At 35.6% G+C, this 72,089-nt stretch overlaps 1 protein-coding gene across 1 annotated transcript; it reads left to right on the top strand.

Annotated features, from left to right (window-relative positions):
• The first annotated feature begins 30,868 nt into the window (after positions 1 to 30,868).
• LOC149789223 (cGMP-dependent protein kinase 1-like) lies at positions 30,869 to 45,950 on the top strand. The gene is made up of 9 exons (XM_089973590.1): positions 30,869 to 30,970; positions 32,383 to 32,468; positions 35,619 to 35,706; positions 37,067 to 37,206; positions 38,498 to 38,587; positions 40,155 to 40,296; positions 42,396 to 42,559; positions 43,581 to 43,709; positions 45,869 to 45,950. Exons 1-9 carry the CDS (start codon positions 30,869 to 30,871, stop codon positions 45,948 to 45,950), a joined length of 1,023 nt encoding a protein of 340 aa, XP_089829716.1.
• Positions 45,951 to 72,089: the final 26,139 nt, after the last annotated feature.

The following is a 72,089-nucleotide window of genomic DNA, read 5'->3' as shown; positions in this document are numbered from 1 at the left end:
TGTGCATAATAGTAAGGCTTTTCTCTGGATAGTGTCAAGTTTTTATAGTACAGGTGGCTTAGCCGAGTTATATGCTTGGCAACCGTACTCCAGTTTTGATCTAGTTAGGGTTTTATATATCGTGAGGAGGGTTTCCTGGTTGGATCCCCAGTCAGTCCCTGTGATGTTCCTGAGTAAATTGAGATCTTTGTTACAATTCTGGGTGAGTTGTTCAATGTGCTGTTTCCATGTTAGGTGATTGTCAAAGAACATTCTTACAAATTTTACTACTGTTACGTATTTGATCAATTGATTTTGTATATACTAGTCTGGATAGACTAGGTTGTTATTTCGTTTGGGGTTGAATATGATTGCCACAGTTTTTTCATGAGATATTTTGAAACCCCATTTGTCCGCCCATCTCCCTATGTTGTCTAGGCTCTGCTGGATTTCTTTAACTACTGTGTTATTGGCAGGATTACCATTCCTCCATACGCCACTATCATCTGCAAATTGTGACAAGTTTATTTTTGTGGAGGCTGCATTGAGGTCAAGGTCGTTTACCATTAGGTTAAATAGTAAGGGACTTATTACTCTGCCTTGCGGTGTTCCATTTTCAAGTGAAAATTCTTCCGAATGGGTGTTGCCTATTCTTATGGTAATTTTCCGGCCTGTGAGGAAATCGACAATCCAGTTGAACAAGCGTCCAGTTATTCCAAATTGGTTTAATTTGGCCATTAGTCCATTGGTCCATACTAGGTCGAACGCTTTTTCTAGGTCTAAAAAAACCGCTATGAGGTTGCGATCGGTTTTCCTATGTGCGTTAAAAGCGATTTTGATGTCTGTTTCCAATCTGAGAAGTTGGTCGGTGGTGGACCGTTTCTTCCGGAAACACATTGATTTATGGAGAGTAGGTTATTGGTTTCTAGGTGGTGTTTTAACCTATTTGCGAATATTGTCTCCATTATTTTGCAAATATTGTTTAAGCGACATAATTGTGCACTGCGGTTTCTAATTTAATATTAATTAATTATATGGTTGAAATAAATGCTGTGATTTCAATATAGTTTGTATTCAGATTTCATTCCATTTCATGGTTGCACGCAAACAATAAACGTAAGAAGCAAGCGAAAAGGTTATGATCTACATGGAAAAGGGGACAATTTATCCCACATCAGCAGATTTACTTTACTAATGAAGTAATTTTCTGCTGAACAGTAGAACTGTTAAAAGTCAACGAATTTGCCACCGTTGCAACAAATCAAGATATAATAAATATTTAAAAAACTAGGTTTTCCAAATTATAAATTGTATTGATTATCATTAGTTTAAATTTCGTACGTACATAGGTCCTATTTTAAGATATTGTAGTCTTTTAGAAGCGATGTTCTGTCCTATAACCCTATTTTGTGTTGGAATCTAACGGACTGGCTAAATCGAATAAAGTTTTCATATCAGGATAGTCCATGCCTAGCTCACGAAATATTCTGCGTTTAGTAATTTTTTGTGAGTCGATTTTGCTTAGTTCTGCTAGTTCCTCATTTTCATCATGAACTTTGTACTCGAGCTAGTTCTTATTTTTTATCACCATGAGATTTTGCTTTTATAAGGTCAGGTCTGTTGATTATAATATAATTCTGAATTGTTAATCTCGAGCAAGGTCTTTGTCAACAGCGACTCAACTCTTAATCGCTGTTCCTCACAATCGTTTGGATGACAATACTTGCTAATAATATCAAAATCTCGTATAGCTGTTTTAGCTGTTGACCTCGTATGCCCGCAACTCTAACACAGTTATCTTCGTTTTCTTGTAGATCAGGTGATTCAAGTGTTAAATTATTCATTCTAGCGATTTCATTAACTGTTTGAGCTTCCCTAGCTCTGCCGGGGTCTAGCTGATCAAAGTTAGCTTTTCTATTTTTGTCTCAAGATCAAATATGCTGTTGTAAAACTCTTTTGCGACTCTGATTGGCGGAGGATCAACATACATTATAAACGATATTTATACAAAATCACCAATCGCGTACAGCTGAAACATTGTTAAACCATGGTAAGGACTTTCTGCGTTGACAAAATGTATCTGAAAGTAAAGATGTTTGTTAGCCGTGTTGCATCAGCGATAGTAAACTGTTGACTCGTTGAGCTATACATACCCGTTGCGCTGTATAGAGTTGTCCATGTGGTATTATCTGTCGATCCCTCTAATATCAAGTTGTATATACGGACGACACCAGCATTTAATTGCCCTCGTAAGTGAAACTTCCAAATTGCAACACCTACTGGAGATCGTATTTTTATCCAAAAATTGCTTGTTTCTCCATATGTTGTCCACAAGAGCCTTCCAGATATGGCGCTGTTAAACGCGAAAGCATAATTTGGAGTATTCCTTGGGTATTGTGTTGACGCTGTTGTTGTAAGACCTCAACGATTATCTGTCGAATCAGCAAGATGTGGAATATAACCGACATTAGTGCGATCTCGTTTTGTGCTGCCAACAACACCATCAACATACAATTTATTTACAAGATCAGATGCGGTAACAGGAACGTATTTCGATGTTATTTTATTTGCTACGATGTCGATAGCTCCTGTGATTGTGAAACAAGAACTGCATTATTTACTGCCACGTCGACGTAAGATTTGTTAGATCAAATGGAGATACTGGATAATATGTTGTTGTTATTTTATTGATCCCATGTTTAGCATGCCTGTGATTGTCTCTAATGATTTTAATACTAGTATTATAGTATAACCAGTGATCATATCATCGACGTAGTTATTGTTTGTCATATGTAATGTTGTTGTTGGAAACGCAGTTGGTGTTATCTTGTTGACACCCATGTCAAGATTACCTATCATTGTGTCTCCGGATTTTATAACAAACTTTTGTCTACATAATTTACGTTTGCTACCCAGTTGTTGTTGGACAACGTAGTGTTATCGAGTTGAGTATTGTATATCACTTTACCTCCCATATCTAACGAAACCTGTCATTTATCCTCCAGCAAGTTTTAAGTACGCAGTCAATGATCCTTTTTAGCTGACCGTAATATACTTCATCTGATTATTCACTCAGAGGAAATTCTGTTGGTAGTCATGTTATCATACCACCGTTGAAAAATGAAATAGTACCTGGTACAAAATCACCAGATTTATTTATACTTAAATTTGCCGCTGTATTTAGTTGATTGGGACATATTGCCTGTGTGATATCAGCGTTGTGTAACGGATATGATTTGCTTATATTTGTTATCTTATTATTGCTCATGTTGATGTTCGCGGTCATTGTTCTGCTCCCAAGTAAAAGTGTTTCAGAAATAGCTGTGCTTAGTTGATTATAAGTAACCGCTTGTGTGTTATTGTAGTTAACAGGAGGATATGTCATTTCTATATCTCTCACTCGTTGTCCTGACAAGATAAAGTTTCCTGTCATTGTATCTCCATATTTCTTTAGGTAATTGGTTAGATCAATATCTGCTGCTGTTGCAGTTATTTTCAGCAGATGAACTACTTACTAACGTACCAAATTTAGTGTACTAGCTCATGTTATTGTAACTGCTGCTGAAAAACAATTGTGCACATGTTATATGATGAGCATAATAAACTTTGACACGGAACGAGTAATAAAAATAAACACAACCTTGATCTACCGGATTATCATTACCTGATAATTCGACGTACTGGATCTGGCAAAACAAACTTGCTAATGAAATTGCTAATCAAGTACATTTTTAGGTGTATATCTACACTATAAATCATGAGCAGGGCAAATATGGTTTGCTGAATGACTACAACGAAAAACTAAATTTCGAACTTGGTGCTGGCGAAGATATATTTGTTATAAGATCATACAAAAATAATTTTCCTGTTGGCGAGCTAGACTCTGACGAACATAAAAGTATAGTATTTGATGATATTATGCTAAGCAATGCCGAGATGGACAAGATCTTATCTTACATTTCATTTTCGAGAAATTGAAGATAGGATGCAATTTATCTTGCCCAAGGATTTTATAACGTTGACCGTTTTATCAGAAGAAATGAAAGGTTGTCTTATTTTGTTTAACAGACTGGACAATATTGATGTGCAAAACATACAACGAGAACAATGCAGTAATGCTTCAAGATACAAATGTGTTGAGCTGTATCATCAGGCCGCTCATAGAAATCACAGTTTTTCTTATTTTAAAAAAACTTGCCTGAGCTCCATCATCAGAAACAGCACTTGCAATCATAAAAAAACATAAAAATATGGAGACAATATTATTAGAACGTTAATAACACGAGGTAGACCAAAATAAGATACTGCTGCATGTTAGGTGATTGTAAAATAATCACGATTTTGTCTGACGATTACAATAAAAATGTCTATACAAATTAGTTTGACCATGCTGATGGGATAGCCGTAGACGACTCTGTAACATAATTCGAGTACGTTGAATATCTCGACGAAAATTCTAATGAGCCTAACAAGGTGGGTTTCATAACATGTAATATGAGATACGAAGATGTGTTTTGCGGCTGCATTAGGCTGTACGTGAAGCACGAGATGCGGATGGTGATATAGGTGATGATGCAAATATTACGTTAGTCAACAACGGCTGGAGTTTGTTCAAAAGCGCCTGATATCAACTACCCAATCAAACAGTAGACGATATGTATATGCACTTGCCAATAGCAAGTACTGTTCTTAACATTCTGTCGTTCAGCGATGATTACTCGAGGTCTAATGCAACTAATATGGTGTGGATCAAGGATTCACCATTAGGAAATACTGTTTATTTGGATGTGATTCAAATTAGTGAAACACCAATTGCTGGCCATAACCATGATGGAATTCGCACTAACAGAAAAAATATTTTTATTGAGGCTCCATAATCAGTGTGGAACTCTTTCAGAAGCTGATAATGCAATAGCATATGTTTGCAATGCTCTGATAGCTCTTTGTAATGCAATTGGAATTGATCCACCAGACACTTCAGCTGATAATGTAAAGTAGTTCTTGGATCGTAAACGATCTAGCATTGATTTTGTCTGAGATCAATCATAAAAATAACAATATACTGTCTTAAATGCAGAAGAAAGAAAAACCCAATAACATCGATTAAACAACAGAAGCATCCGCTAATAACAGAAAAATTCTTAATATTATATGTGATGTATGTGGCAGGCATAAGCGTATGTTTCTTAAACAAGATAATTCCTGTGATACAATCACTGGTGGTTGTGCAATTCATATTGTACAAATAACGTCCGACGATAAAGTTATTTTAGTAAGCGAGTAAAATTAAATTAAATGAAATTGCGAAGTTGTGAACAAAGATTTCTGCATAGAGCCAAATAAAATAGCTGCTTATTGTCAGCATTGTAATCATAGAGCTGTAATTGGATCAGGATTGGATATACACGAATTTATTGGCAAATTGCCAAAACCAAAGGGAGGTTGGACATTGCCAGGACATAAATATATGGACCATGAGATCCACTTGACAAAAATAATAATCCGTTACCAAGACAAGAATCTTACAACGACACTGATGCAATTGCGATGCGACATTATATTTGTTACCGTGATCACGCCGACGACAAACTAGGTTTCGATCGGGTCATCCTTGACAAATTACGAAAAATGAAACCGGATAATATGCGAGAACGATTTGACTGAAAACTAGTACAAGGTACCGTTGGAACAAAATATAAACTTGGTGTTGGTGAACGTGGTAAAACTGTGACGGTGACGCTAGCGCATGAGCTACACAGACCTAAAAAAATGTTTCTACGACGGAAGGTCGTCGCAAACGCAGTAGATGATATCCGGGAGATAGATTTCGCAGAAATGTAAAACATTGCACACTATAACGATAACAAAAGATAATTGTTTAACGTTATTGATATATTTAGTGTTCCTGTTTCTGATAAAACTTCATAAAAACGCATTAGAAGATAGTGTTGTTAAGACGGAGCGAAAACCAAAGAAAATCTGGACCGACCATGGATCAGAATATTTAACAAAACGTTCGAGCAGGTTTTGAAACAAAACAATAAAACATTATGTTACCGGTAACGAAGGAATGAGTGTCGTTTTCGAACGAGTTAATCGTACGATTAAAGAATATATCTACAAATAGCTTACATCAAACATTACCAATATATATATATTTATGATCTGCCAGCGATGCTCAGATTATAATAACACTAAACACAGTACAACAGGTATGTCACCAAATGACGCTATAAAAAATAATACTCTTGCAAAAGAGAAAATATATCGAAGACAGACGTTTAACGTTGGTAATCGTGTCAGAATTTCATTAACGAAAACAACATTGATAAAAGGTTTACCCCGTACTAGTCTGAGGAAGTATTTGTCGTTGGTAAGGTTCTCAAGAAAACACCTGTAACACATAAGCTAACAGATCTTGCAAACGAAGATTTTATATGAAGTTTTTATGAGCAAGAACTTCAACTAACAACACAAGATATATTTGTTATCGAGCGAGTGATTAAAAAGAGTGCTAATAAAAGTTGGTTACGGTGATAGTTTTAACAGTTGGATACCAATCAAAGAAATCAAAGATATTTCATTAGATTGCTAGCGATCCGATTAGATCGCCCTCGATCTTTCCGTATTTTAGAAAGCCAGACTTGCATTTAACGGGTCTGCACACTGATATCAGATATCGTCTTCGATCATCTGTTACATCTGTCAATACGTTTAAAACATTTACAGAAATAAAATAAAATTTTATATTTTCTGACGACCATAAACTTTTAAGTGTCCAATACGCATAGACGGCTTAAGTATCTCGCAAAATATCTGATACTATGTGACAGTAAAATCAATTATTTTTCTTTTTGGCAAGATGATATTTGACATTATATCGTGATTGTGGTGCAGCATAAACTTGGTTGTGATGACGCATAATACCTTCTTCATCGGCAAGTTGATCATCACTTACAGGAAACATATATGTTTCAGGATCAAATTGTGATTGTTCTACAATCCGGTGTAAAGCACAATTATTAACCAGTAGACCACTTTTGGTCTGAGAGAGTTTTTGTGTTATATTTGACTCATCGTACAATGCTTGAAACATTTCATTTTTATCAGCGACATTATAAATAACTTTATCTAATATGAGTGATAAAATGCCAGACGAAGCGAATGTGTCTGCTACACATAAGTGCATATAACACCGATTGACCAGTATCATTTTTGGTGATGTGTGCTTAGTTGTCAGGGAATATGGACTCATGTGTGCAGGCAAGGCGATGGGTGCCATTTACCAGTGGACCTGGGTTTGAATCTCAGTAGCGTATGAATTAAAATTTCTCTAACGTGCATGATAGTATTATTTGTATTAAATATTAATTCTGCCTTCTATTTTCAAGCAATCTTTGATATATATATATATATATATATATATATATATATATATATATATATATATATATATATATATATATATATATATATGTATATACAAGTTAACTCCCTTTTCTATCCCCTAGGTAGCTACCATTTTACGTTTTACCCAGTTTCGTTTTGCGTGAGTGATGCCTAATAGGAAGCTTGCATTACGTGGGGGATGGATGGAATTGTTTGTAGTGTCATTATGTATCACAGGATTAGAAACATAATTTACTAAAATATTTGCTTTCTCAGGTAAATACATTACTTGATAAAATTACGTTAGAAGCACTCTACAAATGGATGAATTCTCCTAATGTCAGTTTAGCGTAATGGGAGACCATAGTTGTACATATGTTAGGAGATCCCTAAGGGATTCTAAACTTCAAAATAGTGCGACTCTTAAAATTGTTCCTGGTGAATCCAGCGAAAGTGGCCAGTACAGCCTGGATTAAAGGTTGGGTGGTTATTATCTGTTCATTTACCAAGTCCTTTACAGTAATAAAACACCACATGCATTTTAAAATGAGTTCAGAAGCCCTTTTACGTTTTCTTATCCTACTAAAATTACATCTCAGTACATTCTAAAGTGACGACCACAGACCATTGCTCAACTAGTCTTATTGTTTCATTATAGTCATACAGAAATAAAATATAAAAACCTTGTCATTTCTATCGTAAATTTGAAAGCCATGGACTCCGTTAAATTGACTCGTATGTATATGCATATATTATCTTTTAAGTGCTTGTACTGTTTAGACTTGGATATAATTACCATTTTATTGCAAATCTATTCTACGATATATCCGTCTATTGTTATCTTTATTGGCGATTAGTTCTACTAGCAAGTAATGCATTTTATCGCTTGTCCTTATAACACCTGCTGTACGGACAATGGCTTAAATAGCACATTCACAGATTTTCATTTCCCTAAAAAGAGCCTCATTTCCCTACTGGCAGCTTTGCTGATCTGACCTCTCCTGTTGATTCTTGCCCTCAAGCTTTTTTCAATTGGAATAACCAAAGCACTTGGCATGTTTAATTACCATGTAAATAGCACTGCATAGCTATGTGGTTTGTGTGACAATGTATATCGTAATTAAAACAAGAATGAATTGTTGATTTAGCGGTGTTTATTGATAATAGATTATAGCTGAGTCGTAATACATGAAGATTATCACAATCGTCAGGTAACTTAAAATACTGTCATTTTTCTCTTTGCAAATAAAAACCGCCCTGAACAAATAGTCTTGTACACTGACCTAATTTTGTTTCATCTCTCTCGCACACACACACACACACATGCACATTAACATATTGTGGTTGTAAAAATACAAGTTGCACTTAATTTCTTGACATTGTGGACAATTTACCAATACATAATACTCATAACTAATAGATGTTCAAACCATCTTAATCTTTTTGCCAATATTACACAACATAACAGCTACATATGCCTAAATGCAGATGAGCTTGCACACTGAGACATAATCCTCTCTCTCCATCGTTCACTAATAACAACAAAAATTTTTCTGAGTAATTTTTTTTGGTATCTAGCTTTTTGAGTTGAGAGCAGAATGAGACAGAAAATATACATTTACTTTGTACGTTTGTACCGTTAGGTTTTTTAGTGGCGTGTGTTCTGTAGAACTTGTTCAGGTACGATCCCTTTATTTTTCGTACAGGGAGAATACCACAAAATGATTATTATTTGTTTTACATATAATGTTTTGTAAACTGAAATTAACAATCGTTTTTGTGTACAAAACATTACTTGAAATACAGTATGCAGATCTTTCAGTAATTAAATGTGGAATAGCTGATGTAATTTGGAATTTTTGTTCTGATCTTGACTTTTTGGACACCTTTAGCCATGCCATAAGTAATACTTTTATATCTTTTAAACAAATAACACGTAACTTTTGACATTCTTGGTTTAATACAGACAAACCGTAAGAATTATAAGTGTTAATATTTTTTTTGTACTAGTGGCAGATTTAGTATGATTACATCATTGTTTATATTTTAATAAAATGTATTAAGACATTTGTAGAAAGGGCAAGGAAATAATAGTATTTGATAAATACTGTATTTGTGGGGTGTACTAAACGAAAGTCGATATAATTAAGGATGATGCTATTTGAAGAAGTAAAATGCTTATGCACTGAAATAAGGAAGTCGAGGATTATATTGTTTGTTGATTGTGATGCCAGAGCCTCGCGGGAGACAAATAATGTAACCACCAGAAAGGAAACAAAATCCATCAGAAATATAATCAATGCATACAAATTTCTCACCAGAGCTGTCACAAGAGCTTGTTTTATACACTTGTCGTATGAGTGAATAGCAATCACTATGCTGAATTTAGTATTTTACGTGAGAAAACAGACTTTTCAAAGATGTGAATTTTTGACACTCTATGGAAGGAGACGAATCTTCAAAATAAGGTCTTAAAGCTTAACGTACATCCAGACACAAATACATGATAAAGTATGTCGACTTTGATAACAGTCTAATACTGTGCCCGTTTATGTTCATAAATTTGTAGATTTGTTTTTGTTATAGAAAGAACTTCAGTAATAAAGCAGTACAATTCTACACCGCCTGTATAGTAAAGGCATTGAGCTTCTTGCACTCAAAAGGAATCATCCACAGAGATCTAAAGCCCGAAAACGTACTCCTGAACTCCAAACGATATGCAAAACTGGTATGTATACCTACAAATTTATACTCTCAGATACATACTTTTGAACTCCAGAGCATATGCAAAACTGATATGTATACCTCTCCTCTTTCACTCTCAAATATGTACCCTGGACTACAGAGGAAATGTAACACTGGCATGTATACCTTCAGAAATTTACTTTTTAATACGTACTCCTGGAATATAGAGGAAAAGTAAGGCTGGTACTTATATCTCCACAATTTTACTCTCAAGTACGTACTCCAAGACCTGAAAGGAAATATAAAGCTGGTATGTATACCTCCAGAGTTTTACTCCCAAATGCATTATGACTTTTGACCGTTCTGGTGGTCTAGTAGTTCCAGGGTTAGAACCCCGCACGAGTCATGCCAACGACATATAAAAATGGTACTAACAGCTGTCTCGCTAGGCGTTCAGCATTAATAGGTTAGTGTTAGGACTGGTCGGCCTGGTGTCAGGATAATGTGACTGGGTGGGACATGATGCTATATGTCTGCTGCATGATGCCCGAGTGCTAGACCTCGCTATAAACTGTCACATAATAGCGATCTGACTAAAACTTAAAGCTACGTTAAAAATTTTAAAATAGCTAAAACTACATTAAAATGCAAATCACACACACACACACACTGACTTTTTCTACCTCTATTGGCTTGGGCATTTTACATCCTTTCATCTAATCTAGTTTTAAGTGATCAATATAACTATCCTCATTGACTGAGGTACACCACTACCTCGATAACTATCCTCATTGACTGAGGTACACCACTTTCTCGATAACTTGCTTTCTTATCGCTGATCAAATTATAAATGATCAACGGGGCCCTCCTCATTGAATGAGGCACTTTACATTCTTGCAGCTAATTCAATTTTAAATGATCAGTATATATTACAAGTTGAACTGCATTTCCTTTTAGGCACTACACAATCGCTCTGGCTCGATGAGGTCACTATTGTTATAAATGTACACGACACCTTAAATCAACAGCCTAAATATTTCTTGTTCAGTTTGTATCACTCTCTCCCACTTCCACCCACCTCTAACTCACCAGAACCCATATTTAACTATTGCTTTGTCCATCTGTCTATCCGTAATCCGTCTGTCACTCTCACTTCTGGAGGACAACTCTCAAATAATTCAATGCATTTCTAAGAAACTTTGTTCACTCACTTGACTATTGATTCAATTGTGCCTTGTTGTATTCACAATTGTTTAGTTTCATTATTTAAAACAAAAACTTGTGGTTTCATCCATTGATACATGTCAGTTGTAAACACTTTAGTTTCTGGGCATAACTCGATATATCAATGATGTTTGTTGTATATATTCCAATCTAGATTCGGAAGTGTCTTTTGGTATTATTAAGTTTCATTGTTGTAATGTTTTCATTCATTTATTGGATCATTTATCCAATAACTACAAAGTCATTAGAATATGTTGGACTAGCTTTTTATATGGACATTTTGCTATTCACAGTTCTTAAGTTTAAATCCAATTAAAAGTTTCATCCAGTTATATGTTCATCAATCAATCATTCACACATTTCTGGAACATGACTGTAAAACCATTGAAGATATCTCTATAAGTATTAGTACACATGATAGAAAAGTCCTCTGGACCTGTCTTTGCTAACACAATTCTTCCATTTTGATATTTATAATAGTTTTGTATGTTGTATATCGTTTTGTCAGTTATCCACACCATTGGTTCTGGGGCAAAATTCCAAAACCGTTACATCTCTGTAACATTTGATACACCTATTTGAGTGATATTTTGCCTTTTCTATTCCTAATTCTTATTATAGTAATATTTTGCTTTTCATAATTCTTAAGTTCTAGTATTTTGAATGCTCGTCATCACTCATTCACCATTCATCCTTTCATTTCTAGAGAAAAAACACAATGCCAATCACTGTATACATTGTAGATTTGATTCTCCATATATGAAATCTTTGACTAACTATTTTGTCTCCTAACAGACATTTGGCGAGGCAGATGATAGTGATGACTCCGTCTTTCTGTTTGTTCGTTCAACCTCACCTCTGATGTGATAAAGAGGCATGGAAAGATAATGCCATAACTTTCTCCGTAAGTCTGTCCTTAAATATTTCGATCTCTTGGTTGTTGGGAAAGCTGACAAAGCAAAGTTGTGTTATTGGCCTTGTTCAGAAATGGTCATTTTTGCACTAACGTTTCCAGTATTGCATTCAGATGAATTAATTTTTGAACATGCTGGGTAACCCCTAATGATTATTTTACTGGATGCGACTGAGTTAGTGACTGACACAAGTAGGATAGTCTTGGTTAAGCTGGCCTTGTAAATAATGCACTGCATTTCAACAAATATAAAGAAAAATGTATGAACCTAATTAGTGTAGTATAACCATAGTGAACAGAATGGACTTGTATAGTTTCCATGTACATGTTGTTTTGAGTAAGTGCAATGTATAGAACGTATTTACAATAAGAAAGGCCGAGTATGTAAAACGTTATGTAAGATAGTGGTTTTTGAAAATGTTGAGAGAGAGAGAGAGAGAGAGAGAGAGAGAGAGAGAGATGGACTTTGATATCAAACTCTTCAGTCTTTCATAAAAAGCAAATATAGCATACAGTCCTGTCCTAAGATAGTTGATTTAATGGTTTGAGCATCCACGTCCGATGTGGTAGGCCACGGGTTGGATCCCTGGCAGAATCATACTGAATATTTAAAAAAATGGTACTAGCAGCTGCCATGATGGTTCTAATCATTAAACGGTTAGTGTTAGGACTGGTCGACCTGGTGTTAAGATAATGTGACTGGGTGGGACATCATGCTACATATCTGCAGCTTGATGCCACACTGCTAGACATCACTCTAAATTGCCACACTGCAGACATCGTAGTGATGTGACTAAGATTGTTAAAGCTACATTAGCAACACACGTACACTTTTAAGTTAAGGTTATTAACTACTTTTTGTAACATACTCTACCTTTCAGCTACATATAACACCTATAATTGTATGCATTACTTACTCTCAATAGATCGACTTTGGGGTAGCCAAGAAGGTGAGACCAGGATAGAGGACCCAGACGATATGTGGATCGTCAGCTTATATGGCCCCTGAGATCATTTTAAACATAGGACACAACACAGCAGCTGATATCTGGTCCTTGGGAGTTCTTGTGATTGCTATTCCTTATGGCTGGTAACAATGACGGACACTCTGTACCGGGAATGCACATGGCTTGTGTGTTTGTATTTATGTATGTGTGTGTGTGTGTGTGTGTGTGTGTGTGTGTGTGTGTGTGAAATACGTGTATTTAAGCAGCAAGCAAACCAATGATGTTTGTTTGTGGCTGACGTCGAAAGAGCACACGTGTAAAAATAGTCTTTTGATGGATGCAAGTTTCAATTGCCAATTTCAGTTACCATTATCGGATTCAACCGATGGTAAATGCGTATTTAACCCGTGACATCATGCAGTCATTTGAGCTTTACAGTCCAATATAATTATGAAATATTATGTCTGTTTCTAGTATCGTCTCATATATTTCCAGTATGTGGGATAACTCGGAGGAAAAGAAGACATAAAATGGAGACATTATATCTTGGTTAAAACGATTCAACAGATATCTTTTGTCTTTTAACACAATTCAATGCTGAAAAGTACTTGTATGTCGTTTCGTTTAGGTTATCATTTGTGTACGTATTTATAATTACCTAGTCAACACATGAAGTTGTTTTTATTTCAGCAGTTGTATTTCTTTCTTCCAGCCCCCTATTTGATGACAAGGATGATAATAATATCATGCAGACTTGTGCTAATATTTTGAAGGGGATCGATGATGTTGTCTTTCCAAACGAAATTAATAAGATCGCTAAAGATTTCATAAGGAAATTAGGCAGGTAAGAATGGGACTAATGCTGCTGTCTTCCCAAATAATATAAGAAAAATTGCTGACACTCTCATGCAGAAACTATGAAGATAGGAAGGAGATTGATGCTGTTGTCGCTCCTAGTGACATAAGAACGCTGGCAATATTATCTAGAAACCGTGCGTTGAAGAACGTCCATTTGTCTTAGATGTCATCAAAGTTATATACGAGAAAAGCGGTTTCAATATGAGGTAAACGATGGCAGAATCCTTATTACTATAGGATTAGGAACAAAATGAAGAAAACAAACTTATTATCTCGAAGTACATAAAAACAAAACATACTCGATTTTTTAAATTGAAGCATTTCAATACGTAGATTCAGAACTTATCAATAGATTGTGGTAAAAATAATTGATGATATTAAGGAAAATCATGTGCATTAATAACTAGATAAAGTACATGAGATCAGTGCCGCATCTAAGGATTATCAGTAGATGTACAAATTTGCTGCATGAGTTTCAGTTCTAGCACACGTTAGAATATTTCTCTATTCATCACTTTTCTTTCGAAAGATATATATAAATGGCATGACACATTCGACCATGACAAATTCATGTAGTTCTAGAGTTCAATTTTGTATACAACTGTAACATTTACAGTAGTCTTTCTTCAAATAAGTACAAAAAGACATACTTTTGTTATTGTTTTTGCTGTTAATAACAAGTAGGCTGAAAACTTGCTGCCAAAAAGTGTCTGTGTCATCGATTATTCTCTCTCTCTCTCTCTCTCTCTCTCTCTCTCTCTCTCTCTCTCTATATATATATATATATATATATATATATATATATATATATATATATATATATATATATATATACACACACACACACGCAGGCACACACACACATAACCTCCTGCTAGCTGTATTTAAAGAAGTTCCTAAGGTTGCGTATTGTAGACCTGGATTTCTCCAAGGCCATATGCTTCTCACCACAATAACGTCAAATCTTTTAACATATGCCAGAATGAATTGTTTTGCAGTTTGTCTGGCTCATTGTTTCATTGTTTCTTCTATCTGTCCACTCTGACCTTTTATAGGTGTGTAACAGATTTTTCAGAAGCTTTGTCAAAATAACAAACATATGTAGTTTATTTAAAAAGAAGTTCCTATAGTTGAGTTCTGTAGTCGTAGAGTCATATGCTACGTGGCACAATAATGTGAAACAGTGCCACATGTTTAGACAGACAAATTGGCACAGATAAGCATTGTGTAATTTGAAAACATATGCCCCTGACCAAATCTGTTAGAAGTTTGACAATAGGAGTTTGCTATCCGATCAATCAGAAGTTAGTATGTTGAGCAAAGAATGAGATCTATCTTAGGACATGCAAGATCTGTGCCACTCAATATTATTGTAAAACTGCTGATTTGATAAAGCGAATGAATAATAAAAATAGTCACATTCGCAACAATATCTACGTGAAGGTCGCCAAACAACTACAGCTTGACTTCATATAACAACTTGTGCATCAGTCTATGCTAACTTCAAAATTGAAGGACTTTTTAAACACAATTGTATGCTCTACATTTTATTGCCTCTAACAAGAAATAAAAATATCATTAGTTGCATAGATAATTCAATACTAATTTAGTGATGGGCATCAACCACTAGCAGTTGCACATAGTTGATATCTGTATCCAAAATATATGCATATTACAAGCCCATCGTGGGCAAAAACAAACACATTAATCTTTCAATGTATATTTTAAAATTAACTCAATTCACATTTTAAGATGATGATCAAGCGTTTAATTGAATATTTTATATTCTTTTCGTATTGTGAATGATGTCTGTGTACCGTGTAGTCATACATGGTTTTCATTTTTATGGAAGCGAACGCTGTTTTTGTGGACACCTCCTTACGTTCCATCCCAAGAATATGTGGCTCGGTTAGCACTTTAGAGGTGTCCCCTCGTAAAAATTGTTTTGGATACTTGAAGGTTTAGTTATTCAAAGTAACTATTTTTTGCTCGAGGTTACTCTGATGGTTGTACGCCTAAGGTTTTCCGGTTTCCTACTCACCTTCCTCCATATATTTTACCTATTGGTCATCTTTCCTTCTCCATTCCCCCTTTCCTGGTTCTAATTAGCTGTGACTCTTACCAGGGGTCATTTTTGTAGACTTACTTTGTAATTTTACTTTATGTTTTATTGTTTCAAATATTGATTTGGTCTGGATGTTTCAAATCATATAAGGCTGTCTTTTTAATTTAAATCTATTTTGTTTTACAGTTGGTGTCTTCGTGTGTTTGTCTCTCACCTCTTTCAGTTGCACCCCTCTCTTACCCCTGGTCTCCTTTCAGAATGCAATTGGCCACACAGGGGCTGACGTCAGCTTTTTGTTTGTCTGTCACAGCTTCAGTATTTAGTTGGTTGTTGTTTCCATTGTACCATAGTACTTCCTTGTGCTTTTCTTTGGTTTTGCTTTCATCTCTTCATCCATACTTTCAGGTGTTGATTTGTGCTCGATTTGTGGCAGCTGCATCTGCTTTTCTTCACTAGTTGTCTTGTTGGTTAGATTTCTAGGTCTCTCTGGCTTCGAAGTCTTTTCCCTTGTCTGTTATTTTGATTTGTAATTATTTATATCACTTCTGTCTGTTTTTGTAGTAGTTGGTCCGGTTCTCTGGCTTAATGTTGGGTTAGCCTTTCTTCTCTTAAGACTGTAGTCTTTGTTTCTCTTGTTTCAATCTCACTTAAACTAATGTTTATTGTTTCCTTTGGAAGTATGCGCGTTGGTACAGTTATGCTCTGTCAGTAGTGAACGAAGTTAAATTTGTTAAAAAAGACTTGCAGCGGGTACATTTAGAAAGACGGTGTTCATCATAATAAACGAATACTAATTCAGCTCCTTGTTGATTAGTCGTGACCCTTGATTCATGATATAGATATGTGCCCTGTGACCTAAATAATTTTGGTTGGTGGAACTCTGGCTTTGGAGGGTTTTGTAGCTGTTGTTTACTGATTGATAAATTTTACTCTGAAGGCTTGAATTGTCAGCTGGATTCGTCATCAGAACACCCAAGGTAATGTGGCCCCTTCGTCTTACATGGTTATTGAAAAAATGTATGTTGATTAATTTTGAAGTCATTCCCTTACTATTACCTGCGGGGAAAATGTTCAATGAAATGTTAAAGTAAATATTGTTTAATTTGATGCTATTTACAATACCTCAAATAACGTTATTATGTTTGTTTTTTAAATATAGAAGAAAAAGGAAGTGAATGAGCGTCGCGAGGCCAGTTATTTCCTGACATATGCTAATCGCCTAGTATTTTGAAAAACCTACGTCAGCTTATATAAAATAAGTGATACCATTATTGACATTTCTCACAAAAGATTGATAAATATTCATACTTCTATAAAACCCTCAATTGTATGACAAACTTCCCAAGGAGTACGCATAAATGTACAATAAATATAGGAGTCTTATATGAGAATCCTCATCATATGAGAATCCTAAAAGGGAATCTGCTCGTCGAAGAGATTTTTATCATGTCATCCATGTTCAGCTATGATTATTTTATGTAACTAATGCCTTTTTTTCATCTCTTAATTGTTTCTATGTTTGCAAAACAATGTAAATGACATCTCTAGTTTAGAATTATGCAGGTCAATGGCAGAAATTCAATCATTTAACATATTTTATACGGCCTGAAAAGTACCTGTATTTCCTCCAATATTCCAATATTTAACGTGACCATCACTATATTTTGCATTGCCCAAGTATTTGTACTTGTATAGTTTTGTTTTGTTATTTGGTTGTTTCGGCTTTTTAATTTGTTTGCTTTGTTTTTTGATATTTTGTTGATAATAATTGTTTAGTTTTTTTGTTTCCTTCACATGCGAAAAGCGTAGATGCATTGTTCAGAAGTGTATTCCATCAATCGGAATAAAACATTTTCACAAATGTAGAGTCACGTTTCTTTCAGCATCCTACAAACATGTATAGCCATTATTATGGAGTTATATGCTGACTTGATTATTTTCAGAATACTGTTACTTACAGGTAACATGAGATATTCCTTGTGTGAGCAATTCGTCAATTAGACTCAAAAAGGATGCCATAATATCATTTACAATTTAGCTTGCCTCATTGAAGTAGGGCAGAGTCGTTATATTACACTTAACGTTCGGTCACCAATGTTCCGATATGATAAACTATCTAGAGATAGGGTTATCTCGTCTGAACTTTGGCTAGGAAAGATAACTACACGTCACCTTTGGCATCAACGTACACATGCGTATTAATTCTACCCCCCTCCCACAATATGCATAATTGCATCTCAACTATTCTTTTTTCCTAGGCATTTATCACCTTCCCATAGGACGGCTTAAATGGGATACTGTTATACATATGCATTATCTCTTTATTCATTCAGAACATTTTCAGATCGGTCCTGTTTTCTGGAAACAGGTACATATATTGTTATACATGGAATCTTGAAAGTTCATCAGGAGATGCATGTTGACAAGTGTCGCACCTTGACTAAAACTATAGACCACAGTGACGCAGATATCGTGTTGCAGTGACCTTGTTTAAAGTGTGCCTAATATTTATTTTTAAAATTTCTTTTCATGCTAGAATCACGAAACTAGAAAATGTATGCATATTTATTCGTACCACACCTTAAAACCAGAGGTCATTGCGACCTATATTTAATATTGTACTGCCTTAGCTTAAGAGTTTGCCTTAACTGGTAATCATATAGGTTTCCTGCAGTCACGTTGTATACAAAAAATTAATATCTGGAGTATTACAGAAGACAAAGATATAATGACGGAATCCAGATTAAACTACTTTCACAAAATGTAATAACAATAAAATGACAAATAATGTAATGATGTGCCGGTATACCTGCCTTCTGTACTAATTTAAAGTGCTTCCATACCTCCTGAAGTATGTGTGTGTGTGTGTGCATGTGTATCTTTGAGAGACAGATTTGGATTTTTGACGTAGCTAATATTCATTTATATCGCTACAATATGTGCAATGTGGCAGTTCATAGTGAAGTCTAGCACTGGGGGGCCATGCCGCAGACATGCAGCATCATGTCCCACCCAGTTCCTTTATCCTGACACCAGGCCGACCAATCCTAACACTAACCTCTTAATGCTGAGCGCCTAATGAGTCAGCTGTTAGTACCATTTTTATAAGTCTTTTGTATAACTCAACCTGGGTTAGAACCTCTCTAACCACTAGGCTTGAAGTATAGCGATGCAGTCGAGACATTAATGAAAAAAAGATGTACTATATTAGAATCGACCGACTAGTAGAAAATATACACGGAATGAAACTTAAAATCTGTCTGACATGTGGTTAATATATTAGCTGAAATGGTGACTGAAGAATTACTACTTAAAGTATTAACCAATATATATATATATATATATATATATATATATATATATATATATATATATATATATATATATACGGGTAAATACTTGTTACCGTAACTGATGTTTAGTAACAGAGTGTATATCTGTAACATCAGTTGGTATATAACCGAGTCTACAGCTGTTAGTTTGAAAATATTCCTAAATCTACAACATTTTCTAATAAGGAGTCTAGTGTTCTGATGTACTTTAATGTACTTATATCAAATTAACACTCAAACATAAAAGGCTTAAATATATACACATGAGAAAGACGTACTGGCAACCAATACTAGCATACATGTTTGGTAATACTAAGAGGGGTAATCATGGTCATTTGAAAGCCAGTAGCACGATTTACTTTAATGATGCTGAGTCCACTGATGACGACTATAATGATCCCGACCCTAATGATGACTGTACTGATCCTGACTAATGAAGCTGACTCCAATGATGACGACTATAATGATCCTGCCTTTAATGACTCTGACTCCAATGATGACGACTATAACAATCCTGACTCCAATGATGAGGACTATAATGGTCCTGAATTTAATGATCCTGACTCCAATGATGACGACTATAATGATTCTGACTCCAGTGATGACGACTATAATGATTCAAATCATAAAATCCGAACTTTCGTAATATAGACATCAGATATGAGTGGCTAACTCTATGAAACACTTTTTCTTGATCAATTTGTAAGATATATCCCTCAAAATCATCTCTCTCAACCATATCTGTAATATATCTTACAGTGACTATAGTATCAGCAATATCTCCCACCCAACTATACAACATGTCTGGGTTAGAGATATCATTTTGGGTAATAACAGTGTTAAACATGTAGACGAAATCCTTGCCAAAATAGTATAATCTACATTCAGTAAACTTATAGGGCACTAATTTTTCAACCTTCTGTTATCTCCCTTGATTTTATAAATGAGCGATATTACCCAAAAACATTTTCATCTCGACATAATATTGTCATTCTTAACATTCTGACAAATTTGCAACATAATATCACATATACAATCATAAAATTTACAATACCACTCTACTGTCAATCCGTCCGGGGCTGGGCTTTAATTTTAGCCATCCATTGTATAGCAGTATGTATTTCATCAACTGTTCTTATGGCATCTTTATCCTCGTCAGGTACAGAACAGTTTACAAAATTTATAAGTGAATCTGTACAATTATCATTAATACAAATGACAATCACATTGATGTATCTCATCCAAGATTTCACTGTATGTGGTGTGTGTGTGTGTGTGCGTGTGTGATTTGGATTTTCAACGTAGCTTTACCAATTTTTCAGTCATATGGCTACGTTGTCTGCAGTGTGACAGTTTATAGTTATGTCTAGCACTGTGGCATCATGCCCCAGACATATACCATCAATTCTTTGATTACATTTTTCTTGTGTCGAGATCTTTCAAGATTTAGAAAGTATTTAGTATTTATATCGTCATCATCATTTAAATTATAGACGTTTTCGCCCATACGGGCATGTACATATGATTAATGTCCATAAGCGGTCTATTTAATTGATCCCGGACGAAGGAATTAGAGCCTTATCCCCCAGGCATTACTGTGCATAAAAGACATTATATAATTGAGCTGTTAGGTCTGGGGTCAATATGACTGGCTTCCTAGACCCTAGAGGCCTGAATATAAGGCTATACCCGAGTGAGGATAGACCCAGTACTCAAGCTAAAGGTAGCAATTCAGTCTGCATTAGCTTCGCTAGGTGTCAACTATGTGACGCCAGTAGCGATTGGTCGCCACTATGATGTCACATCGGGAGACTTAGGTTTTTATTCCCATGTTTAGGGTTAATTAAATTTCATGAAGAGAGAAAAAGTGCCTCTCCATTCATGTATTTAATATGTGTTATGCACGTTTATTAATTTAATGTCCGGCAGTGGCGAGGAGGAAGGTTCGGTCAGGGAGAGCCTGGTATACATTTGTCGCTCCCTTGCCAAAATGTTATTGAATTGATGTTTTGACGGATTTTTGGAGATGTATTCTGTGCCGTTTTTGTTAAACGATAGTACCGCACCAGTGACAGCTTAGTGATAGTCTATAGGGTTATTTAAACTTTACCTATTGAGTCTGATTTGGGTGGGGTGGTTCTTGGTTTGGGTTCACCTATTTGTGTATGGTTATTTAAACTTTCCTAGGCTTAATTGTGCGCAGCTTTGTGCAGTTGTTCCTGATGGTCCTTGGGGTTTGAAACACCTCATATATTCTTAGGTTTAGGGTTCCAACTAGTTTCGCTAGGTATTTGGTTGCCACATTGTGCAGCCAGGCCTGATGGTCCTTATGGTTAGGAACATCTTATAGGAATTAATTTGGGGGTTTTAGTAAGTTTTGATAGACTTTGCCGCTTTTTGCAGCGGGGCCTGATGTTCTTGGGCTTTTTAGACCACCTTATATATTCTAGTTTTTGTTTTAGGTTTCAACTTGGTGTTCTAATTGTTTTTAGTTCCTCGAGGAGGGGATGTCCATTAGTGCAGTTGCGTTTGTTGTACTACATCTAATCTGCGGTCACCTTGCGGTAGAAAAGATGGTAGTGTCCTTAATTTCATGTTGTACGATTGTGTTGCCCTAGAACAAATATTATTTATAAAAAAAACTTACTAGAAAAACAAAATTCATTTAGATTAAGGGTTATTGAAGTTTATTTGTTTCTAAATGTGTTGTGGATCCAAACTCGTGTGGCATATCTTAATATGCTTTCGTTTCTTCTTAGTTGCAGTGGTAGTTCTCCTGTCAGTATTTGGAGCTCTTCTAGGGAGGTCAAGTTTAGTTCTCCAATGCAAATTATTAATGCCTTATGTTGTATGGAATCTAGTTTACTAAGTGATGTTTGGTTACCTGATGCATTGACTTGGCATCCGTAATCTATTTTTTCTCTTGTAAGTACCTTATATAATGTTAAAGCGTTTCTTGGTTGGTCTCTATGTAGTTCCCTTGAGGATTCTTAAAAGGCTTAGATCATCTTTATATTTTTCGGTGAGCTCTTTAATGTGGTTTTTCCATGTTAGGTTTCGGTCAAGGAATATTCTTAGGATGTTGGCTCTTTTGACCAATTTTATTACTTTCCCATGTATGTGCAGGTTAGGGTATTCTATGGTATTTTTATTGTGTGGCGAGAACATAATGGCTTTCTGTTTTAGTGTTGGATATTTTAAAACCCCATTTATCTACCCACGGACCAATTTGGTTAAGACTCTTTTATTTGCCCTATGACTGTTTTGCTGTTTGGATTGCCTGCTTTCCAAACCACACTATCGTCTGCAAATTGGGATAGAACTACCTTATTTTTGTTAATTATAGTGTCAAGGTCGTTTACGATGATGTTGTATAAAGTGGGGCTAAGCACGCTACCCTGTGGCTTATAGTTTTCTATGTTATATATATATCTCAATATTTATACTTTTGTCAGTATCTTCCGATTTGTTAGAAAGGCTGCTATCCAGTTATGTATGCGACCAGTTATTTCCTATAGATTAAGTTTCGCAATAAGACCTTTTGTCCAGACCAAATCGAATGCTTTTTCTAGATCGAGCAATACTGCGATTAGATGTCTATTGCATTTGCCTTTTGCATTAAATGCTAGCTTGATGCTTGCTTCGAGTATTAACAATTGGTCCATGATGGATCTTTTGTTGCGAAAGCCGCTTTATGTTTCTGCAATGTAGTTGTTGCTTTCTAGATGGTATTTTAGTCTGTCATTAATCATTGTTTCCATTATTTAGCATATGTTATCAGGTAGAGATATTGGTTTATACGCTTTGATGTCATTTGGGTTTTCGCTAGGTTTATGTATTGGAATAACGATACCTGTTTTCCAGCTTTTGGGTAGTTGGCCCTTCCGCCAGCTATGTAGACCTAGTAAGATTTCGGCTATGCTTTTCTGGGATGTGTTTGTATATTTCATAGCCAAATTGGTCTTCTCTGGGTCAGGTTGCATTTCTCTTAGCTAGTGCAGCTGTCCATTCTGCTATTGTGAAGTCCTCGTTTAATTTAGATTGTTTGGATCCTTGGTCGGTGAAGAGGTTTGGATACTTTTGTTCTACATTTTGGAGGTGCTGTTGGAATTTTTGGGTATGGTTGGAGTTGCTGTTCATGCCTGCAAAGTGTGATGCCAAGCAGTTTGCTTTTCCTTTGTTGGTTAGATTTCCAGTCGGTTTGAGAATTGGTTGCTTGCTTTTCCCTTTTATTATGTATATCTTGTCCCATACCTGTTTTGAGTTGGTTTTGAAGGTTATGCTAAAACAGAAGGCTTGCCAGAATTTTTCTTTTGCATTTTGGATTATTGTTTTCATTTCTTTTCCCCTAGTTTCGTAAATTCTAAAGTCTTCGTTGTTTCTTGTGCGTTTAAATCGATTAAGCGCCTTTTTTATATATAGTTTTTGGAGCTACTTTGCATTCTTCGTTCCAGCATGGGACAGTGGGTTTAAGTTGTTGTCTTCCTATTCTGGGTATACTTATTTTAGTTGCCTCAGTTATGGGGTTCATTACATTTCGATTGTATTGATCGATGCTATCATTATAAAGATCTGCTAGAGTTATTGTGGAGAGGATGATTTTAAATTTATCCCAATCGGCTTTGTCACACCTCCACCTTGGTATGTTGTTATTTGGATATGTTTGTGTCATTATATTGAGGGTGAGTAGGATAGGGAAGTGAAGGCTTCCAAGGGTGCTGCTTTCATCAACTTCCCAGTCTGAGATATGGACCAATTTAGGAGTGACTATAGTGAGGTCAGTTGCTGATAGTGCACCTTTGATGGGGTCTAATCTTGTTTCTGCTCCATCGTTAAGGATAACTAGATTGGATTCGGTTGTTCATTTCTCAAGTAGCTTTCCCTTGATTTTGCGTTATTCCTTCCCATATTACGTTATGGGCGTTAAAATCTCCGCATATGATAACATTTTCCTCTTTGTCAGTGTTCATTTTCGTATAGTGATTGATTGTTGTTGGATTATCTCCCCCTGGGTCATATACGTTTAGCAGTTTTATAGTATGCTGATAAGCTGGGGTGGGGTTATCAGTTTCCTTATCCAAGTTTGTTTTGGTAATTTTGATTGTGATTCGTGGTTTTTCTTCGGGTGTTAATGAGGGTTTGACTTGGATTGTTTTGTCCTTGCTCAGTCATTAGACCAAATCATGGATTACATGTAACAAGCTGCAGATGAATGATGATAAAACTGAGGCCATTCTGATCACAACACAAAGACTTTCTCATTCACATCCTTTACCTCAAACAATAAATATCAGCAACACCAACATTAAATTCACACACTCAGTACGAAACCTAGTTGTTACTCTGGACAATATTCTCCCATTGCACCAACATGTCACGAATATATGTAAGGCTACATATCTTGAGCTGAGACGCATCAGCTCCATTCGAAAATATCTTTCAGTTGATGCCACTAAAACACTTGTGTGTTCATTAGTACTTTCAAGACTGAACTACTGTAACTCAATTCTGTCTGGTTCATCTCAATATCTACTTCAGAAAGTTCAAAAAGTTCAAAACACAGCAGCTCGGATCATACTTAGAGTACCACGATCAGAGCACACCTTTCCGCTGCTCTGTACCCTACACTGGCTTTCCATTCAATCCAGAATCAAACACTAAATGTGTTCTCTGTTCTACGTTTCACTGACGGACTCCAGTCCAACATACCTATCCGCCCTCACCCATGTGTACGCACCTGCAATATACTTACGCTCCTCTTCTGACAATCGTATACTCATTATTCCCAATATGAAAACGAAGTCATATGGACAACGTTCTTTTGCATACCAGGGCCCAGCAATGCGGAATAAATTGTCCACGAACTCAGACAAAGACACAGTGATCCCATTCAAGAGTGCTCTTAAAACTCATTTATTTTGACTGCAAAAACAAACTTAATGACCTAATAATATCTCCTACCTTAAATATTTTCAGCATGTGTTTTATGTTTTCTAATTTCATGGTGTTTGTGTTTTGTAATCATATCATTTTGTGATTTTATGTTATAGGTGTTGTTGTCTGATGTTGTAAAGCGCTTAGAGCTTCTAAAGATTAGGCGCTATACAAAGTCCTCATTATTATTATCATTATTATTATTATTATTATTATTATTTCACATCGGAGGAGTTGAGATTGGAGTGCTACTTGCGGATTGAAATGCAGCTAGATTGAGTTCGTCTGTATGGTAGAGGTGGCCTTGTGACTATAATATTTAATGTTCTGACAAAGTTGTAAGTGGTGGTGGTTGGGCTGGTATCAATGCTCCCACTATGTTATGGGTTGATTGTTTGGCACAGTTTTTTCGTGGCTTCCACAGGGGTCATTAAGGGTCCTGTTTGGTGTTAGGGTTTTGGCCATTTTGGTTGGGTTTTTTTTTTCTCTTATCGGAGTTAAATTTCCTGAATGAGCTGTTGCGTGTTGGTTCTGGTTTGGACAAACTTGAGTGTTTAGTTCTTTAATTTTAGTCTTGCTATTTATTTATTAGTTTGTCATTAAAGTATTTATGTGTTATTTATTTATTTATTTTTCATTTTCACTGTCACTTAACAGATGTTTTAGCTTTTCATATTTGATAATGTTGTATCATTCTTTATTGGCAACTTTTTTCTGAAAATGATTTAAATTTATTTAGCAATCTAAAATATTCTTGTAGTATTTCCTTATGTCTTCTTGTACAGTATACTTTGGAATTTCTTTTGCTATAAAATATGTCACTATCTCAAATCTGATTTTCTTTAATACTTACAGCAAACTCATCATCTTTAAATATTTCTTAAACAGACTTTAGTTTATTCAAATCACGCAAGTCATTTACATTCAGAAATACAATATTTAACGCCATGATAGTGATGAGTCTATTCAAAGTAATAAATATAGATGAATGTTTTATCATTTCTCAATAGTTTTTCGTCCCATGCTATTCATTTTCAGGTTAGGTACTGGATTAAACCTTCTCCTCCTCCTCTGTACTACTTTGAAATTATCTATATTAGTACCGTTTTCATTACATATCTTAGCATCGTTTGATCTTTCAACAGCGTCTTAAACCACCATCCTGTCATCACCTGAATATGTCACCGATCCATCTCTTATAGTATGATTATTGATTATTTCTTCGTCAGATTATATTTCTTCACTGGTCATATCAACTCTGTTTCTTTAATTATAGTCCCTTCTTTCTCTCCCTCCCCCCCCCCATTATCCTGTATTGCATTCTCAACTTATTTTTCATCCTCGTCACTCTGTATCTCCATTATTTCTTCCCTCATAACATCATCAACCTGCAAATTAAATGTGTCATCACTAAGACAGCAACGGTATCCGTGTAAACTAAGCAAACTGTTCGCTGTAATCTCGAAAGCTACGTACCCACTGGCACAAAACAACGTGCTCTCACTCACACACACGAGAGACAGAGAGAGAGAGAGAGAGAGAGAGAGAGATGTTTATATGTACTAGTGCACACATCATCGTAATATAAATAATTGTACATTTTCCCTTGGAATAAAGTTATTTTCGTGCAAGGCAGTAATGCCAACCCAACCCCCTAAAACTACCAATAATACAACATATACAAGTTAACGAAAATTTTAAAGATAATAAATTAAAAGTGCATAGAGAATCCGAGTATAGATCCCAGTACCTCTCGTATGCTAAGCTAGCGCTCTACCCTGTGAGCTAATTCCCCTTTCATCTAAGCAAATTTCATGTGTCATTTCCAATACAGCAACGGTATCCATGTGAACCAAGCAAGATGTTCACTGTAATCCCCAAAGCTACGTACCAGCTGCCACAAGAGAATGCGCTCTCAGTCGCACACACACACGCGCACACACACACACACACACACACACGCGCGCGAGAGAGAGAGAGAGGGAGAGAGACAGACAGACAGACAGACAGAGAGAGATGAAGGGATCTATGTACTAGTGCACATATCACTGTAATATAAATAAATGTACACTTGTTTCCTTGGAACAACATGGTATTTTCGTTTAAGCAGTAATGGCAACCCAGCCCCCGAAAAATATCAGTGACGCAACAAATGAAAGTTAAAGAAAATTTGCAAAACAAAAATCAATAATACTTGCCTGGAGAATCCGATCGCATGCTAAACGAGCGCTCTACCATGTGAGCTAATTCCCCAATGGATTAAAATAAATAAAATGTGTCCTCACCAAGACAGCAACGGTATCCGTGTAAACGAAACAACCCACTTCCACAAAAGAACGCGCTCTCATCCTCATATGAGAGAGAGAGAGAGAGAGAGAGAGAGAGAGAGAGAGATTGAAGAAAAGTCTCAGATAGTTAAATATGAAAACATCCAAAGACCGCGCCTTCTCTCTCTCTCTCTCTCTCTCTCTCTCTCTCTCTCTCTGTTGACCATCGTATCAATAAGGGCAAAAATCCACGAAAAGACGAGAATAGAGGATTTTCGCTTATGTAATACAACTACGTCTCTGGATCAAACCAACCAAAGGGGGGAGTTGTTGTTATTGTGGGGTTTAACGCCATTTTTTAGCACACGATAGGCTATCCATGGCGGCCAGTATTAATGGTGGAGGAAGAACCCGGGAAAACCCCAAAAAGAACAACCGACCCACCAGAATCTACTGGCAAGCTTTCACACATACCCACATTGGCTGAATCCGAGACTCGAACCGGCGCAGACAGAGGTGAGATGGCAGTGATCCGTAACGGAGAGCGCTTTAGACCACTCAGCCACTCGGACCCAGACCCGAAGGAGAGAGAGACAGAGATTGGTAATACTGTTAATTAAAGCAGAATAATGACTTAGTTCAACTTTAAATATATTAAAATATTGTAATTACCTCTTGCTAGTTCGTCGTTTCGCGTCGATGCTATTCTTTTCTTTTTTTTTTTTGGTGGGGGGGAGGCATCAGACAGATGCTCACCCCCATTTCCAAACAAATAAAAGTATTTTATGTTTGTGTGTTTCCCCTTCAGATGCGCTGTATCTGAGACTCGAACCGGCGCAGACAGAAGTGAGATGGCAGTGATACGTAACGGAGAGCGCTTTAGACCACTCATCCACTTGCCCTCCAAAGGGGGGGGGGGAGAGAGAGAGAGAGAGAGAGAGAGAGATTGGTAATACTGTTAATTAAAGCAGAACAATGACTTAGTTCAACTTTAAATATATTAAAATATTTTAATTACCTTTTGCTAGTTCGTCGTTTCGCGTTGATTCTGTTCATTTGTTTTTTTGGGGGGGAGGCACCAGACAGATGCACCCCCCCCCCATTTCCACAAAAAAATAAAAGTATTTTATGTTTGTATGTTTCCCCCTCATATGTATTGTATGTTTTATTTAAAACAAAATTTTATATCAAAAATTTAGTTTTTAGAATTTTTGATGGGTTATTTATGTGTCCTTAGTGTTATCTAAATGGTTGTTCGTCGAATAAGTTCCGGGCATGCGCATTTGTTTATATCTAAGGATTTCTTAGATTTTTTTTATTTTATTACTTGTTTGATTATGGGAAGTCGGTGTTGGGAAAATAGACCTCAGACCGAAATAATTAATAAATTTCTAGGAGCAAACGTGACGGAGTGAAGTGTTAGTGAGTTTCCATGAGCCATGGTTTGCTTTTGGTGAATTCAGGTCAGAGCCGCATGATTGTTAATGTCACGCCGTAGTCCCTATTAAAATCTAGTTGTGTAAATTGATTGTGTGACTCCAGGTACAGTATTTATGATTGGAGACTGATAAATTATACAATGGAAAAAACGAGAAGGAACTGTTCCATTGTCGGCAAGTGTCGTTTATTGTTGTTACGGTGGTAAATATGTGTGCAGTTATAAGGTGTAATGTGTCCTAAAAAAATTATTTTGACCGGCCTAAGGTAGTAAAAATAGTTTCCTATATTAGGCGGTTGACTTGTATAGCTTCACGGTGTGAATTGCTGGTGGTCCGTTACGGAAAATTAAAGATGAGAAACCATCCGGTTGTAAGATTGACAGACAATTGGGAATTTGTGAGATTTGTGGTCTTGTATTAATTAGAGTAAAATTATTTATTGAATAGACACGTTGGACTTTCCAGTTTATAACAGTATTTGTTTGGAAATCTTTGGAATCGGGGGAAACTTATGACTGGGAGCGGAACTCGCGCCAGGGTTAGACATCACTCGGTCAAGAAATCCCTTTCTCTGTTACAATATTCTCCAAACAACGACTCCCACATTCAATGCAAATTCACAAAAATCAAACAAAGCGATAAACTGAGAAGAAAATGCAGATAGTACATTCCATAGCTTTGTTAAAATATTATCATGGTTTTCCATTCCAAACCTCAGAACCATGTAAAGCAAATGGGACTATCATTAAACAAAATTCAATTATTTAACAAAACCGCGAAACAGTTTTTACAAAATATTTAATAATAAAACAATATAATAATTTAGTATTATAATTTATTTGTGAATATGCCAATACCTACCAGGTTCTTCCACCAATAAGTGAATAAGTTTTATTGTTAGTATATTATAACTACTACAACCCTATCTACTACTACTACTGCTCTTGCTACTACTACTACTATATTACTCGCTTTGTTCATATTTAAGGATGTATGTTAAGTTTTGTGTTTCTATTCTGTGGATTAGATAATATTTTAAAAACCAGCTTGTCAAATAAGTTTAAACTGTTGTAGTACAAACTATTTTGAAATGAACTAATCATAATCTTGGTACTGGACTTTTATGCAGTGTAAAAGTAAAATGAAGTGGGGTTTTCCGTCTTCTTTCTTTCTAAATGTAGTACAAAATCGTTCACTTCTACGCATTAATATATCGTGTCCCTTCCATTAAATTATCATGGAAACTTTGTAGAATTCATAAAAGCAATCACAGACATTTGGTCCATTGCACTAATATTTATTCAGTATAGAAGTGTAGACCAATGATTCACAACCAGTAGGCCGTGGATCCCCGAGGAACCGCGTGGTTATTCGAAGTCAGCATAAAAGTACAACTATTAGCATGTAGAAGTCCGCGAAATTTCGTTTGAAGTTAAGAAGGGTCCTTATTATCGAAAAGGTTGTGAACAACGTGTATAGATATTAATGTTTCCTATATAACTGAAGTTACCTACACGATGCTGACTTTATTTTGTCATTGCAGAAATTAAATATTGACTATTTTATTATTTCTACACGAAAATACAAGAAGTTTGAATTTTTAATCGTGATTTACCTATTTTAATAAACCCATAGAAAACATTATCCTAGCATATGAATGTATACGTTTTCTTGTCGCAGAATGACGTCAACAATACCCGCGCCATGAATGACGTCACGTAGAAGCAGGGTAGTAACCAAGTTAGTTAGCAAGCTTTCAGGTCTAGATTACACTTGATCATTTGAAAGAAGCAAATATATATAGTCATGAAAACGAAATCGATGAGATTCCGATGGATGTCGAATTTAAAAAAGTGGGTAGTAAATAACCTGTGCTGTGTTGTAAGGAAGAAGAACAGAAAAAGAAAGCGATGCGAAGATTTGGAAAGTGCTGTTGTGGTAAGTATGAAAAAATACATCGTACTGTCTGCCCGCGCGAAGAGAGAGAGAGAGAGAGAGAGAGAGAGAGAGTATTGCAAAATGAACACATATTGCAGTTCTTTTCAACTGGGGCCTGTTTTTAAATATTTAGTCGCTTATATGGCAAGAGCATAAAGTAAAGAATGCGCTTTATCATCTTTGTCGTTAGAATTCTTCAAAAATTGCATATTTTTATTTATTTATGTATTTATTTATTTATTTATTTATTTATTCTCATAGGCGGTTATATCCTTATTGATTGATTGATTAGCACAGGCAAATCGGCCCTCTCACAAGCAGTATATTTAAATTATCATAACGGTTCGAGTTGCAATGGGTCAATGTCATATTCTACTGGAGTTAAACAATTCCTAACTAGAATGATTCTGTAAAATATCGTTTGGTAACTGTAAATATTTCATGAAATATGTTAATACAAATAGTTACACATATATAAATCTTTTTAACTGGGTCATGATTTGTGCAATGAAAACGTATTAATATATTTTAGGTGAGTAATTAAAGTTGTACTGTGTAAGTTACATCAAGCTCAGTCTCTATGTCATATACTTCCAATACAGGTTTTATTCCAGGCTTTAGCAAGGGGCTATAGTGATAGCGTCTGTCTCTCATAGTCTGTCCAGAACGCTTAAATTACGTGGTTGAAATTCACAAAACCTAATACTTAAGTTGTTTATGCAATTACCATTTGTAAAATGTACTTCATATTTTAACCCCACCCCTTTGGCCTTGGAAATCGTGAAAGATGAAATATTTAAAAACATGCATTTGCAGTGAAATATTTGAAGATATATTGACCAAATGTTAGATTTTCAAGCAGGCAATGAAAACATACAGTTTAAGTCATAGGAAGCGAAATACAATCTCTGGGTGATGATTTGGGACTTGAACGGGTCGGTCGACCGGGGTGGGGGAGGAAGAACTTGTCAGAATGACAGAAGATTGCATAGAGAACTATGGATTATTAACTGGCTGGTGCTAAACTTCACACCAGGAGGTAACTTACTCTTGGAGTCAAGTACTTTGCTCAAGACATTACGGGATAAAATCTTTGCTGGTCCTAGCAGTTTTCAAAGCGCAACCCACTGTGAGTAATACACATTTGTTCTACTGAACATATGAGCTAGACAATTTTTACTTCTTAGACGAAACGTCGAGAAGTTTTTATGATGTTTCGACCGAATGAACATTACCAGCTTTTTTTAAACTTGAAAATTGGAAAACAGAAAGGATATTTTCCCCTGTTTATATCCAACAGTAAACACTATATAAACTGTTAAAAGAGCTTATAGTTTCAACAATCGGACACGTTCTTCGCATTGCGTCAAATAAATACACACATACTCTATTCTTTCCAATTGTTATTTCAGGATAAATGTGGTGACGTAACAGCCTTTTCGGCGATAGATCTGAGTACGATCGCCGCTGCAGACCCACCGTCTTCCCATCATGCCGAGTAAGTTAGGAATTTTTCATTTCTGCAGCAATATTTATAACTCACGAATCGCCAATGCAAACTTTTATATGTCATCCAATTAAATACATTATCTCCCTTATCAGCCGCGGATTGCCTCCCCATGTTAGGTAGTTAATGATATAAGGCAGAACGAGGGCTTTATGCATTTGATCTATTATAAAGAACGAGTTGCTGATATAATTGTGGAGTTCTAAAATGCAAAACAATACAGGGTTGTTCTACTCGTTATTGGTATTAAGAATAACTATTATCAACTAAACAGGAAAAAGAGTTCATATGTTTTTGGCAATGCGTTGTTATACAAATTCCTACTGTGGGAAGGTAACTCCTTGTTAGACACGGAAACAACCTTTATCATCCTACAAATTATATCTTCTCCCGGGACACCTGTGGATGGTTACGTAATCTCATCTGTTGGGTTTCGATTGTGTGATTATTGTTGTTGTTGTTGTGGGGTTTAACGCCATTTTTCAGCACAAGATAGGCTATACATTGCGGCCAGTTCAATTGGTGGAGGAAGAACCCTGGAAAACTCCGGGAAGAACCACCGACCCACGAGAAGCTTCTGGCAGGCTTTCTCACGTACCAACGTTAGCCGAGCCTGAGACTCGAACTCACGCAGACAGAGGTGACATGTATTATCATACAACGATAAATATTTAGGAGATTCCAGGGTGAAAAGATTCCAACACGATACATATTTTAATATCATTAATATATATTTTTTTCAATACCTCGCATGTGGCATTTTATGCGTATTACATGCAGCATGTCATACATCCACGGAGTCATTGACACCCAGGTTTATCTTGTAAGTCTGAGAAAGCAAATTGTTTTTATTAAGTCATGTTTCTCCTATAATACGTAACTGATCACATTACACTGGATAAAATTTTACTACCTCTGAATCCAGGAATCTTGGATAAAATTGTCTTTATGTCTATGGTAGCGCTCTACAGTTTTGTATCTTGATTAGTGTTTAAACGTGAAAGAAATAAACATTCCCAGGTTTTCCTCCTTGCTTATACTGGCTACTTAATATGACCTTGTATATATTAGGCATTGTTAAAATAACTTTTGGTTCCCTTTATTATTTCTGTTTGATAGATGGGTTTATTTTGGGTTATAGAGTATTCAGTTTGGCCTTAGTTCAGATGTGCTCTTATAAAAATAAATAAAACACTTCTATCTCCTCTTGCTCGTTTTCACTCCTGGACTTCAAAGGTAAATTGTTAAAAAGGCCAATAACATTTTTCGTTTGATATATATGGTAATTAATTCCATTCATATTCATGAACTGATACTATATAGTCTGGAAAAATTGTTTATCACTATTTTATTACTGCTGAAGTTAGTTGAATTATAGACTAATTCAGGCTGAATTCTTTTGAGCACAAGGGAACAGTTATTTTGCTCATTTGTTTGCTTAGATCATGTACATCTCCATAAGAACAATATCCAATGAAATTTCAGCCAAGGTACATCCAGGTATGCTAAAATTCTCTCCAATGTCCGTGTTTCAAATGCAAATAACCTCACCTTACACGTGTCACTCTCTCAAAAGTCCATTTCGTTAGAGTACCCCCATATACATTAGATAATATTTTAGAGCGCGCAAGGGTTCGTGGAGTTTCACCTCTCTCAACGGTCCAGGAGGGGGGGGGGGGGGGGCGACAAGATACTTGTTGATTGTCTAGTTATGGCAACATGTGTTTGCAATCAAACTAGGTTCTGTCATTAGAATACAATGATCCGTCGGACGGAATTGCATGTTATTCGGGTCGACGGGGAGGGCATATATAGCTCACCGACTGAGGCAAGCGTTGACAGAAAGCAAGTCTTATATAGCTGGTTGATGAATGTAGACGAGAGGGACTCGAACTTGGATTATTTAAGCTATATCAACACCCATCAGTGATTCAGTTTTTGAAGTAATTTTAGCGAACGTGTTATCTGTTAGATCAAAATCGGAAAGCAAGTAGGAAATGTTCTTGTTGAAGTTAATATAGTCTCGTCCATGATGTCGTAACGTGTCCAAGGTCATGGACCGTTATCCCTTTATGGTGATGCGGATAACTCCTTGTTTTGAAAGAGAAAGAGACAGAAGTTGGCCGGTTGATAAATGGAGGCAGAGAGTGGCATGACACCATTTTGTGGCACCAGTCGTTAAAACACTCCATTTTCCATCGTTTTTTTTTATTATAGCAAAATTCGTATAGGAATCTGTGCGCAACTCTGCTAGTATCGGTAGAAATTAGTATACCTCCAAAGGGTCGCCAAAAGCTGTTTAACACTACTTCACCACTCATCCATGCTTCCGAACCCAGGGCATCCATATACTCCACGGGAACGCCATCTTGACGGACTTCCTAATGGACGACAACATCCAAACTTTGAAATATCATCCAGACGGCCCCATTTTAGATCCAAATCACTTTTAAACTGATTTCCTTGTTGAACGAATTGCAGAAGTGCAGACGATATGAAAGCCACAATGTGGTTGTGCAGATTTCCATTGCATGAACTACATATCAAAGGCGAGTGCAAATTGGCATTTAATAATAACCGCGATATAAAAAGAGCTATACTTATAGGAAATGCGTGAACAGTAACGATAGCGACCTGGAAATTCCACCAGTGAAAATGTGAATTGCCTTTCGAAGTCATATGTGAGGAAAATGAATCAGTACGATAATTTTAAAAATATTTATCCCTGTTTCGAAGTTTAGAAACATATTGTATGCATCATATCAAACAACATTTGGACTTACTACACCGCTGTAAATGTGAGTGAGATAAGTTATGGTATAACATATATCAATATTAATTGGTATTTTCGAAGGACAGATTAGCACAGGGCAGCTAAAGCGAAACCTAGTTTTAATCGGATATAACGGTGGGCGCCTGGCGGGTGGAACGGGGAATTAACCTTTAAGAGTTGCTTCCAGTTGTCTATATTAACCCATAGTCAGAAAGATATTTTACGTCTTTCCGGGAGGAGTGATGTTGAGGTAGGAAAGAAAGTTATCCTAATGCAACATGATCAAGTAATATATTTATCGGAGATATGGACATTGTTTATGTTTTTATTTGTTCCGTTAATGACCTTCTGCTGTTTCGTTCTTCTAGTTCAGAAACAGATATGGCAAACTTGAAGCTACAAGACCTGCATATAGTAACACCGCTGGGTGTTGGAGGTTTTGGAAGGGTAATATTGGTAAGTACTTTATTCTCCAATTTGTGTTTCTCCTCTTTTTGTCCCCATGTATAATCCTACATGTCGCAGGAACAAATAATGAATGTAGGAGACGCGGTGGGTCATTGGCGTGACAGGCTCAAGACCAAAATAATACTGCTTCGAATCCTACCATAGGATGAGCCAGGTCGGGTACATTGTATTGTCCTTGGGCAAAGCCCTTTACCTCAGTGGCATCGTCAGTAAATAAACTACATACGTTGTTGTGATGTAAAATATAATATCCAACTAAAATCTCGTATCTTTGAAGAAAAGTGGGATATATCAATATTGTTCGTCTGTCTATCATTCACTCTTTTCCCGGTTGGAAACTTTTAATCCATATACAATAACATAAGTTGGTAGATCCACATATCATATAAACTAATTCTGGGACACATATTCTGTTCCCAATCGGTTTCCATTGCTTTTCGATCAAGCTTTCACTGTATCAACTGCTTTTTTAAAGCTCGAGATCAAATTTGGCAATATGAAATTAAACCTCCAATTAGTGGTTCAACAAACATTTGTAATTGCACGTCATTTATCCACTGAAACGCTAACCCGGTTTTGCTAATAAAGAATATGGCATTTTTTTCAGGGTGTGCGTACCTTCATAAACTACTAGATTTTCTTTCGACATTTTGTTTTTAATGTAGTTGTTATTAGGATAATGGTTGCACGAAGCAAAAGCGCTGGATCTCACTGAAAATGGATGCGGTCGAACTGCGAAGAAAGGAATAAGAATGAAAGAAAAAACATAAAGCATGTTTGCGTATTAAATTATGATGGTGACTCATGGTTAGCAAAGACGTTGATATTAATCTGCCTAAAAAAGAATAATACGTACTACATTAATGCAGACTCTGTTTTAATGGAATCCGCCATGTTTGACGTCAAAAGGATGAAACTTGGAATTAAAAGGATTAAATGATTATGTTTTGGTTGGATTAACGCGCATATTTTATTAATCTCTCACAAAGCTAACACAAATCACTCAAACTTTAATTTTTTGGCGATTGATTAGGTACAAGTTACACTTCGATAAATACTCAACGATTATCATTTGATCCTAGAGAGAATCTTGAAAGTCAACGGCGAGAATCGGCTGATGGATAATGTGCATTGATTGTAAGTGACTTTGGTTGTAGTAGGTTAACATAACATTGCGACTAAGTACTACACAAGTACAAGCGTTGAGTGAAGACAATACCTTTAATTGTACAACACAAACAAATGTCTTCAGAAAAGACAATGCCTTAAATCGTAGAACATAAATGCACGTCTTGAGGAAAGACAATACCTTGAAATAGTACATATTACGTGTGTGAATAATTTTCAGGTACAGGAAAACAATAACAGCAAAGATACGTATGCTCTAAAGATCCTCAACAAGCAGCACATCGTTGCAATTGGCCAACAAACACAGGTTCTGAATGAAAAGAACATTATGGCGGAATTGAGATCAGATTTCATTGTAAGGTAAGATTATGATTTTTATTGTCCATGCTCCCACTGCTTGTAGCTGTCGTTAATAGGAGATGTTGATGTCGTTTTGTTTGTCAAACTGTCATTTTTTTATTATGCTCTCTTTAGGACGATTACCAAAATAAAGAACGAAAGAAATACAATTGCAAGAGAAAGCTTATTTATATACACTCGGAAAGGATATTAATACTGCTTATTCATCATTTTGAACTTTCTTTTTGACAAAATCCTTGTTAGCACGATGAAGCAAAATTCATATCACATAGACAAATAAAACCTGGGACGCACCTTATCTTCTGAGCATATTTAATGCAATGACCACGTGATGTAGACTTGATCAATCTCAGATTTGGAATAGTTGTTTTTAACTGTTTGGGTCTATACTTTGTTTGGTATGAACTGCTTGGGTGTATACTTGTATTGGTTTGAACTAACTGGGTCTATACTTGTATTGGTTTAATATCTTTGGGTATATTCTTGTATTGATTTAAACTCTTTGGGACTATACTTTGTTTGGTTTGAACTGTTTGGGTCTATAGTTGTATTGGATTGAACTGTTTGGGTATAAGCTTGTATTGAAAGACGGTAAATATTTAGTTGTTATGCTTATTTCGAGTCAATTTGCTTTAGGGAGTTTCAGTCTATTAAATAGGGATTTTAGATAGGATTTGTTCATTAGGAAACAGTAAATTTGTATAAGGTGAGAAACATTTGATTTCATTAACTATTATGATTGCGAAAATATTGAATTAAATGAAATGAAGACAAAGTACAAAAACACGCGTATCACGTTTGCATATTGCAACGAGATCATGTCGCAAAATTACTTGTCCACCGAGATTCGCCTTTGCCCAACACAAATTGGTCTTGTCATGTGCATAAATTCTATATCATTGGAGACAATAACAATTAAGCAATCATGCTATATTAAGACATGCAATCCTTTTTCTATAAAAACGTTACAAACAAGTCGGGTATGATATGATATAATTAAATGCATTCCTTTTAATGAGATATCAATTCCCATGTGGAAGTTGCAAACGAATAATTAAACTCAAACAAATGACAAAAGCGTCATGAAAACATTTAAAAATCTTATCGACATTTAGACCTGACGAAAATTCAGTAGCTATTGTATCCATTTAAAATATTTATAATGAAGGCATCTTCAGCTGAACACGTTCATACAGTTATAGTACTTCATAGATTATAGTTATAAGGTAGGCATGTTCAAGCAACAGAAATGGAGCTATTGTTCTTTTACAATTTTGTTTTTATTTTCCAGGTTGCATAAAACGTTTAAGGATGATGAACATCTGTATCTGTTAATGGAGCCTTGTCTTGGAGGCGAGCTGTTCACGTTGTTAAATGAAGAGTAAGTTAAACAATTTTATACACTGCTGATGTAGTTTTTATTATCGTAATTGTTTGTTTGCTTTTCACGAAAGCTAACACTTAAAGGATGGAGTTAAAATCCAAATTTAAATGAAGAAGAAACATCAACTAACATTTTCATACGTGGCACTGTAGACGGCATCTTTCTCTTATAGGTGCATAATAATTTAATGATACAAACGTAAACATTTATGTCATCATAAAAATTATCTAAAGAATCGGAGATCAAGTTTACTGCATTTACTCAACTTGTGCATGTTAACTTGATATGGATAGCGGCGCTAATTTTGTAAATCGTGTTATTTTACAGCTATGATTTCTTCCTTGTATACTGTTATTACCATAAGTTTCCTGTGGAAACAAACATTGGCTACGTGTTACATTCAGGTAATTTCAAGTGACCCCTTATTTAAATGAGATACAAAATGGTCTTTATCCCTGAAGTTTAGGACACTATTAGCAGTACTGGCCGTGTTTGTATTATACGCTTGTATCATTTTATAAATTCATTATTGACGGGTTTTCTTCTAACCTTACAACACGATCACGGGGATTAATTAAGGACAGGAAACTAAATTTTCTGTCAAATATAATCTCGATCCGGTTGTCTAAGTGATTTACACGCATTACTCACATCAGCTGTAACAAATACTTTTTCCAAGCTTAAAAGTTATCCTTATAAACAAAATTAATAAATGTGTTGTTATTTAGATATAACACTCATTGACCAAATGTGACAATGTTATGTACTTTTATTCCTCGTATTATCTCACTAGTCCAGTTTGGGTGCTATGACTCGATCTCCTACGTCACTGCCTTAATTAACACATACGTATTAGTTATACATATTTTGAACTAATATCAAGTGACTATCCGTGTTATCAGTTCAATACACAAAACACGTAAAAATCACAACTGTAAAATTGCTTTTATAACAGTTGCAGATGCTGAATTATTTTGGTTATATAGTTATTTAGATTTTCCTTTCTTTATACCCTGTCAAAAGTAGAAACGGTGAGGTAGTTACAATATTTGATGAATATCGTGTTTGTTGGATCTACTAAACTATATTCCAGAAGATTATTTTTTTTAATAGAAAAAAACATATTGGAGAGAAAATTTAAAAAATGGCGTTTTTCCATCGAGATAAGAAAATCAAAGTCAACGTTTACATTATTTGTCTCCTCGGGTGGCAGAGCTTCGCGGGAGACAAAAATGTAATCTACCTAAATTGGAAGCGAAAACCGAAACACCTCAAGTTCTCTCTAGAGATTTTACAAAATTCACAACCGTACACACGTGTAGAATGGATGAATTGCAATTATTGCTTTGACTTTTGAGAAAAAGTTCACGTTTTGTCTTTTCTGAATGAAAAAATATTTCTGTTGGAGATGTGAGTTGTTGATATTCTCTGGAAGGAGATGAATGCCCAAGAATGGTCTGATAACTTTAATATAAATCTTCACAGAACTCAATGTATGTCGACTTTGACCAAAGTATAATGCTATGTTCGTTTACGCTTCTAAATCTGTTGATTTCTGTTATAGAAAGAACCTTAGCCATACAGCAGCAAAATTTTACACAGCCTGTATAGTAGAGGCACTCAGCTTCATACACTCAAAAGGAATCATCCACAGAGATCTACAGCTCGCAAACGTACTCCTGGACTCCAAAGGATATGCAAAACTGGTATGTATACCTACACATTTATACTCTCAAATATGTAATCCTGGCTCCAGAGCATATGCATGACACGGTCACTTGGCCCTGTATATATACAAGTGTACTGTCAAATGAATAATCCTGGACACCAGAGCGTATGCAAAAACTGACTTTATATATTTTTATATTTGTGCTCTCAAATACGTACTTTTTGGACTCCAGAGCATGTGCAAAAATGGGTATGTATACTGTTACATATATCTGATTTAATTCATATTTATTTTAATTTAATTGTTTGTCAGTTTTAAATTTTGCATTCTATTATATGCTATTATAATGTAAATTTATTCACTGGAGATACTATTTTTCCAGAAAATCAGTTGATCTGAATCATTCTTTCGTAAACACCTGGTTTTGACCTAGAACCTGACCTTGATTAAAAATTAGTAGCAAACACGTAAATAAGTTCTGCTTTTATTTTAAAATGATTGGCTTTTGTCAAGGTCATGATTCAAGATGTAAACAATTTTATTTTATTTTATTCTAAGAGTAAAACCATTGGTATAATCAAGGCCATATTATGTGTACGTGATTTCTTAAAGATGTAAACACGGTCACTTGGCCCTGTGTATAGCAAGTCCGGTTTTTCCATTACTGTGCATCCGTTAGTTTTAATAAAATTGCGTAGAGAGAGATTTCTGTTTTGGGCTTTTTACACTGATGCTAAGTTATTTTGTTGTACCCAGATTTTGACTAATAATTTTCTTCAGATCAGTTAGATTTCAAAAGAATTAATTATTTTTTCTCTGGAAATATTTTGAGGAGTATTCACACAGAAGTTTTGAAAAGACATTGCTTACAAATTTAATGTTTATTTCCATGACCGGTGTGATAAATTTTATTTCTATAAGTAACTGTAGATTTCATGACTACAGATTGTAGCATACCTCATTGCCTTCCATCTTGTATTCTTCGTCGGGATTCGAACGTGAAAGCAGTAGAACATTTTGTTATTATCACTTCAAAAATTTTATTCTTTGATAATTCTCGGATTATTTTTGGATTTGATTCTTCAAAACTGTAAGTTCATATTTGTTTTCATTTTTACAGAATTTTTCCAGGGAAATAAATTATTGTATTTTTCTAAGCTTGTTGTTTTCACTCTTTCTTCTGTTACTGTTTATTCGAGCCTAAACAAGTGACATCAGAATACCTATATATTTTGCTCTCAAATACAAGCTCTTGGGCTACAGAGGAAGTGTAAAAATAATATATATATATATATATATATATATATATATATATATATATATATATATATATATATATATATATATATATATATACCTCCAATTTGCACCATACATTTTGAACTGTAATCTTTACAAGTGAATCTGATGTGCGTGAAAACCAATTTTAGAAAATTGGCTTTGGTACATCTAGCCTTATAATGAATGTACTGGGTTTCATCAAGTATGTAGAAAAATGAATGAACCATACAACATACCTTTAGTCAATACTCGTAAATGGTTTCATTCCATAATGATGTGAATAATTGCCTTTCAACTCTCCATTAATAACATTCTCTGACCAAACTTTGTTTTTGCATTTTAGATATGTCAGTGGCAGGCATACTCTATCATTGATGAACTTGTGACCTTGCTCAATTAGCCTTTCGTGTCTGTATGACACGTTAAAACTGAATCTTATACATCGCGCTCTTATTAATGGTTTTTCATTCATTTTATTTTGATAATAAATATTATTTCTTTATGTGGTGAGAAGACATTATCTAATATTGTTTGTCCTTTTCTTCCATAGATAGACAACTTTTTGTTTCATAGCCCTATTTTAAGTGCACAGTGTTATACACAAATAAAGAAGGGTTTTGTAAAACTTTTAGAGAAATAATTTGCAACACATGTTAGATTGATATAAATCGCATTCGGTGATTCAGTGATAGTTCATCCTCATCCTCACTCATGGGTTTGTTAGGTAAACATTTCACCTTTCATTACTTATGGTGGATAATTGTCAAGTTACGGTTACTAAGTACTTTCCGAATACACTCTGCTTTTCAGCTACATATAACACATACCATTTTATGCGTTACTGTTTCTCAATAGATTGACTTTGGAATGGCCAAGAAGGTGGGACCAGGAAGAAAGACCCAGACGATATGTGGAACGCCAGATTATATAGCCCCTGAGATCATTTTAAAAAAGGGACACAATACAGCGGCAGATATTTGGTCCTTGGGAGTTCTTGTTTTTGCTATGCTTTCTGGCCGGTAAGAATTGATAAACACTGTGTATGGGAGTTATAAACGGTTTGATGTGCACCAAAACTCGCCTGTGCCTGCAATACATCCATGTAAACAGTCCACGAGCCTGTGGTGTTTATATACAGCTGAATTCGGAATAGCGCATATGTCAAAATAGTTACAGATGCCGCGATCATGAAATAATGATTATGTTACGCCTCTTCCTATAAATAATATAATATGCTTAGAATATAAAAAGAGAATCTAGTTGTCTACCTACGTCTTTCTTGTACAAGTAACGAATGTAATAAAATTAAAAAAACTATTTAGATCAAACGTTAATTTATACCGACTTTGTATTAACCTTAAGAAAAATCTTAAACTTTAATTCATACATTATATAAATTATTTATATAAAAAAATACAAAGGATGTGATTAAACTTATACCCCATGGATGATAAATAATACAGTCATGCAATAGTATTAATTAATATGTAATGTGAGAATGTATATGCGTCTTTATCTGATGCATTTTTAGTACTTCAACAGAGACCACTGCAGTAAAATTACCTCGGACAAAAGATGGTAGTTGAGTTATTGCGACTGATGATCGCATGTACTACTTTACATTCTACCTAGTCATTTGACGGATGCATCTGTCAGTAATCATTTTCAGTTACCGGATGCAGCAAATGGTAAATGCATATTTAACCTGTGACATCATGCAAAATCACATCAGCCTTCACAAATACAATTGTGAAATATTTACAGTCTCTTTTTCTAGCATGTGCTAATTTATTTCCATTATGTGACATAACTCAGAGAAGAAGAAGACACGTGACGGAGACATAAGTATTGGTTAAAACATTTCAACATCTATCTAGTGTCTTGTATCTCAAGTCAATGTCGAAAATTACTTGGTCCTTAGGAGTTCTTGATTTTGCTATGCTTTCTGTCTGTTTAGGTTATCATTTCTGTACCTATTTGTAAGTACCTAGTCAGCACATGAAGTTGTTTATCTTTCAACAATTGTATTTCTTCTTCCAGCTCATTATTTGCAGACAAGGATGATAATGACATGCAGATATTTAATAATATCTTAAAGGGGATCAATGATGTTGTCTTCCCAACCGAAATTAGAAAGATCGCTGAAGATTTCATACGGACATTATGCAGGTAAGAAGGAGAGATGCTGATGTCTTTGCAAATAATATTAGAAACATTTCTAAAGGTCTCTTACGGAAACTACACATATCTGAAAGGGATCGATGCTATTGTCCACCGAAGTGACATAGGAACGCTGTAGATTGTATATGGAAACTATACAAAGAAGAAGGTAATTTTGTCTTTGATTTCAACGTACTAACTATATACCAGAAATGCTATTTCAAAGCAGTTGAACGATGGCTATAGTCTGATTAATATAGGCACAGAGAACATAACGAAGACAACAAATTTCTAACATCCAAACACACAAAACCAAAACCTACTCGATTTTAAATTAACACATTTCCAAAGCACAGATTCAGAGCTTATCGCTGGATTCTGGTTAAACACAATATATCATACAAAGAAAATAAATTAAAGACTAGTTAAGTCCGTGTAAATGAGAACGGTGCACCAGCTAAGGATTCTCTTATCTCACTTAAGTTGATATACACCTCTGCCGCACGGGTTTCAGTGTTTGTATAAAAGAAACTATATCTATTTGTTTTTAGACAATTTGAAAAAGGGGAAGACATGGTTGACCACATCACAGTATATAAAGCGCTAGACTTTAAATTTGTATGGAACTGTAAAATTCACCATCGATGTTCTTCAAATGCGTAGAGAAAAACCTAATGTTTCCCACTTGTTTTTGCCGTAAATAACGAGTAGGTTGAACATCTGTAACCAAACGTATCCGTACAACGACAAAGTGAATAAGAATTTTGAAGCTATTTCATTATCATCTTCCTATTCCTTTTACAGTTGTTATTTAATCTGTCTCTCTCTATATATACAGATTTGAAAGTTAGCATGAATTTCTCCCTGTCCCTGACTGTCTGTCTGTCTTTATCGATAGATAGGCACAAATCTGATAACGGTAGAATATTCACTCGTGCTTGATCAGAATAGTATCATCAAGCATTCTCTTGCAGATTCAATGGATAGCACCTTCCGTTATTGACATTAACAAAAACAAAAGATATCGATATTTACAATGTTGCAGATCTCTCTCATACAAAATATTAAGAAAATGGACTGTTCCTTAAGCCTTACAGGGGCGTCTGCCATTTGAAGTAAGTTGCGAAGAATGGAAAGAATATAATGCTTTTGTCTGTTGTATCACGGTGCATAATTGAATGTTAATATTTATAACAAGTATTGCCCATGAACCAAACTCATAACTAAACATTTAAACATTTAAAAACAAAAGAGGCATGCATATAATACACATGCACTTTCTGCATAAATGATATAATGATTAATTTCATTCAAGCATTACCTTCATTCCTTTCCTTTTTTCCAAGAAATAATCCTGTCAAACGTCCAACCGCGCAGGAAATACCAAAGCTTGGATGGTTTAACGAATTTCACTGGGAGGACTTACGAGGCAGAATAATGGAACCACCTTTTATTCCAAAGGTTATAATCTCTCTCTCTCTCTCTCTCTCTCTCTCTCTCTCTCTCTCTCTCCATTCCATTTTGTTTTCTGAACCATGCCCATATCCACCCCAAACCAACAAACAAACAAACAAAGCCACAAAACAACAACATGCAGAAATAAACAAACTGAAAGATAATTAATTACTGTGAATTGGTTGTTAATCTTGAGATACCAACTTTATTGGATTACGTGGTTGCTTCATACAACTGATTTAAGAACCCCGGGTGGCACCAACCCATTGAAAGAGGCAATTTGACCCTAATTGCCATCCTATGCATATCCATATTTAAGCACGGCTAACACTACAGTTTCTAAAAACAAACAAAGAAACAAACACATTTGTTGGTACCAGCAAAACTGAACGGCTTAGTGATATTTTCGTTCCTATCTCCCATAAGATGATTTAATACAGGGCATTTCTTTCATGTCATTTGTCAGAGTTATATTGCTCTGACATCTATTTACACTAAAAGACAATATCTGCATGCATGGACAGGTTTGTGGAGATCACGTAAATTAATATCATCGCAAATTGAGTAAATCGTATTTTGGCCTTTGCCATTGTTTTATATTTTGTGTCTATCAATCTCAATATTTGATTTTTTATTATTTTTGTTCGTTTGTTCCTTCGTTGATTGTTTTCTAACTATATATTAACCGAATTCATATGTGTTTTGTTATTCAGGTCGAATCCTCAGTTGATACTAGAAATTTTTATTGTGAAAGCTTCACAGAAGAGACAGATTATCCACGAATTGATGACGTAATAAACTGGGACCCGGATTTTTAGATCAGTTCTACTATTCTCACCTTACATCTGTCAACTGCTATGTTTCCCGGATGAACATAAATTTAGCACCTGAGAAGCAAGTGAATTGAGTAAAAGTGAATCCTTATGTTGGAGACTATCAAGAACGCTTACCACGCACAAAATCACTGAAGCATGCAAATCAAATGCAGAGTGAAGGGTTATGATTTTCAACAATGTCTACAAGCATTTGTAAAGAAATATTTGCTGGGCGTTTGTTAGTTATGGCCATCAGCCACTAGCAGTTACACATACTTGATATCTCTATCCAAATATCTGCATATTACAAGCCAATCGTTGGCAAAAACAAACACATTAATCGTTCATTTTATATTTTAAAATTAACACATTTCAAATTTCTTGATGATGATCAAGCGTTGAATTAATTTTATATTATTTTCATTTTGTGAATGAAATCCGTGTAATCATACATGCTGTTTGATTTTTATGGAAGTGCACCCTGTTTTTGTGGACACCTTAAGTTCCATCCCAAGCATATGTGGCTTGGTTAGCACTTGAATGTTGTCTCCTCGTAAAAACTGTTTTCGATTCTTGAAGGTTTAGTGATTTAAAGTGACAATTTTTTGCTCGAGGTTACTCTGATGGTTCTATGGTTCCCTACTCACCTACCTCCATGTATTTTTCATGTTGGTCATCTTTCCTTCTCCATTCCCCATTTCCTTGTTCTAATTATTTTTGACTCTTACTTTGTAATTTTACTTTATATGTTATTGTTTCAAATATTACTTTGGTGTAGATGTTTCAAATCATACAAGGCTGCTTTCTTTACTTTAAATCTGTTTTGTTTTACAGTTGGTGTGTTCGTGTATGCCCCTCTCTCTCTCTCTCTCCCTCTCTCTCTCTCTCTCACCTCCATTTTGGTTGCACCCCTCTCTTTAACCCTGGTCTCCTTTCAGAAGGCAATTGGCTATACAGGGGCTGACCTCATTTTTTTGTTTGTGTGTTGCTGCTTCAGTATCTAGTTGGTTGTTGGTTCTATTGCGTCATAGTACTTCCTTGTGCTTTACTTTGTTTTAGCTTTCATCTGTTTATCCATACTTTGAAGCGTGGATTTGTGCTCGATTTGTGGTAGCTGCATCTGCTTTTCTTTACTAGTTGTATTATCGGTTAGATTTCTAGGTCTCTTTGGCTTGGAAGTCTTTTCCCTGACTGTTATTTGGAGCTGTAAATATTTCAATCGCTTCTGTCTGTTTTTTTATAGTAGTTGGTGCGATTCTCTGGCCTAATGTAGGGTTAGCATTTCATCTCGTGAGAATGTAGTCTTCGTTTCTCTTCTTTCAATCTCACTTAAACTAAAGTTTGTTTTTTCTTTTGGAAGTATGCGCATGGGTACAGTTATGCTCTGTCAGTAGTGAACGAAGTTACATTTGTTAAAAAAGACTTGCGGCGGGTACATTTAGAAAGACGGTGGTCATCATGCTAAAAAAATATGACGTCAGCTCCTTTTTTATTAGTTGTGACTCGTACACTGTGATTCATGAGATAGATATGTGCCCTGTGACCTAAATAATTTTGGTTGGTAGAATTCTGGCCTTGGAGGGTTTCATAACTGTTGTTTACTGATTGGTAAAGTTATTCTGAAGGCTTGAGTTCTCAGCTGGATTCGTCATCAGGAAAACCAGGGTAATGTGGTCCCTTGGTCTGACATGGTTATTGAAAAAAATATGCTGATTCATTTTGGAGTCGTTTCCTTACTATTATTTGCATATAAAATGTTCAGTGAAATGTTAAAGTAAATATTGTTTAATTGTATGCTATTTAAAATACCTCAAATAACGTTATCATGTTTGTTTTTAAATAGAGAACAAAAAAAGGAAGTGAATGAGCGTCACGAGGCTAGGTATTTCCTGACCTATGCCCATCGCCTAGTATTTCGCAAAACCTAAGTTAAGTTTATATCAGGAGTGGGCAAACTACGTCCTGCGGGCCGCATGCGACCCACCAAGGGCTTTCATGCGGCCCGCCAATTTCAAATATTAATTATTTTACTTAATGAACTATGCGGCCCGCGACAACGTGTAAATTTGTGTATGCGGCACTTACACTGGAAAGTTTGCCCACCTCTGGTTTATATATAACAAATGTGATACCATTATTGACATTTCTTACAAAAGATTCAGAAATATTCATACTTCTATAAAACCCTCAGTTGTATGACAAACATCCCAAGGAGCACGCCTCAATGTACAATAAATATAGTAGTCTTATATCAGAATACTCATCATGAGAATCCTTAAAGGGAAGCTACTCTTCCAAGAGATCTTTATCATGTCATCCATGTTCAGCTATGCTAATTTTATGTAACTAATGCCTTTTTTCCTCTCTTACTTTTTCTATGTTTTCATAACAATGTAGATAAAATCTCTAGTTTAGAATTATGCAAGTCAATGGCAGAAATTCATTCATTTAACATATTTTATACGGCCTGAAAAGTACCTATATTTTCTACAAATATTACAATATTTAACTTAAATCCACGTCATAGTACTGTCACTATATTTTGCGTTGCCCAAGTATGTCTACTCTAGTTTTGTTTTGTTATTTGGTTGTTTCGGATTTTTAATTTGTTTGCTTTGTTTTTGATATTTTGTTGATAAGAATTGTTTAGGTTTTTTGTTTCCTTCACATGCGAAAAGCGTACTTGCATTGTTCAGAAGTGTATTCCATCAATCGGAATAAAACATTTTCACAAATGTTGAATGACTTTTCTTTTAGCATCCTACAAACATGTATAGCCATTATTTTGGAGTTATATGCTGACTTGATTATTTTCAGAATACTGTTATTTACAGGTAACATGATATATTCCTTGTGTGAACTATTCGTCAGTTAGCCTCAAAAAGGGTACAATAATATCATTTACAATTTAGCTTGCCTCATTGAAGTAGGGCAGAGTCGTTATATTACACTTAAAGTTCGGTCACCAATGTTCCGATATGATAAACTATCTACCGATAGGGTTATCTCGTCTGAACTTTGACTAGGAAAGATAACTACACGTCAACTTTGGCATCAACGTATACATGCGTATTAATTCTACCCCCCTCCCACAATATGCATAATTGCATCTCAACTATTCTTTTTTCCTAGGCATTTATCACCTTCCCATAGGACGGCTTAAATGGGATACTGTTATACATATGCATTATATCTTTATTCATTCAGAACATTTTCAGATCGGTCCTGTTTTCTAGAAACAGGTACACATATTGTTATACATGGAATCTTGAAAGTTCATCAGGAGATGCATGTTGACAAGTGTCGCACCTTGACTAAAAATATAGACCACAGTGACGCAGATATCGTGTTGCAGTGACCTTGTTTAAAGTGTGCCTAATATTTATTTTTAAAATTTCTTTTCATGCTAGAATCACGGAACTAGAAAATGTATGCATATTTATTAGTACCACACGTTAAAACCAGAGGACATTGCGACCTATATTTAATATTGTACTGCCTTAGCTTAAGAGTTTGCCATAACTGGTAATCATATAGGTTTCCTGCAGTCACGTTGTATACAAAAAATTAATATCTGGAGTATTACAGAAGACAAAAATATAATGAAGGAATCCAGATTAAACTACTTTCACAAAATGTAATAACAATAAAATGACAAATAATGTAATGATGTGCCGGTAGACCTGCCTTCTGTACTAATTTAAAGTGCTTCCATACCTCCTGAAGTATGTGTGTGTGTGTGCATGTGTATGTTTGAGAGAGAGATTTGGATTTTTGACGTAGCTAATGTTCATTCATATCGCTACAATATGTGCAATGTGGCAGTTCATAGTGAAGTCTAGCACTGGGGGACATTGCCGCAGACATGCAGAATCATGTCCCACCTAGTTCCTTTATCCTGACACCAGGCCGACCAATCCTAACACTAACCTCTTAATGCTGAGCGCCTAATGAGTCAGCTGTTAGTACCATTTTTATAAGTCTTTTGTATAACTCAACCTGGGTTAGAACCTCTCTAACCACTAGGCTTGAAGAAAGCGATACAGTCGAGACATTAATGAAAAACAGATGTACTATATTAGAATCGACCGAACAGTAGAAAATATACATGGAATGAAACTTAAAATCTGTCTGACATGTGGTTAATATATTAGCTGAAATGGTGACTGAAGAATTACTACTTAAAGTATTAACCAATATATATATATATATATATATATATATATATATATATATATATATATATATATATATATATATATATATATATACGGGTAAATACTTGTTACCGTAACTGATGTTTAGTAACAGAGTGTATATCTGTAACATCAGTTGGTATATAACCGAGTCTACAGCTGTTAGTTTGAAAATATTCCTAAATCTACAACATTTTCTAATAAGGAGTCTAGTGTTCTGATGTACTTTAATGTACTTATATCAAATTAACACTCAAACATAAAAGGCTTAAATATATACACATGAGAAAGACGTACTGGCAACCAATACTAGCATACATGTTTGGTAATACTAAGAGGGGTAATCATGGTCATTTGAAAGCCAGTAGCACGATTTACTTTAATGATGCTGAGTCCACTGATGACGACTATAATGATCCCGACCCTAATGATGACTGTACTGATCCTGACTAATGAAGCTGACTCCAATGATGACGACTATAATGATCCTGCCTTTAATGACTCTGACTCCAATGATGACGACTATAACAATCCTGACTCCAATGATGAGGACTATAATGGTCCTGAATTTAATGATCCTGACTCCAATGATGACGACTACAATGATTCTGACTCCAGTGATGACGACTATAATGATTCAAATCATAAAATCCGAACTTTCGTAATATAGACATCAGATATGAGTGGCAAACTCTGTCAAACGCTTTTTCTTGATCAATTTTTAAGATATATCCCTCAAGATTGTCTCTCTCAACCATATCTGTAATATCTCTTACAGTGACTATAGTATCAGCAATATCTCTCCCAACTATACAACATGTCTGAGTTTGAGAAATAATTTTGGGTAATACCATTTTTAAACGTGTAGACAAAATCCTTGCCAAAATAGTATAATCTACATTCAGTAAACTTATAGGGCACTAATTTTTCAACCTTCTGTTATCTCCCTTGATTTTATAAATGAGCGATATTACCCAAAAACATTTTCATCTCGACATAATATTGTCATTCTTAACATTCTGACAAATTTGCAACATAATATCACATATACAATCATAAAATTTACAATACCACTCTACTGTCAATCCGTCCGGGGCTGGGCTTTAATTTTAGCCATCCCTTGTATAGCAGTATGTATTTCATCAACTGTTCTTATGGCATCTTTATCCTCGTCAGGTACAGAACAGTTTACAAAATTTATAAGTGAATCTGTACAATTATCATTAATACAAATGACAATCACATTGATGTATCCCATCCAAGATTTCACTGTATGTGGTGTGTGTGTGTGTGTGTGTGTGTGTGTGTGTGTGTGTGATTTGGATTTTCAACGTAGCTTTACCAATTTTTCAGTCATATGGCTACGTTGTCTGCAGTGTGACAGTTTATAGGTATGTCTAGCACTGTGGCATCATGCCCCAGACATATACCATCAATTCTTTGATTACATTTTTCTTGTGTCGAGATCTTTCAAGATTTAGAAAGTATTTAGTATTTATATCGTCATCATCATTTAAATTATAGACGTTTTCGCCCATACGGGCATGTACATATGATTAATGTCCATAAGCGGTCTATTTAATTGATCCCGGACGAAGGAATTAGAGCCTTATCCCCCAGGCATTACTGTGCATAAAAGACATTATATAATTGAGCTGTTAGGTCTGGGGTCAATATGACTGGCTTCCTAGACCCTAGAGGCCTGAATATAAGGCTATACCCGAGTGAGGATAGACCCAGTACTCAAGCTAAAGGTAGCAATTCAGTCTGCATTAGCTTCGCTAGGTGTCAACTATGTGACGCCAGTAGCGATTGGTCGCCACTATGATGTCACATCGGGAGACTTAGGTTTTTATTCCCATGTTTAGGGTTAATTAAATTTCATGAAGAGAGAAAAAGTGCTTCTCCATTCATGTATTTAATATGTGTTATGCACGTTTATTAATTTAATGTCCGGCAGTGGCGAGGAGGAAGGTTCGGTCAGGGAGAGCCTGGTATACATTTGTCGCTCCCTTGCCAAAATGTTATTGAATTGATGTTTTGACGGATTTTTGGAGATGTATTCTGTGCCGTTTTTGTTAAACGATAGTACCGCACCAGTGACAGCTTAGTGATAGTCTATAGGGTTATTTAAACTTTACCTATTGAGTCTGATTTGGGTGGGGTGGTTCTTGGTTTGGGTTCACCTATTTGTGTATGGTTATTTAAACTTTCCTAGGCTTAATTGTGCGCAGCTTTGTGCAGTTGTTCCTGATGGTCCTTGGGGTTTGAAACACCTCATATATTCTTAGGTTTAGGGTTCCAACTAGTTTCGCTAGGTATTTGGTTGCCACATTGTGCAGCCAGGCCTGATGGTCCTTATGGTTAGGAACATCTTATAGGAATTAATTTGGGGGTTTTAGTAAGTTTTGATAGACTTTGCCGCTTTTTGCAGCGGGGCCTGATGTTCTTGGGCTTTTTAGACCACCTTATATATTCTAGTTTTTGTTTTAGGTTTCAACTTGGTGTTCTAATTGTTTTTAGTTCCTCGAGGAGGGGATGTCCATTAGTGCAGTTGCGTTTGTTGTACTACATCTAATCTGCGGTCACCTTGCGGTAGAAAAGATGGTAGTGTCCTTAATTTCATGTTGTACGATTGTGTTGCCCTAGAACAAATATTATTTATAAAAAAAACTTACTAGAAAAACAAAATTCATTTAGATTAAGGGTTATTGAAGTTTATTTGTTTCTAAATGTGTTGTGGATCCAAACTCGTGTGGCATATCTTAATATGCTTTCGTTTCTTCTTAGTTGCAGTGGTAGTTCTCCTGTCAGTATTTGGAGCTCTTCTAGGGAGGTCAAGTTTAGTTCTCCAATGCAAATTATTAATGCCTTATGTTGTATGGAATCTAGTTTACTAAGTGATGTTTGGTTACCTGATGCATTGACTTGGCATCCGTAATCTATTTTTTCTCTTGTAAGTACCTTATATAATGTTAAAGCGTTTCTTGGTTGGTCTCTATGTAGTTCCCTTGAGGATTCTTAAAAGGCTTAGATCATCTTTATATTTTTCGGTGAGCTCTTTAATGTGGTTTTTCCATGTTAGGTTTCGGTCAAGGAATATTCTTAGGATGTTGGCTCTTTTGACCAATTTTATTACTTTCCCATGTATGTGCAGGTTAGGGTATTCTATGGTATTTTTATTGTGTGGCGAGAACATAATGGCTTTCTGTTTTAGTGTTGGATATTTTAAAACCCCATTTATCTACCCACGGACCAATTTGGTTAAGACTCTTTTATTTGCCCTATGACTGTTTTGCTGTTTGGATTGCCTGCTTTCCAAACCACACTATCGTCTGCAAATTGGGATAGAACTACCTTATTTTTGTTAATTATAGTGTCAAGGTCGTTTACGATGATGTTGTATAAAGTGGGGCTAAGCACGCTACCCTGTGGCTTATAGTTTTCTATGTTATATATATATCTCAATATTTATACTTTTGTCAGTATCTTCCGATTTGTTAGAAAGGCTGCTATCCAGTTATGTATGCGACCAGTTATTTCCTATAGATTAAGTTTCGCAATAAGACCTTTTGTCCAGACCAAATCGAATGCTTTTTCTAGATCGAGCAATACTGCGATTAGATGTCTATTGCATTTGCCTTTTGCATTAAATGCTAGCTTGATGCTTGCTTCGAGTATTAACAATTGGTCCATGATGGATCTTTTGTTGCGAAAGCCGCTTTATGTTTCTGCAATGTAGTTGTTGCTTTCTAGATGGTATTTTAGTCTGTCATTAATCATTGTTTCCATTATTTAGCATATGTTATCAGGTAGAGATATTGGTTTATACGCTTTGATGTCATTTGGGTTTTCGCTAGGTTTATGTATTGGAATAACGATACCTGTTTTCCAGCTTTTGGGTAGTTGGCCCTTCCGCCAGCTATGTAGACCTAGTAAGATTTCGGCTATGCTTTTCTGGGATGTGTTTGTATATTTCATAGCCAAATTGGTCTTCTCTGGGTCAGGTTGCATTTCTCTTAGCTAGTGCAGCTGTCCATTCTGCTATTGTGAAGTCCTCGTTTAATTTAGATTGTTTGGATCCTTGGTCGGTGAAGAGGTTTGGATACTTTTGTTCTACATTTTGGAGGTGCTGTTGGAATTTTTGGGTATGGTTGGAGTTGCTGTTCATGCCTGCAAAGTGTGATGCCAAGCAGTTTGCTTTTCCTTTGTTGGTTAGATTTCCAGTCGGTTTGAGAATTGGTTGCTTGCTTTTCCCTTTTATTATGTATATCTTGTCCCATACCTGTTTTGAGTTGGTTTTGAAGGTTATGCTAAAACAGAAGGCTTGCCAGAATTTTTCTTTTGCATTTTGGATTATTGTTTTCATTTCTTTTCCCCTAGTTTCGTAAATTCTAAAGTCTTCGTTGTTTCTTGTGCGTTTAAATCGATTAAGCGCCTTTTTTATATATAGTTTTTGGAGCTACTTTGCATTCTTCGTTCCACCATGGGACAGTGGGTTTAAGTTGTTGTCTTCCTATTCTGGGTATACTTATTTTAGTTGCCTCAGTTATGGGGTTCATTACATTTCGATTGTATTGATCGATGCTATCATTATAAAGATCTGCTAGAGTTATTGTGGAGAGGATGATTTTAAATTTATCCCAATCGGCTTTGTCACACCTCCACCTTGGTATGTTGTTATTTGGATATGTTTGTGTCATTATATTGAGGGTGAGTAGGATAGGGAAGTGAAGGCTTCCAAGGGTGCTGCTTTCATCAACTTCCCAGTCTGAGATATGGACCAATTTAGGAGTGACGATAGTGAGGTCAGTTGCTGATAGTGCACCTTTGATGGGGTCTAATCTTGTTTCTGCTCCATCGTTAAGGATAACTAGATTGGATTCGGTTGTTCATTTCTCAAGTAGCTTTCCCTTGATTTTGCGTTATTCCTTCCCATATTACGTTATGGGCGTTAAAATCTCCGCATATGATAACATTTTCCTCTTTGTCAGTGTTCATTTTCGTATAGTGATTGATTGTTGTTGGATTATCTCCCCCTGGGTCATATACGTTTAGCAGTTTTATAGTATGCTGATAAGCTGGGGTGGGGTTATCAGTTTCCTTATCCAAGTTTGTTTTGGTAATTTTGATTGTGATTCGTGGTTTTTCTTCGGGTGTTAATGAGGGTTTGACTTGGATTGTTTTGTCCTTGCTCAGTCATTAGACCAAATCATGGATTACATGTAACAAGCTGCAGATGAATGATGATAAAACTGAGGCCATTCTGATCACAACACAAAGACTTTCTCATTCACATCCTTTACCTCAAACAATAAATATCAGCAACACCAACATTAAATTCACACACTCAGTACGAAACCTAGTTGTTACTCTGGACAATATTCTCCCATTGCACCAACATGTCACGAATATATGTAAGGCTACATATCTTGAGCTGAGACGCATCAGCTCCATTCGAAAATATCTTTCAGTTGATGCCACTAAAACACTTGTGTGTTCATTAGTACTTTCAAGACTGAACTACTGTAACTCAATTCTGTCTGGTTCATCTCAATATCTACTTCAGAAAGTTCAAAAAGTTCAAAACACAGCAGCTCGGATCATACTTAGAGTACCACGATCAGAGCACACCTTTCCGCTGCTCTGTACCCTACACTGGCTTTCCATTCAATCCAGAATCAAACACTAAATGTGTTCTCTGTTCAACGTTTCACTGACGGACTCCAGTCCAACATACCTATCCGCCCTCACCCATGTGTACGCACCTGCAATATACTTACGCTCCTCTTCTGACAATCGTATACTCATTATTCCCAATATGAAAACGAAGTCATATGGACAACGTTCTTTTGCATACCAGGGCCCAGCAATGCGGAATAAATTGTCCACGAACTCAGACAAAGACACAGTGATCCCATTCAAGAGTGCTCTTAAAACTCATTTATTTTGACTGCAAGAACAAACTTAATGACCTAATAATATCTCCTACCTTAAATATTTTCAGCATGTGTTTTATGTTTTCTAATTTCATGGTGTTTGTGTTTTGTAATCATATCATTTTGTGATTTTATGTTATAGGTGTTGTTGTCTGATGTTGTAAAGCGCTTAGAGCTTCTAAAGATTAGGCGCTATACAAAGTCCTCATTATTATTATCATTATCATTATTATTATTATTATTATTATTATTATTATTTCACATCGGAGGAGTTGAGATTGGAGTGCTACTTGCGGATTGAAATGCAGCTAGATTGAGTTCGTCTGTATGGTAGAGGTGGCCTTGTGACTATAATATTTAATGTTCTGACAAAGTTGTAAGTGGTGGTGGTTGGGCTGGTATCAATGCTCCCACTATGTTATGGGTTGATTGTTTGGCACAGTTTTTTCGTGGCTTCCACAGGGGTCATTAAGGGTCCTGTTTGGTGTTAGGGTTTTGGCCATTTTGGTTGGGTTTTTTTTTTCTCTTATCGGAGTTAAATTTCCTGAATGAGCTGTTGCGTGTTGGTTCTGGTTTGGACAAACTTGAGTGTTTAGTTCTTTAATTTTAGTCTTGCTATTTATTTATTAGTTTGTCATTAAAGTATTTATGTGTTATTTATTTATTTATTTTTCATTTTCACTGTCACTTAACAGATGTTTTAGCTTTTCATATTTGATAATGTTGTATCATTCTTTATTGGCAACTTTTTTCTGAAAATGATTTAAATTTATTTAGCAATCTAAAATATTCTTGTAGTATTTCCTTATGTCTTCTTGTACAGTATACTTCGGAATTTCTTTTGCTATAAAATATGTCACTATCTCAAATCTGATTTTCTTTAATACTTACAGCAAACTCATCATCTTTAAATATTTCTTAAACAGACTTTAGTTTATTCAAATCACGCAAGTCATTTACATTCAGAAATACAATATTTAACGCCATGATAGTGATGAGTCTATTCAAAGTAATAAATATAGATGAATGTTTTATCATTTCTCAATAGTTTTTCGTCCCATGCTATTCATTTTCAGGTTAGGTACTGGATTAAACCTTCTCCTCCTCCTCTGTACTACTTTGAAATTATCTATATTAGTACCGTTTTCATTACATATCTTAGCATCGTTTGATCTTTCAACAGCGTCTTAAACCACCATCCTGTCATCACCTGAATATGTCACCGATCCATCTCTTATAGTATGATTATTGATTATTTCTTCGTCAGATTATATTTCTTCACTGGTCATATCAACTCTGTTTCTTTAATTATAGTCCCTTCTTTCTCTCCCTCCCCCCCCCCCCCCCATTATCCTGTATTGCATTCTCAACTTATTTTTCATCCTCGTCACTCTGTATCTCCATTATTTCTTCCCTCATAACATCATCAACCTGCAAATTAAATGTGTCATCACTAAGACAGCAACGGTATCCGTGTAAACTAAGCAAACTGTTCGCTGTAATCTCGAAAGCTACGTACCCACTGGCACAAAACAACGTGCTCTCACTCACACACACGAGAGACAGAGAGAGAGAGAGAGAGAGAGAGATGTTTATATGTACTAGTGCACACATCATCGTAATATAAATAATTGTACATTTTCCCTTGGAATAAAGTTATTTTCGTGCAAGGCAGTAATGCCAACCCAACCCCCTAAAACTACCAATAATACAACATATACAAGTTAACGAAAATTTTAAAGATAATAAATTAAAAGTGCATAGAGAATCCGAGTATAGATCCCAGTACCTCTCGTATGCTAAGCTAGCGCTCTACCCTGTGAGCTAATTCCCCTTTCATCTAAGCAAATTTCATGTGTCATTTCCAATACAGCAACGGTATCCATGTGAACCAAGCAAGATGTTCACTGTAATCCCCAAAGCTACGTACCAGCTGCCACAAGAGAATGCGCTCTCAGTCGCACACACACACGCGCACACACACACACACACACACACACACACGCGAGAGAGAGAGAGAGGGAGAGAGACAGACAGACAGACAGAGAGAGAGAGATGAAGGGATCTATGTACTAGTGCACATATCACTGTAATATAAATAAATGTACACTTGTTTCCTTGGAACAACATGGTATTTTCGTTTAAGCAGTAATGGCAACCCAGCCCCCGAAAAATATCAGTGATGCAACAAATGAAAGTTAAAGAAAATTTGCAAAACAAAAATCAATAATACTTGCCTGGAGAATCCGATCGCATGCTAAACGAGCGCTCTACCATGTGAGCTAATTCCCCAATGGATTAAAATAAATAAAATGTGTCCTCACCAAGACAGCAACGGTATCCGTGTAAACGAAACAACCCACTTCCACAAAAGAACGCGCTCTCATCCTCATATGAGAGAGAGAGAGAGAGAGAGAGAGAGAGAGAGAGAGAGAGATTGAAGAAAAGTCTCAGATAGTTAAATATGAAAACATCCAAAGACCGCGCCTTCTCTCTCTCTCTCTCTCTCTCTCTCTCTCTCTCTGTTGACCATCGTATCAATAAGGGCAAAAATCCACGAAAAGACGAGAATAGAGGATTTTCGCTTATGTAATACAACTACGTCTCTGGATCAAACCAACCAAAGGGGGGAGTTGTTGTTATTGTGGGGTTTAACGCCATTTTTTAGCACACGATAGGCTATCCATGGCGGCCAGTATTAATGGTGGAGGAAGAACCCGGGAAAACCCCAAAAAGAACAACCGACCCACCAGAATCTACTGGCAAGCTTTCACACATACCCACATTGGCTGAATCCGAGACTCGAACCGGCGCAGACAGAGGTGAGATGGCAGTGATCCGTAACGGAGAGCGCTTTAGACCACTCAGCCACTCGGACCCAGACCCGAAGGAGAGAGAGACAGAGATTGGTAATACTGTTAATTAAAGCAGAATAATGACTTAGTTCAACTTTAAATATATTAAAATATTGTAATTACCTCTTGCTAGTTCGTCGTTTCGCGTCGATGCTATTCTTTTCTTTTTTTTTTTGGTGGGGGGGGAGGCATCAGACAGATGCTCACCCCCATTTCCAAACAAATAAAAGTATTTTATGTTTGTGTGTTTCCCCTTCAGATGCGCTGTATCTGAGACTCGAACCGGCGCAGACAGAAGTGAGATGGCAGTGATACGTAACGGAGAGCGCTTTAGACCACTCATCCACTTGCCCTCCAAAGCAGGGGGGGGGGGAGAGAGAGAGAGAGAGAGAGAGAGAGAGAGATTGGTAATACTGTTAATTAAAGCAGAACAATGACTTAGTTCAACTTTAAATATATTAAAATATTTTAATTACCTTTTGCTAGTTCGTCGTTTCGCGTTGATTCTGTTCATTTGTTTTTTTTGGGGGGAGGCACCAGACAGATGCACCCCCCCCCCATTTCCACAAAAAAATAAAAGTATTTTATGTTTGTATGTTTCCCCCTCATATGTATTGTATGTTTTATTTAAAACAAAATTTTATATCAAAAATTTAGTTTTTAGAATTTTTGATGGGTTATTTATGTGTCCTTAGTGTTATCTAAATGGTTGTTCGTCGAATAAGTTCCGGGCATGCGCATTTGTTTATATCTAAGGATTTCTTAGATTTTTTTTATTTTATTACTTGTTTGATTATGGGAAGTCGGTGTTGGGAAAATAGACCTCAGACCGAAATAATTAATAAATTTCTAGGAGCAAACGTGACGGAGTGAAGTGTTAGTGAGTTTCCATGAGCCATGGTTTGCTTTTGGTGAATTCAGGTCAGAGCCGCATGATTGTTACTGTCACGCCGTAGTCCCTATTAAAATCTAGTTGTGTAAATTGATTGTGTGACTCCAGGTACAGTATTTATGATTGGAGACTGATAAATTATACAATGGAAAAAACGAGAAGGAACTGTTCCATTGTCGGCAAGTGTCGTTTATTGTTGTTACGGTGGTAAATATGTGTGCAGTTATAAGGTGTAATGTGTCCTAAAAAAATTATTTTGACCGGCCTAAGGTAGTAAAAATAGTTTCCTATATTAGGCGGTTGACTTGTATAGCTTCACGGTGTGAATTGCTGGTGGTCCGTTACGGAAAATTAAAGATGAGAAACCATCCGGTTGTAAGATTGACAGACAATTGGGAATTTGTGAGATTTGTGGTCTTGTATTAATTAGAGTAAAATTATTTATTGAATAGACACGTTGGACTTTCCAGTTTATAACAGTATTTGTTTGGAAATCTTTGGAATCGGGGGAAACTTATGACTGGGAGCGGAACTCGCGCCAGGGTTAGACATCACTCGGTCAAGAAATCCCTTTCTCTGTTACAATATTCTCCAAACAACGACTCCCACAATCAATGCAAATTCACAAAAATCAAACAAAGCGATAAACTGAGAAGAAAATGCAGATAGTACATTCCATAGCTTTGTTAAAATATTATCATGGTTTTCCATTCCAAACCTCAGAACCATGTAAAGCAAATGGGACTATCATTAAACAAAATTCAATTATTTAACAAAACCGCGAAACAGTTTTTACAAAATATTTAATAATAAAACAATATAATAATTTAGTATTATAATTTATTTGTGAATATGCCAATACCTACCAGGTTCTTCCACCAATAAGTGAATAAGTTTTATTGTTAGTATATTATAACTACTACAACCCTATCTACTACTACTACTGCTCTTGCTACTACTACTACTATATTACTCGCTTTGTTCATATTTAAGGATGTATGTTAAGTTTTGTGTTTCTATTCTGTGGATTAGATAATATTTTAAAAACCAGCTTGTCAAATAAGTTTAAACTGTTGTAGTACAAACTATTTTGAAATGAACTAATCATAATCTTGGTACTGGACTTTTATGCAGTGTAAAAGTAAAATGAAGTGGGGTTTTCCGTCTTCTTTCTTTCTAAATGTAGTACAAAATCGTTCACTTCTACGCATTAATATATCGTGTCCCTTCCATTAAATTATCATGGAAACTTTGTAGAATTCATAAAAGCAATCACAGACATTTGGTCCATTGCACTAATATTTATTCAGTATAGAAGTGTAGACCAATGATTCACAACCAGTAGGCCGTGGATCCCCGAGGAACCGCGTGGTTATTCGAAGTCAGCATAAAAGTACAACTATTAGCATGTAGAAGTCCGCGAAATTTCGTTTGAAGTTAAGAAGGGTCCTTATTATCGAAAAGGTTGTGAACAACGTGTATAGATATTAATGTTTCCTATATAACTGAAGTTACCTACACGATGCTGACTTTATTTTGTCATTGCAGAAATTAAATATTGACTATTTTATTATTTCTACACGAAAATACAAGAAGTTTGAATTTTTAATCGTGATTTACCTATTTTAATAAACCCATAGAAAACATTATCCTAGCATATGAATGTATACGTTTTCTTGTCGCAGAATGACGTCAACAATACCCGCGCCATGAATGACGTCACGTAGAAGCAGGGTAGTAACCAAGTTAGTTAGCAAGCTTTCAGGTCTAGATTACACTTGATCATTTGAAAGAAGCAAATATATATAGTCATGAAAACGAAATCGATGAGATTCCGATGGATGTCGAATTTAAAAAAGTGGGTAGTAAATAACCTGTGCTGTGTTGTAAGGAAGAAGAACAGAAAAAGAAAGCGATGCGAAGATTTGGAAAGTGCTGTTGTGGTAAGTATGAAAAAATACATCGTACTGTCTGCCCGCGCGAAGAGAGAGAGAGAGAGAGAGAGAGAGAGAGAGTATTGCAAAATGAACACATATTGCAGTTCTTTTCAACTGGGGCCTGTTTTTAAATATTTAGTCGCTTATATGGCAAGAGCATAAAGTAAAGAATGCGCTTTATCATCTTTGTCGTTAGAATTCTTCAAAAATTGCATATTTTTATTTATTTATGTATTTATTTATTTATTTATTTATTTATTCTCATAGGCGGTTATATCCTTATTGATTGATTGATTAGCACAGGCAAATCGGCCCTCTCACAAGCAGTATATTTAAATTATCATAACGGTTCGAGTTGCAATGGGTCAATGTCATATTCTACTGGAGTTAAACAATTCCTAACTAGAATGATTCTGTAAAATATCGTTTGGTAACTGTAAATATTTCATGAAATATGTTAATACAAATAGTTACACATATATAAATCTTTTTAACTGGGTCATGATTTGTGCAATGAAAACGTATTAATATATTTTAGGTGAGTAATTAAAGTTGTACTGTGTAAGTTACATCAAGCTCAGTCTCTATGTCATATACTTCCAATACAGGTTTTATTCCAGGCTTTAGCAAGGGGCTATAGTGATAGCGTCTGTCTCTCATAGTCTGTCCAGAACGCTTAAATTACGTGGTTGAAATTCACAAAACCTAATACTTAAGTTGTTTATGCAATTACCATTTGCAAAATGTACTTCATATTTTAACCCCACCCCTTTGGCCTTGGAAATCGTGAAAGATGAAATATTTAAAAACATGCATTTGCAGTGAAATATTTGAAGATATATTGACCAAATGTTAGATTTTCAAGCAGGCAATGAAAACATACAGTTTAAGTCATAGGAAGCGAAATACAATCTCTGGGTGATGATTTGGGACTTGAACGGGTCGGTCGACCGGGGTGGGGGAGGAAGAACTTGTCAGAATGACAGAAGATTGCATAGAGAACTATGGATTATTAACTGGCTGGTGCTAAACTTCACACCAGGAGGTAACTTACTCTTGGAGTCAAGTACTTTGCTCAAGACATTACGGGATAAAATCTTTGCTGGTCCTAGCAGTTTTCAAAGCGCAACCCACTGTGAGTAATACACATTTGTTCTACTGAACATATGAGCTAGACAATTTTTACTTCTTAGACGAAACGTCGAGAAGTTTTTATGATGTTTCGACCGAATGAACATTACCAGCTTTTTTTAAACTTGAAAATTGGAAAACAGAAAGGATATTTTCCCCTGTTTATATCCAACAGTAAACACTATATAAACTGTTAAAAGAGCTTATAGTTTCAACAATCGGACACGTTCTTCGCATTGCGTCAAATAAATACACACATACTCTATTCTTTCCAATTGTTATTTCAGGATAAATGTGGTGACGTAACAGCCTTTTCGGCGATAGATCTGAGTACGATCGCCGCTGCAGACCCACCGTCTTCCCATCATGCCGAGTAAGTTAGGAATTTTTCATTTCTGCAGCAATATTTATAACTCACGAATCGCCAATGCAAACTTTTATATGTCATCCAATTAAATACATTATCTCCCTTATCAGCCGCGGATTGCCTCCCCATGTTAGGTAGTTAATGATATAAGGCAGAACGAGGGCTTTATGCATTTGATCTATTATAAAGAACGAGTTGCTGATATAATTGTGGAGTTCTAAAATGCAAAACAATACAGGGTTGTTCTACTCGTTATTGGTATTAAGAATAACTATTATCAACTAAACAGGAAAAAGAGTTCATATGTTTTTGGCAATGCGTTGTTATACAAATTCCTACTGTGGGAAGGTAACTCCTTGTTAGACACGGAAACAACCTTTATCATCCTACAAATTATATCTTCTCCCGGGACACCTGTGGATGGTTACGTAATCTCATCTGTTGGGTTTCGATTGTGTGATTATTGTTGTTGTTGTTGTGGGGTTTAACGCCATTTTTCAGCACAAGATAGGCTATACATTGCGGCCAGTTCAATTGGTGGAGGAAGAACCCTGGAAAACTCCGGGAAGAACCACCGACCCACGAGAAGCTTCTGGCAGGCTTTCTCACGTACCAACGTTAGCCGAGCCTGAGACTCGAACTCACGCAGACAGAGGTGACATGTATTATCATACAACGATAAATATTTAGGAGATTCCAGGGTGAAAAGATTCCAACACGATACATATTTTAATATCATTAATATATATTTTTTTCAATACCTCGCATGTGGCATTTTATGCGTATTACATGCAGCATGTCATACATCCACGGAGTCATTGACACCCAGGTTTATCTTGTAAGTCTGAGAAAGCAAATTGTTTTTATTAAGTCATGTTTCTCCTATAATACGTAACTGATCACATTACACTGGATAAAATTTTACTACCTCTGAATCCAGGAATCTTGGATAAAATTGTCTTTATGTCTATGGTAGCGCTCTACAGTTTTGTATCTTGATTAGTGTTTAAACGTGAAAGAAATAAACATTCCCAGGTTTTCCTCCTTGCTTATACTGGCTACTTAATATGACCTTGTATATATTAGGCATTGTTAAAATAACTTTTGGTTCCCTTTATTATTTCTGTTTGATAGATGGGTTTATTTTGGGTTATAGAGTATTCAGTTTGGCCTTAGTTCAGATGTGCTCTTATAAAAATAAATAAAACACTTCTATCTCCTCTTGCTCGTTTTCACTCCTGGACTTCAAAGGTAAATTGTTAAAAAGGCCAATAACATTTTTCGTTTGATATATATGGTAATTAATTCCATTCATATTCATGAACTGATACTATATAGTCTGGAAAAATTGTTTATCACTATTTTATTACTGCTGAAGTTAGTTGAATTATAGACTAATTCAGGCTGAATTCTTTTGAGCACAAGGGAACAGTTATTTTGCTCATTTGTTTGCTTAGATCATGTACATCTCCATAAGAACAATATCCAATGAAATTTCAGCCAAGGTACATCCAGGTATGCTAAAATTCTCTCCAATGTCCGTGTTTCAAATGCAAATAACCTCACCTTACACGTGTCACTCTCTCAAAAGTCCATTTCGTTAGAGTACCCCCATATACATTAGATAATATTTTAGAGCGCGCAAGGGTTCGTGGAGTTTCACCTCTCTCAACGGTCCAGGAAGGGGGGGGGGGGCGACAAGATACTTGTTGATTGTCTAGTTATGGCAACATGTGTTTGCAATCAAACTAGGTTCTGTCATTAGAATACAATGATCCGTCGGACGGAATTGCATGTTATTCGGGTCGACGGGGAGGGCATATATAGCTCACCGACTGAGGCAAGCGTTGACAGAAAGCAAGTCTTATATAGCTGGTTGATGAATGTAGACGAGAGGGACTCGAACTTGGATTATTTAAGCTATATCAACACCCATCAGTGATTCAGTTTTTGAAGTAATTTTAGCGAACGTGTTATCTGTTAGATCAAAATCGGAAAGCAAGTAGGAAATGTTCTTGTTGAAGTTAATATAGTCTCGTCCATGATGTCGTAACGTGTCCAAGGTCATGGACCGTTATCCCTTTATGGTGATGCGGATAACTCCTTGTTTTGAAAGAGAAAGAGACAGAAGTTGGCCGGTTGATAAATGGAGGCAGAGAGTGGCATGACACCATTTTGTGGCACCAGTCGTTAAAACACTCCATTTTCCATCGTTTTTTTTTATTATAGCAAAATTCGTATAGGAATCTGTGCGCAACTCTGCTAGTATCGGTAGAAATTAGTATACCTCCAAAGGGTCGCCAAAAGCTGTTTAACACTACTTCACCACTCATCCATGCTTCCAAACCCAGGGCATCCATATACTCCACGGGAACGCCATCTTGACGGACTTCCTAATGGACGACAATATCCAAACTTTGAAATATCATCCAGACGGCCCCATTTTAGATCCAAATCACTTTTAAACTGACTTCCTTGTTGAACGAATTGCAGAAGTGCAGACGATATGAAAGCCACAATGTGGTTGTGCAGATTTCCATTGCATGAACTACATATCAAAGGCGAGTGCAAATTGGCATTTAATAATAACCGCGATATAAAAAGAGCTATACTTACAGGAAATGCGTTAACAGTAACGATAGCGACCTGGAAATTCCACGAGTGAAAATGTGAATTGCCTTTCGAAGTCATATGTGAGGAAAATGAATCAGTACGATAATTTTAAAAATATTTATCCCTGTTTCGAAGTTTAGAAACATATTGTATGCATCATATCAAACAACATTTGGACTTACTACACCGCTGTAAATGTGAGTGAGATAAGTTATGGTATAACATATATCAATATTAATTGGTATTTTCGAAGGACAGATTAGCACAGGGCAGCTAAAGCGAAACCTGGTTTTAATCGGATATAACGGTGGGCGTCTGGCGGTTGGAACGGGGAATTAACCTTTAAGAGTTGCTTCCAGTTGTCTATATTAACCCATAGTCAGAAAGATAATTTACGTCTTTCCGGGAGGAGTGATGTTGAGGTATGAAAGAAAGTTATCCTAATGCAACATGATCAAGTAATATATTTGTCGGAGATATGGACATTGTTTATGTTTTTATTTGTTCCGTAATGACCTTCTGCTGTTTCGTTCTTCTAGTTCAGAAACAGATATGGCAAACTTGAAGCTACAAGACCTGCATATAGTAACACCGCTGGGTGTTGGAGGTTTTGGAAGGGTAATATTGGTAAGTACTTTATTCTCCAATTTGTGTTTCTCCTCTTTTTGTCCCCATGTATAATCCTACATATCGCAGGAACAAATAATGAATGTAGGAGACGCAGTGGGTCATTGGCGTGACAGGCTCAAGACCAAAATAATACTGCTTCGAATCCTACCATAGGATGAGCCAGGTCGGGTACATTGTATTGTCCTTGGGCAAAGCCCTTTACCTCAGTGGCATCGTCGGTAAATAAACTACATGCGTTGTTGTGATGTAAAATATAATATCCAACTAAAATCTCGTATCTTTGAAAAAAAGTGGGATATATCAATATTGTTCGTCTGTCCATCATTCACTCTTTTCCCGGTTGGAAACTTTTAATCCATATACAATATAAGTTGGTAGATCCACATATCATATAAACTAATTCTGGGACATATATTCTGTTCCCAATCGGTTTCTATTGCTTTTCGATCAAGCTTTCACTGTATCAACTGCTTTTATAAGGCTCGAGATCAAATTTGGCAATATGAAATTAAACCTCCAATTAGTGGTTCAACAAACATTTGTAATTGCACGTCCTTTATCCACTGAAACGCTAACCCGGTTTTGCTAATAAAGAACATGGCATTTTTTTCAGGGTGTGCGTACCTTCATAAATTACTAGATTTTCTTTCGACATTTTGTTTTTAATGTAGTTGTTATTAGGATAATGGTCGCACGAAGCAAAAGCGGTGGATCTCGCTGAAAATGGATGCGGTCGAACTGCGTAGAAAGCAATAAGAATGAAAGGAAAAACATAAAGCATGTTTGCTTATTAAATTATGATGGTGACTCATGGCTAGCAAAGACGTTGATAATAATCTGCCTATAAAAGAATAATACGTACTACATTAATGCAGACTCTGTTTTAATGGAATCCGCTATGTTGACGTCAAAAGGATGAAACTTGGAATTATAAGGATTAAATGATTATGATTTGGTTGGATTAACGTGCATATTTTATTAATCTCTCACAAATCTAACACAAATCACTCAAATTTTATTTTTTGGCGATTGATTAGGTACAAGTTACACTTCGATAAATACTCAACGATTATCATTTGATCCTAGAGAGAATCTTGAAAGTCAACGGCGAGAATCGGCTGGTGGATAATGTGCATTGATTTTTAGTGACTTTGGTTGTAGTAGGTTAACATAACATTGCGACTAAGTACTACACTAGTACAAGCCTTGAGTGAAGACAATACCTTTAAATTGTACAACACAATAAAAGTCTTCAGAAAAGACAATACCTTAATTTGTAGAACATAAATGCACGTCTTAAGAAAAGACATAACCTTGAAATAGCACATATATTACGTATGTGAATAATTTTCAGGTGCAGGAAAACAATAACAGCAAAGAAACGTATGCTCTAAAGATCCTCAACAAGCAGCACATCGTTGCAATCGGCCAACAAACACAGGTCCTGAATGAAAAGAACATTATGGCGCAATTGAGATCAGATTTCATTGTAAGGTAAGATTATGATTTTTATTTTTCATGCTCCCACTGCTTGTAGCTGTCCTTAAAAGGAGATGTTGATGTCGTTTTGTTTGTCAAACTGTGATTTTTTATTATGCTCTCTTTAGGACGATTGCCAAAATAAAGAACGAAAGAAATACAATTGCAAGAGAAAGCTTATTTACATACACTCGGAAAGGATATGAATACTGCTTATTCATCATTTTGAACTTTCTTTTTGACAAATTCCTTGTTAGCACGATGAAGCAAAATCCATTTCAAGTAGACGAATAAAACCTGGGACGCACCTTATCTTCTTAGCATATTTAATGCAATGACCACGTGATGTAGACTTGATCATTCTCATATTTGGAATATATATTTTTAATTTTTTGGGTCTCTCCTTTGTTTGGTTAGAACTGCTTGGATGTATACTTTTATTGGCTTAAACTAACTGGGTACATACTTGTATTGATTTAACATCCTTGGGTGTATTCTTATATTGATTTAAACTCTTTGGGACTATACTTTGTTTGGTTTGAACTGTTTTGGTCTATAGTTGTATTGGATTGAATTGTTTGATTATAAGCTTGTATTGAACTGTTTGGGTCTATACTTGTATTGGTTTGAACTTTCTGGGTCTATACTTGTTTTGGTTTGAACTGTTTGGGACTATACTTGTATTGGTTTGAACTGACTGCGTCTATACTTGTATTGGTTTAAACTCTTTGGGTCTATAGTTGTACTGGTTTGCTATTCAGCCATACGTATTATCAAAACGAAAACCGAGTTCATTTCACGTCGGATCCTATTTGCACAGTAACTATTTTCCAGGTTGCATTAAGTTTTTCACTTCAATTAACACTCCATGGTATCCAAGCATTGTTGTGATTCTAAGCTGGACAAAATAGTAAGTGAGAAGTCATTTTTGTGCCACTAACTTTTAAGAAAGATGGTACATATTTAGCTGTTATGCTTATTTCGAGGCAATTAGCTTTAGAGAGTTTCAGTCTATTAAATAGGTATTTTAGATAGGATTTGTTAATCAGGAAACTAAATTTATAAAAGATGAGAAACATTTGATTTCATTAACTATTATGATTGCGAAAATACTGAATTAAAAGAAATGAATAAAAAAGTACAAAAACACGCGTATCACGTTTGCATATCGCAAGGAGATCATGTCGCAAAATTACTTGTCCACCGAGATTCGTCTTTGTCCAACATAAATTGATCTTGTCGTGTGCCTAAATTCTATATCATTAGAGACAATAACAATTAAGCAATCATGCTATATTAAGACATGCAATCCTTTTCCCATAAAGACGTTACAAACAAATCGGGTATGATATGATATAAGTATATGCAATCCTTTTAATGAGATATCGATTCCCATGTGGAAGTTGTAAATGAATAATCAAACTGATACAAATGACAAAAGCGTCATGAAAACATTTAAAAAATCTTATCGACATTTAGACCTGACGAAAATTCAGTAGCTATTGTATCCATTTAAAATACTCATAATTAAGGCATCTTCAGCTGAACATGTTCATACAATTATAGTATTTCATAGATGATAGTTATAAGGTAGGCGTGTTCAAGCAACAGAAATGGAGTTACAATTTTGTTTTAATTTTCCAGGTTGCATAAAACGTTTAAGGATGATGAACATCTGTACCTGTTAATGGAGCCTTGTCTTGGAGGCGAGTTGTTCACGTTGTTAAATGAAGAGTAAGTTAAACAATTTTATACACTGCTGATGTAGTTTGTATTATCGTAATTGTTTGTTTCTTTTTCACGAAAGCTAACACTTAAAGGATGGTGTTAAAATCCAAATTTAAATGAAGAAGAAACATCAACTAACATTTTCGTACGTGGCACTGTAGACGGCATCTTTCTCTTATAGGTGAACTATAATTTGATGATACAAACGTAAACATTTATGTCTTCATAAAAATTATCTAAATAAACGGAGATCAAGTTTACTGCATTTACTCTACTTGTGCATGTATACTTGATATGGATAGCGGCGCTAATTTTGTAAATCGTGTTAATTTACAGCTATGATTTCTTCCTTGTACACTGTTCTTAAATATGTTTCCCGTGGAAACAAACATTGGCTATGTGTTACATTCAGGTAATTTCAAGTTTAGGACACTATAAGCAGTACTGGCCATGTTAGTATTATACGCTTGTATCATTTTATAAATTCATTATTGACAGGCTTTCTTCTAACCTTACAACACGATCACGTGGATTAATTAAGGACAGGAAACTAAATTATCTGTCAAATATAATCTCGATCCGGTTGTCTAAGTGATCTTCATGCATTAGTAACATCAACTGTAACAAATACGTTTTCCAAGCTTAAAGGTTATCCTTATAAACAAAATTAATTAATTAGTTGTTATTTAGATATAACACTCATTGAACAAATGTGACAATGTTATGTAGTTCTATTCCTCTTTTTTTTTCTCACTAGTACAGTTTGGGTGCTACGACTCGATCTCCTACGTCACTGCCTTAAGTAACACATACGTATTAGTTATAAATATTTTGAACTAATATCACGTGAATATCCGTGTTATCAGTTCAATACACAAAACACGTAAAAGTCACAAATGTAAAATTGCTTTTTTAAGAGTTGCAGATGTTGAATTATTTTGGTTATATAGTTATTTAGATTTTCATATTTGTTTAGACCCTGTGAAAAGTAGAAACGGCGAGGAAGTTAAAATATTTGATGAATATGGTGTTTGTTGGATCTACTAAACAATATTCCAGATGATTATTGCTTTTAATTATATATAATAAAAAAAACATATTGGAGAGAAAATTGAAAAAAAATGGCGTTTTTCCATCAAGATAAGAAAATGTAAGTCAACGTTTACTTTATTTGTCTCCTCGGGTGGCAGAGCTTCGTGGGAGACAAATAATGTAATCTGCCTAAATTGGAAGCGAAAACCTAAACACCTCAAGCTCTCTACAGAGATTTTACAAAATTCACAACCGTACACACATGTCGAAGGGATGAATTGCATATATTGATTTGACTTTTGAGAAAAAGTTCACGTTTTGTCTTTTCTGAATGAAAAATATGAGTTTTTGATATTCTGTGGAAGTAGATGAATCCCGAGAATGGTCTGAGAGCTTTAATATAAATCTTCAAAGACCTCAGTGTATGTCGACTTTGACCAAAGTCTAAATCTATGTTCGTTTTCGCTTCTAAATTTGTTGATTTTTGTTATAGAAAGAACCTTAGTCATACAGCAGCAAAATTCTACACAGCCTGTATAGTAGAGGCACTCAGCTTCATACACTCAAAAGGAATCATCCACAGAGATCTACAGCTCGCAAACGTACTCCTGGACTCCAAAGGATATGCAAAACTGGTATGTATACCTACATATTTATACTCTCAAATATGTAATCCTGGCTCCAGAGCATATGCAAAACTGTCTTTACATATTTTTAGATTTGTAATCCCAAATACGTTCTTTTGGACTGCAGAGCATGAGCAAAATTGGTATGCATACTGTTACGTATATCTGATTTAATTCTTATTTATTTTAATTTAATTGTTTGTCAGTTTTAATTTTTGCATTATATTATATGCTATTATAATGTAAATTGATTCACTGGAGATAATATTTTCCAGAAAATCAGTTGACCTGAATCATTATTTCGTAAACACCAGGTTTTGACCTAGAACCTGACCTTGATTCAAAATTAGTAGCAAACACGTAAATAAGTTCTACTTTATTTTAAAATGATTGGTTTTTGTCAAGGTCATGATTCAAGATGTAAACAATTATATTTTATTTTAGTCTAAGACTAGAACCATTGGTCTAATCAAGGCCATATTATGTGTACGTGATTTTTTTAAAGATGTAAACACGGTCACTTGGCCCTGTGTATAGCAAGTCCGGTTTTTCCATTACTATGCATCCGTTAGTTTTAATAAAATTGCTCAGAGAGAGATTTCTCAGTTTTGGGATTTTTACACTGATGTTAAGTTATTTTGTTGTACCTAGATTTTGAGTAATAATTTTCTTCAGATCAGTTAGGTTTCAAAAC

This window comes from Sinohyriopsis cumingii, chromosome 11 (assembly GCF_028554795.1).
Source record: "Sinohyriopsis cumingii isolate HCF-2022 chromosome 11, ASM2855479v2, whole genome shotgun sequence".
Classification (NCBI taxonomy): Eukaryota; Metazoa; Mollusca; class Bivalvia; order Unionida; family Unionidae; genus Sinohyriopsis; species Sinohyriopsis cumingii.
The sequence above is the reverse complement of the archived record's forward strand: the minus strand, read 5'-3'. Positions and strand labels throughout refer to the sequence as shown.

What these genes read in the sequence shown, in the direction of transcription:
- LOC149789223 (XM_089973590.1), top strand. Translation starts at nt 30,869, where the DNA reads ATGTCGAATTTAAAAAAGTGGGTAGTAAATAACCTGTGCTGTGTTGTA. An exon ending in TTCACGTTGTTAAATGAAGA is followed by an intron (nt 38,588 to 40,154) that starts GTAAGTTAAACA and finishes TTTCTGTTATAG; the next exon opens with AAAGAACCTTAGCCATACAG. An exon ending in TTCATACGGACATTATGCAG is followed by an intron (nt 43,710 to 45,868) that starts GTAAGAAGGAGA and finishes TTTGTTATTCAG; the next exon opens with GTCGAATCCTCAGTTGATAC.